Raw genomic sequence first — 64,083 nt, 5'->3', positions numbered from 1 at the left:
ATGTGATGAATATACAACGTTTTACCTCACTAGAGCTTTTGCCTAGGCCACCCTAATGCTACATTACCTTTAAACATCCATTCCCCATGTTAGCTTCCCACTGGAGACAGCTCAATGGTACAGGACACAGTTTCATCAAATACGCAGAAGACATATGCTGAAGTTCTTACTTATCTGAGGAGTGTAACACAGTGCCTTTGAGACTCTGCTAAATATAAGGGAATGGTATAACTAGAGCACTGTCAGTAAGACTGCTGAAGGTACTGTAGGGCAGTTCCGCCTCAGGTTGAATCTCATGGGTTCCATAAAGCATTTGTTTAACAAGAAACAAGGCTATACAGATTTGCTTTCTGCTACTGGACACTATGGTAGCAACAGAAATGTACTTTTCCTTTTTATAGTGCCCCCTTACCATTTTTCATAAGGATGAATCTCACTAGTTTTCATACCCTTGCAACCTGAGCATCTCATTGCTACAGCATTGTCTTACACAGACCTCACTGGAAGACACCACACAAAAGCTTTAGGTGGTGTGACAAGCAGCTACCTGTCTGCTTGAGGAATGAGCTTCAGAAAAGACATGTTGTTGCCAGTTCTTGGCTGACAACATGACTTCTGTACTACCTTCTGAGAGAAATCAAGGTGTTAACTTTGATCTATAAAGCTCTGAGTCTCATCCATTTGAGAAAGCATTTTCCTCTTGATGTAACGCTGCTGAAACAGAGAGCAACTGCAGAGCTTCAGCAATCCATGTTCAGACACAGATTATCACAGGACATTCTAGGCAATGAGTCCTCCATCCTGAATCAAAATTTTACCTGTGAGCTCGCAAAATCTGAATTATTTGTCAATAGGTAGAGCACAAGGAAATACCCAGCTTGCCTTGTATATTTGCCTTAACCACAGGCTAAGTCCATGTTACACAAGAATGGGAAAGGAAATCTCTTTGTAAATAAATGTTCAAAATATATCTTTGGGTTCAATGGTATTTCATGCACTCTGGAGACTTATAACTGTGCATTTAATAAACTAAAAATGAGCAAACTAAATACAAAGTAATAATTTACAACCACAACTAAATTTTTAAATGCCTTGTCAGTAGATACAGTTAAGATAGTACTCTCTGTCTCCCAATTATGACTAAAACTAGCAAATTGCTATATCTAATCTTCAATAATTTCTTACAAGTTACAAGGACAGGCTTGGTCTAGAAGCTGAAAACTACTAACTCTCAACAAATAAAGGTGCTAGCTGTACCGAAGAAACCACAGGCACACATATCGCTTGTGTCGGCTTATTCTGCTAGTATTCTCCCAGGAACCAACAGGAAACCCTTTGACCAGCCCAAACAGAAACTCACAAGATTCCCTCATTGTTGGCAAATGACTGCAGTTAATGTATCGAAGAATGACAAAGCATCTGCCTTCTGAGGAGTGTGCCTATCTTTCATTGAACAAAAAATTGAATATCCCAATCAATTATGAGAGGAAAATAAGCAGCCTCACCAGCTTCCAGAAGCAGCTCTTCTCAAGCAGTCCCGATATTTCTGTCTTCAGACAAATATAAAACCATTAAAAAAAAATAAAGCTGCAAACTAGCCCATATTGCAACAAAGTACATTTTAACAGTCTCAGGAATTTTAGTCAATATGTGGACAGCTGTTCACTTGGACTGTAGTATGTAACAAGTGTAAGCCATTTACTGTAAGAGGAAAAGGGTCCAATAGTTAACTTCCCCAAATTGGAGGCTGTTTTACCATGCTACTGAAAACTCTGTATTTCATCAAAATATCATAAACATATCACAAAATTTGATTTAAGTTTACCTGTAAACTGTGCCCTTCATAATCCAAACAAAGGGCTTGTAAGATTGTCTACTTCTGTTTGCTTGGTTCAGTCAGAAAAATAATTTCTCACTGATGCCAGAATGTTCTTCATGAGGATTCACCTTAACTGTTCACTTTACTATCGTTTCCTTCATCACACTTGCTGACCCTTCTTCTGTGATTCACCACACCTTATCAGGAAATTATTCCATTTAACTCAACTGGGCAGTACGTTTGGAGCTTTTGGTTTTGACTTCAGCCATGACCAGTGGTGTTGTGCTTGGAGATTTGTTCAGGCTTATTGGAAGTCTGAATTTGATAGTGTATATTGATTCATACACTCTCAATTATTACTGCATTTGAAGTGTGTGCAGATTTCTGTATGTGTGTGTACATGCACACATACACACAGAGGAGGTAATATTTTCCCAGATTAAAAGATTCACCCATCTGGAATCATTCAAAAAGGAAATACATGTTCAAAACCTGTGGTAGCTTTGAAAACCTCAATACACTGTAGATGGATTAACACTGTAGGTGGATTAAACACATCAATCAATTAGTTTTTGCTGAAACTTACACTGAGTAACCAGTATCATTTTAACTCTGAAAAGACCAGCACTCCATCATAATACAGATACATACTCACACACACAATCTCATCCAGTAACATGTGCACCTAGCTAAGAAGAAAAGTGTTGAAATAACTATAACTACATAATTAGTGGAAAGTACAGCAGTTGTCAAAATCTTGGGAACTTTTCAGACTACTAGTTGGAGGCAAGTCCAGCTCTATGTCTAACAAGGACCATTTCTGTTGAGTACATTTGTTTGTTTATTCTCCAGATTGAACAGTGGATAAAAAGCAGATATGCATGAAACCAACAGCCACGGGTCTCTTTTGTTTAGGATCATCCACTGTTGAATTATTTTTCACTGCAGCCAAAGGGTCTGTTTGAACTTCCTGACTGTTCATCACACATAATTTGGAGTATTTAACATTATGTCAAGAAAATTGCCCATTGCTTCCTACCGTGGAAACCTATGGGAGCTCTATATCTTTAAACTAATTTTACTTAAAGTATTCCATTGAATAGCATGACTGTCTCACTATAATCAGTGCAGCAGTAATGTAATTAATCTCAAAATTGCTGTGGGGAGTACAAGGCATCTCAGTTGCTTGTCGTAACAATCTAAATTAGTGTATTACTGAAAGATGTTGGGGAGGAACAGTTCATTTTAGGTAAATGCTGTCAGGGTATCCATCCTTTCTATTTCTAAAGCTGAAATTAAAACTACCATCATAGTTCTCCTTTTGAAATCCAAATTAGTATGTTTTGAGGTGGGAAAGTATAATTAATTTTGATGTGGTATTCCTACAGATGCAGCTTTGCATTTTATAATAATTAAATTTGTTTGAATAAAAATTCATGTTTTATTTAGAAAAGAAAAATTGGTTTGGCTCAAAGCATGCCATTGTATCAGAACAATTCTCTTTTTTCACTGAAACTTCACAGACGGCTGCTGCTTCTTTTCCTAAGCAAAAAAATTATTCTTGCTGTTTTACTTTTTCTAAAGCCATCCTTTAACTGTTCTATTTAGAGGTATTTTTGACTGGGCATGCAACTTCTCTAATGTCCGGCATATCTCAGAGGTGAACTTTAAAGAATTAAATTTAAAAGAGATTCAAATAATAATAGTGATTAATGATAATATATTGTGGAGAATAGCTGATGCAGATGCCTGGAATCCAGTACTTGGTATTGCTCAACACTGTCCCGTCCCCTCTTCTCAGGAAGTAAATCAAACATGAAATGAAATGAAAAACATTACTCTGATATAAAGGTTATGAAAGGTAATGCAAGTAGTAAACTGAGGTCAGTTTGGCCTGTTATTCCCTATGGTGCCACAACACAAGAATAGGAAGTGTTTTCAGATTGCTACCACTCTGAAAAAAATCAGCAGAGTAAAATTTTATCTTTTAAAGTCTAAAGATTAATCTTCCAACTGCAGATAAGGGAAGAGAGTAAGACTCTTGCTGGGTAAAGAGTTGAAAGCCTTTCTCTTGCTCAGTGAATATACTCCCCAATGTTAAAATCACAAAACAGCACATGTCAGTTGTCTGGAAGAAAGTCAGATATTTCATTTAGTTCTTGTATTTTTTCAGCAATGATCCAAAGCAGAACACTGAACAATCCAGACGATTATCACATAATCTGTTCTTTTAATATATATAAGAAATCAAAATGTAAGTAAAACAAGCACTGAATAATTAAAGAAATGCATAACAGTAAGGACCTGATTTTAATTTGCATAATTTTTCCCTTAATAGTACCTAATTAAGACATCAGTTAAAAAAAAAAAAAAACACAACAGAACTCTAAGACTTTCCACACTGAATTAACATTAAGGAGTTTTAATGGATGTCTTAATTAGACTTTGTTGTTCATGGAAATTTTACACAAATTAAAATCAGGTCCTGTATGCAACACTCTCAGCTGAGTCTCAGCAAAAACGTTACATGGAACTGAAAGACTTTTAATCCATGCAGACAGCAATTTGTATTCTAAAGCCAACATACTCCATTTTCACTTTTTGGTTTAATTTGCATTAATATTGTAAGCAACAAAAATCACATAGTTAGGACTTCTCCCTTCAAAGTAAATTTTGATTTTATAGACTCACTTTTTGTTTTTTTAAATATGTATAAAGTCATGCAGCTGGACCAGAGCATTAGTCCATGGGGACAATAGCCACAATGACCTTCTCCACAGCCCACAGGGGCCGTTATCTGTTATTCAACACAGTAAGTTTGATTCAGCCTCAAGTTCTATTGCTGTTGTGTCTGAAACACTCACTGAAAAGCCTGTCATTATTGGTGAAAAACAAAACAAAACAAAGCCCAAAACAAAATGTTGTCACAGCACCCCCTTCATCCCTGGTAAGACAGCCCTTCCAAAGGAACCCAACTCTTAGGAGCAGGAAAACCTGACCACTGTCTCTTCAGTTTACATTCCGAAGACTCGTCCAAAAAACATGCTAAAGCACAAACTACAGGGCTCCACAGGAGTCTTTCAAACAAGGCATCAAAAATCAGTAACAGCCCGAGCAGCAAAGATTATGTTACACTGACACTGGAAATATTCCAAGTATTGATAGACCAAGTCTCAAATGTAGTTTACCCTATAGCGCAGATCCCATGCTAACGCTACGTGCTGATTCTGTCATGGAAAGTAGTTTTGCACACAGTCCTTCACAAATTACTTCCCTAAAAAAAACCACATTAATTTCCCATATCAGACACAAGTCTGAATCAGTGTAGCAGCCCAGAACTCATCTGTTATCGCCTGTTTTCTACAAAAGGAAGAAAAAACAATTTTGTGGGTCTGTGCTGTGCTCACTAGAGTAACGTCTTTGCACTTCTGCAAAGAAATATGAGGTGCCTACAAAACAGGGCACACATTACCTTGCCAGAGTTTATTTTCATTGTCAGTCTATAAATACACCTGTACATGGGTTCATGTGCATGCGCGACCGTGTACGTGTCAGCGCACCCCTTGCTCTGCCCCACAGCAGGACCTTCCTCTCCAGCAGCCCTACAGGGGCGCAGAGGCCCCAGACTGCAGGAGGGGTGCAGGACTGGGACCCCCTGTTAGTGCTGACGGCTCATTCAGTACAAGTATTTTTCTTATGCTTGACAGAGGAATAGCGATTGGATAAGACTAACCTGCGCCCTTTATTCAGCCATGCTGAACAGGAAAAGTTGCTGGATTGTTTATATGCCAGCTCTCAGCTTGTTCTGAGACCAGAACTAGTGAGATACTGGTCTACTTGCCCTGGAAGACACACATTCCTCATAGGATTTCTTTTGGAGGGTTTGCATTGTTTTACAGTACCTGGCTAGTCTGCGGGCTGGACGGGTCATAAGAAGGTACATAATTCTTCAGAGTATCCTGAGGATTCAGGTGGGGAGGATATCTGATCGTTGGATGAGAGAAGTAGCTAGATGGGGCAGGAGGGAGAATAGCTTGTGCTGGAAATGGCAATGGTGAAGGTGGAGGTGGAGTTCTAGTTGAGATGACTGGAGAAGATAAAATAAAATTAAAATTACTTCGTATCTTGTTTCTTCTAAAATTCTTCACCTCTGTGTTACAGCAAGAAAAATAAAAAGTCAGTTATAAATCAGTACACTGCATTTCTGCTTCATGGCATCTTTACAGAAAAGCTTACATGTCCTCCCCTCACATCATCCCAGGCAGTGGAAATTGCTACTGTTTCAAATTCATAAATACTGTATCTTGCTTTGGTTTTGTGGGTTATGCCATCATTTTTTTCTTGTTTTTTCTTTACACAATAATCATTCTCCAGCACAAAATACATTTCAGTTATACAGTTTTCCCATCTGGAGCCCAAATAAACAAAATAAATATTTTACTCAATAAATGAAACATACGATTTTATCTACAGCCCTCCAACAGAGGAGAACAAGGTCACCAAGTCCTAAGAAACAGTCAGTGATTTGTCACTGCATTGCACTCTACCTGCCTCAGGTAGGGATGGGGTAATAAGTGTTCATCACTAACGCCACGAATATTAGCCAACCTTTGTGAAAATGCTGTATAACATTCAACTTCAGGGCCTGGGAAAATATCTCTAACAAACAAAAAAGTATCTACTTTCTATATATTTTTCTTTGCATTCTCTTCCTTCCCAGCCCCTACAAACAAACACTTCTCTATCTATAGACTATATGTAATGTGTAAACAACCAGCAATGTTTTCACAGTGACAGGAATGCACAGCATGTCCTGCTGCTGCCCAGTTGTCCGACTGGAAGTGGAGAGTGTTCTTCTATCACACTGCACAATAACCCGCCTTCCACCCTTACTACACATCTAGAGGGCACCTACGTGGCAACCTATTAAAAAGGAGGTACTGAGTTCAATGGAAGTGGAGAAAAGACAGTGGTGTTTTCATTTTCATTAGTGGGAGGGTAGAAAATCAAGGTATAAGCAAGGTTTTATAAACTGTTCACGCTTCTATATTGTATCAATACAAGAACACCAACACTGCTTTTCTGGATCACCTCTTATGCCTTTGATGTTTTTTCAGCTTAATTTTTAAATGACTTGCTATTTTTGAGTTGGGACCAAGTTACAGTTTGCCCAAGAAAAAACAACAGTAGGAATGTTCCAAAATTGCTGTACTTGGTCATCAAAATCCTGGAAATTTCAAGAACATTGCTCACTGACGTAATAGAACAGGCTACACAGATGGAAATCAGGTTTCCTAGCAAGTAAATAGCTCATCTACAAATTGGGTTATGACTATCACTCAAATACATATATCCAAAAATTATACACTAAAGCAAATATAAAGATCTACACATAAGTGTAGGGCCAAAAATAATTATAGAAGCTTCTTTTGCAACAGGCTCATTTTAACCACAGCCCCACTAGTTCTGTTTAATCATAAAACATTAGTTACTGCTCTGACATGTGGGAGCTGTGCAAAACAAACACAAGTGAGCAGAAATCTCTCTCTTCCATTTCACTCATTGTCTCTGATGTGCTTGAGTATTTGCTGATAGTGGATTACATCTTACAGAGACCAGAATTAATCCAGGCTCACTTTCATAATACAAAATACGTGGATATTAAGGGGAAAATCGTCCTTATACACGAATTGAAAAAGAGGAACTTGAAATCATGAGGGAACTACAAAACAGAAACTCCTCAAAGCAGAATGCTTTGCATGTGAAAGAAAAGAAGAAAGAGTCCTCAATCTGTTTTACTCCTCTAGTCACCCAGCTCTGCTCAAGAAATACATCCCTTTACATGCAGTTTACAAGGAGACATGATGAGCTGCTGAGGGAAGACTTGCGAGGACCATGTTCTCACCTGAAGAACGAAGGCCATCTCACCTCTAAAATTAAACAGAACATGATGCTGGAATTTCCCTGTCATTCCTGATGAACTCTCAAGTAAACATGCATTCTGTCAAATTTCAAGTGTCTTCTTCACACTTTAAGTGAAGTTTTACTATGGATTTACTCTGGATTTCAGAAAACAGATGTTGAAAAATATTTATCAGGACTCTACCTCTTTGGACAGGGCATTCAAAAGAAGCACTGGTACTTATTTCATTGTGTCACATAGTGAACACTGTTGTGACTTCTCTTGTGTATTAGATCCTACCTATTCTGGTATTTAAATGCAACATAGTCATAGCAATAATAACAGAAAAGGATGTAGGTGGAAGGACAAAAGATAGGGAGGATTTCTCCTCTGTCGGTTTCTTCATGCAGTTTACATCTTATTTTATTCACTGGTTAATCCCAAATCCTTTCCAGTGACTTGCAGCAGTCAGACTACCTGAACTGAGTTTAATGAGCATTCCTACAAGGACAGGCCAACCTCTTCCATTTCTACTCTCATCAGTATTATAAATGGGATCAGGTCTGTAAGAAAGTCTGCAAAATGCATCACAATCTGATTGTAGGAAAGGAGAACAGACCAAATGAATAGGGAGGTATTTCTTCCTCCTCCAAAACCCTCACCACTGTGTGCAACTCCTGGGATTCCTGGGTGGTGATGCTGGGGAAAAGTGCTCAGTCTTGGTGAAGAATCCTGGGGAGAAGTAGGACTAAACAAAGGCTTTTCAGGTTTCTTCATTGTAGGAGAAGACATATCTGCAATAGAAAAACAATAGAACAGTGATATTAGCTTAGAAGCCTGTCTCAGGACCCATCATTCTGTAGACTGAAAATATTTATTTTTACTGTTCTTGCGTAAATATTATTTGCTGACCCAACTCCTCTGTGACCAACAAACTAATTTTAAACTATTACTTTCAAACTTGAGAATGGATAATAATACCCTAACTCATTTTTGTCCTGCAAAACAGAAACTACATTCCTTGCATACCCAACAAGCCAAACAGTGAAGAAATGCATGTCTTCAGAACCTCCCTAGACACTTCTCAGCTCCCCAGAACATCACCAGATCATCTGCTCCTTCAACAGCCACATAACCTTTATTGCATTTTTTAATGGAACACTTACACTCAGGTGTGTAGGGTAACTGTCATACACATGCCGGTTTACGGTATTTATTATTTTGTAATTTCAAAACCCATCCCTTACCCTTCCCAAAACCATAGTGAAACAATGTAACCTCCCTAAGAATAAAGGATACTTTAACTTCTCTATCTCATATTTTCCATGTCTCGAGTAGGGCCTTCCCACCTCTTCCTTCCAGTTTCTCTATCAACAAAAACATTTCTTTAGAGCTTGCTGCACTAAGATAACACACTAGTAGGGACAAATGTGTGATTTCTACCACGTATGGTTACTGATATTGCCTAAAGCAAAAATACTGGATTCTTTCTGAAAGTTTAAATTAATTAAACAACATTTGTTGGACTTTGCACCAAATTATTTCAAAGTTCATTATAGTATTTTATAGGACACACACCAATATCATAAGTGGCTTCCATTTCAAATTAATGGGACTAACTCATGTTTAAAGCAAAGGTCATTTCTCAAGTAGTGTACTGGACTGGGGCCACATTGCAGCTGACTTTGCTACATGGACTGTGTTAGCCCTTAGAGTGATTTTGGCACTTTTAATATTGGCACACTGTATCGAGCTGTTCTGGAGGACATACAATCATCTTGGAAGTCAAAGACAGGCCTGCAAAATGTGAGCACCTTACTGAGATCAAATTGAACCAGTGCTTTCTGAACTGGTTGGAGTTTAAGAGTGGGTTTTCACCCTGAAAGCTGTACTTAGAGCAGGACCCATCAAACTAAGACACCCCTTGTCCGCTCTGCCCCGTCCCGCTGCCAAGCCCTGCAGAGGCACTGGCACCAGACCCAGAGCAGACTCTGCCAGTGCCCCTCCACCACCCCCCTGCAGCTCCTCTGCTCCCCTTTGGTCCTGACTGCTAAGTCTGCTGATTTCCCAAATACCCTGCAAAGTTCACCTCTTCGGGAAGGCTGCTGAGAAAGGATTTTGTACAGCGAAACATTCAGCAAGACCAAGGAACTGCTTTACAACAGAGCAATTCAGCACTCATTCATTTTTAGCAGATATGACAAAGGTTATTGTATGCATTTGTTATACTGATCTGTTGCAATTTTATGTTGTTATCAAAAACACTGAGCGCTGACAGAGGCACCTCTAGCTGTCTTATAAAAATTTGGTAAATACATTGTTGTCAAGGAAGAAAACCAAGGAATATTTTGTTTCTTTGAATCTACCAGCAAAGACAAAGTTGCCAGATGGTTACAGTTCTGTTGAATACATTCTGCTAAGCTAAGAAATAACTTTTAAAGTTGCAAGACTGAATTTTTTTAAACTGAGTTTTGCACAGGCAAACCATGATAAGAAGGCATATTAATTCTGAAATGATTTCCAAACATTTCATTCTGTTTTATTTTCCTCTCAAATGGCAACCCCAGCTTCTTCATATAAGGACCTAGTTCCATCAGAGCAAGAAAATTCTCACACCTACACAACAGATGTAGGGTGTTATAAAAGCCCAGGACAAAATTAACCAGCTATTGTCTTTGTACTGTGGTTCTGTGCATGCACAATCTCTGTCTCTGCAGAAACACTGCAATGTCACATTCTGAGAAAAAAGATGTGTGCTTAATAGCTTGTAGACACAGCCTCCCACTACAATGCTGCGGTCATCAGTACTCCACAGAACCATAGAATCATAGAATGGTTTGGTTGGAAGGGACCTTAAAGACCATCTAGCTCCAAAACCCCTGCCATGGGCAGGGACACCTTCCACTAGACCAGGTTGCCCAAAGCCTCATCTTTTGCCACAGAACTTATCGGCGACCAAGTGTCTTGTAAACTCTACCACACATAGGATATCACAAAAGAGAGAATGTATAGTTTAATTTTATTTCAAATTAAAAGTACTGCACTTAAGCCTCCCTGAGGAAAAAACAAATCATGGGCTGGAACTGGAAAATCTTTTCCTTATGTAAAGCTCATATTCAAAAAAAAGAGGCCATGAAAGAAAGAGCTGCCTAGCTCCTGAAGGTCTGCATGCGTCAGCAGCTCTGATTTCTGGAATGCAACAGAGATTTAATTTGGTTGGTGACTGTTACTTCATTAAACAAGCAAAAGTTGTTGTGTTTTTCAAAACCAAAATATTTTACTTGCTCGAAAGAAGTATGCTATATGAAGTGCAATGTAATCAGAATACCCATTAACCCCCCAGTGGCATCACTAATTTGAAAGGAATCTACTGAAAAGGAAATTGGTGACTATGATAACCCTAGCATTTGCTTTCAAAATGTGTAATTTATTCCTGCTCTTACTTTATGGAAGTAAGAATTATAGTTAGCACATAGAAATCAGACAGCATAAATTACAAAGCAAACACAATGTTTGAAAGACTGTTTCCTCAAGGTGAGCACGACCGGTAGTCAGGAATAGAAAATTCAGCACTGCTATAAAAATACTCATTACCCACCAAAACAGCAACTGTAATGTACACTGCACAGCACATCACCATGAAGTACTTTAAGAAGTCTCATTATATGCAGCACAGGCAACTGCAAAGAATAACAGCTGAAGTGCAGGGAGCAGCTTCTTTGTTAAAACAATGCACTTTTTGCTTTGAGAAGCAATTCGGATAGCCCCTTCCCCCCACAGCCCCCGCTGCTCTCCCCACGTGTGCCTGGCCCTCAGAACCGAGCATTCGTGCTCCTGCCACTGCCGAATAACAGAGGCAGATGACAGGGGAGATAGAACAATAACTGTTTGTGTAGGTTAGGAAGAAGGCTGCAGCCATCTCCTCCTTGACCAAGACAGGAGGCTTAGACCTTTAATAGGAAAACACACAAGGTACATTTCTTTGGAGAGTTACCAGTTACAAAAACAAAAAGTGTGGGGGGGGGGGGGTAGTGCAAAGCGGTTTTTCACTGCCTGATTTTGCTCATCAGAAACAGTGCCTTTTAATAAGGCAGAATGAGTTAAAGTCACAATGAGACTTCATATGATTTTACTAGTAGCTTCTACATAACATAAAACACACATTTTTCTCATTTTAAAACACGTCTTATTTTTTCCACATCATGAGATATAGTCTAGTAGCTACATAAAGCTTAGTTATATACTGATAATTCAAAATGAATGGCAAACAGAGGTCACAAAAACAGGCCACTTGCTCCTATGTCTGTGTCAAAGTTTCAGGAATGAGATTCCAATCCTTATTACTTTCAGAATGAAAATAAAAGAGTTTCAAGTGTGATTTATTTTTAGATTTTTGCAACAAATGCTAAGTACAGATGAAAAGCAGAAAGATGCCAAAAGCACTTGGACAAACTTATCAAAAGGTCAACATTAATGAGACACTGTGTCCCATCCTGCTGAGAATTTTCTTCAAATGTGAAAAATTGTTTTGGTTTTGGTTTTGGTTTTTAATTCTCAGTGCTGTTCCAAATCACTCTTGCCTGTATTCTCCTATTACTGTGGAGACACAGTACATAGGCACCTAAACAGGTGGCAAGTTATACATTATAAAGCACCTCATCAAAGAAAAAAGGCCTTATGCAAATGAAAAGAGATCATCTCATCTCCCAACAAGGTAAATCTGTCCACATAGGAAGGCAGAAGAGCTGCTGTGAAGCATACCGTATGTAGCCTGTTCATCAGCAGCTTGCGTAAATGCTGCTCCAGATGTATAGCTGTTCAAGACAGCCCAAGGCAACAATTGTGATCAATTCTTCTGTGAAAAAATGCTGCAGGGAAAGTGTGTAGAAACGTGTTTACATCAGCCTTTAATTAAACTGTTGTTCACTTCCAAAGAACCTTAGCAAACACTAATCAGACATGAGTTTTGGCAATGTCCTCATCAAAGCAAAGACCATCTTTCTCAGTCTGAAGCAGCTAGTCATCCAGGCAGTTCCCTGGACGAATGTCACCTTGGCACACCACTCAGCAAGCCACTTGTTAGGTGAACTCAGCTGGAATCGAGCAGTGATCCAGGGCAAGTTCAAACATCCCCCTGCTTGTTTCTGGACACCTGATCTGCTTTCTTGCTCACCACTACAAGAAGGTAGCTTCTCTTTCTTGCTTATGAGCAGAGTAAGAAGAAATCATAAACAAATATTAAATAACTTTTAATCCAGTTTATTCTTTAACTCTTCTTATTAATATCTTTCCTACTGCTTAGTTTCACAAGTCTGTCTTTACAAGGTACGCTCCTGCAGACAACAATCTGTAAAGATTCACTCACAACTCATTAGTGTAGCATCACCTGCAGAGAAAGCAAGATAATTCAACTTACTGTATATATAAAGCCATAGTGAAAACAGGAAAGCTATGCAGTCCATAGCACCACCGGCAAACTATACGAGGCATCCTTTCATGTTACAGTTTTAAACAAACTGCTCTTTTCCCAGAGGCAGTGCCTGGGATAATTTCTGGTGGTAGGATACACTACATAGATCACGTTCAGCCGGGCCTCACTCTCCACTGCCTCCACCACATCTGGTAGGTACGCTTGTGTGAAGCATGTGTGAAAACTTAAGTAAAATTTTAAATTCACATCAGATAGCTGGGGGATGATGATGAATCATGACAAATCCCACTGTGCTCAGGAGAATCAGTTTTCTTTTACACCTGGGCCTGTGAAGAATCACCAGAGCCAGCATCACCAATTTTCAGGTGTGCTCAGTCTGATTTCATTTCACGCTGGAAGCATTCTGTATTTCTCAACTGCAGGTCTTAATAAGGCACCTAACACTGAATATTGACGGCTGAGTGACTCTAAAGCACAACCGTCTCTCATTTGTAAGAAAAAGACTTTGTTATATCTGTCCTAAAGTCTTGGCACTGGGGCTGGATGGAAACCAAGAATCCTGAAAATCAAAACATTTTAATTCATTTATCTTCTTCACAGAAAATGAATGGTGACATATTTTTGTGAATACATAGGACAGACAGACAGATGTGGCTGAACAGCTTGGTGTCTGAGATATCTGACGCCTAGAACAGAAAAAGACTTGCTAGAATTCCTGTTCAGTATCAGGCAGAGATCAGGCTTTGCATCTAGCTCTCCCATTACTCAAATCCATGCCCTAATCATTGTCTTGTTGGTGTCTCATTCCCCCTCACTGTAAGTTTTATCTTGGACCAGAGAAAGGCCCTCCTAAAACTTTATTTATTTCCATGAAAAAAACAGTTCTGATAATCAATGTTTTCCTGAGTGGAAAATCAACAAAACAAACCAAACAAACAAAAAAAATCATGATCAGTTCTGTTTCATGACTTTCTGAGACACGTATAGCAATTCTCAATGTGAAGGTCTTTCTACTCACTTTTGAGAGAAACAGTGAGGTTATATGCTCATGTTGCTTAGCAGCTGAGAGTGTTCTGAACTTGAGGAGCAGCCAGTGTTAAAGTTTGAGGAGAGCTGCGCTCTTCACTTTTAAAAACCTGATCCCAGCTTTATTTTTGCTATACATGAACATGACAACATACACATCATATCTATACATCAAGTGCAGAAAAGCATTTTACATATGAAAATTTTATACTAGAGTAGATTACTTTACTGTACAAAGCTTTTACAACCCCTCGTCTTCAAATCAGCCTACTTAGCACAAATGTTATTTTCACAGGCACACCTCTGATATCGCACAATCCAGTCTGTCAGACCGTGACACTGGTTTTCCTATCAGAAACCATGCTCAGAGTTAATCAAACACTCTGTTACGCTGTTTTGCCATTTCACGACAGAGAAACAATACATTTAAACATATTATCTTTTGTGATTTGTAGTGAAAAGACCTAAGAAAGGGAACTAGACTAGCATTTCTTCCAATGCCATTTTCAGTACTGCAAGCTGGCAAGTGAAACACTACAACATTGCAATTCAGAAAAGCTACAGCAAAACAAGAGTAAATTTCTCACAATAGCAACTGAATCATTTCCTTGTTCATTCTCTGTTAATTTTTTCTAATAAATTACACTATTTTATTTTGCATTGCTCAATAAACATTAATATACATAGGAGAAGAAAGTGGTGCAAGAACCTTCAGACAACCGAAACGTGAGAATCATAAATCCTTTACATGGAGCAAACATGTCACTCTTCTCAACCTTACCCACATGCAAACTTGCAGAATACTGTATTCCATTGCTAACAGTTACATTCTGTAGGGTGTGTTAACCTTTTCTTTTCCTCAACAGGAAGGGGTTTGGACAAAAGATAAAAGGGTTGTATCTACCTGCCCTTATATGTCCCAGCACACTGGGGGTGGGAGAGTTGGGGAGGGGATGGGGGTGTGGAAAAGCCAGACAAGTCTCTGCACAAACACACTGTAGGATGCTTTTTCTTGGTGTGAGAGACTGACTGTATAAAGTTGGACAACTGAATTTCTTCATTGCATTACTAATACCCTACTTTTTGTGGACTGAAAGCAAAACAACTCAGCACAGTTCCTGTTAAAATTACATACACTAGCTTTTGAAAAGTGTAATTCTAATGCATGGCTATTTAAGTTACGGTAATTGGGAAAGTTGCATGCGCATCTTCTAAAATTACCTTTTTTTTTTTTAACAAAAGGCAGTTTATAAAACAGGACAAGAGGAAAGATATGATGGTCAGATTACAGCATTAATATTGATTATGTACACATCAAAAACATCCACATCCCAGAGTAATTTCAAAAAAATGTTTACCACTAGGATGGGACATACAGACTTTTTGACAGTGTCATATGACATGTAAGTCATTAACTGCCATACTGAAGAGGTTATTGCTATTTAAATTTACATCTATTCCCACTAAGATTAAGTTGAAACTAAGGCACGCTATCCTGCAAGAACAGCGGGTAGCAATTCTTCATTCTCATCCTTCAAACCCACCTTGCCACTCCTCGTCAGAAAGTAACAGTAAACCTCCCAGGAAAGGTTCATAATCAGCATGACCACGTTATCATACCTGCACTGTTTCTTATGAGGAGAAAAATACCCTTTTTTTCCATGCAGTGATTTGCTGGCATAAAGCTGACCAGCCTTCCTCACCCTACATGCCTCATACCAGATGCATTGTCCAGCTGCAAGACCCCCAAGACACAGGTACCACCAGCGAGACCATGGAGAGCAGGGGCGTTGCTGTTGGAGGAAGGTGAGAATGTCTCCACCACCTCCGCAGTGACTACAGGGGCCAGCGGCACAGTGCTGGGTTTCACCACTGCAGCCTCTCTGGCCTCACTTCTTCCCACAACTTCAGACTCCATTTTCCAACCCCCTCTGTACCAGCACAGCCCATCAGAAGTCATATGGGAAGTACTCAGCAGTAACTCAGAGCTCAGTGGGATGGCTACCTGCTAGACATGGAGCAGGCACTGCAAGTAATGAGGCTGACTTCGGAAAGAGGGATAAAAAGCATGAGACCAAAAATACAGCGTTGCTGCCACAAAGAATGTACTATAACAAATATATGCACTGCCATTAACAAACCCACGTGAAGCTCCAAGTACTCTGCACTGCCATAAATAACCCTTAAGTAGTTATAGTGCACTTTAGGTACTCGACTACTTTTTTATTTAATTTTACACTTCTGAAACGGATTGGGTCATTTCATCATCTATGTGTCATTGTTAAGAGACGTGATTCCAGTAGACAGCTGTCATAGCAGACCATTATGGGAGACTGTGAGAAAATCCAATTAAAAAGTCAAACAAATTATAAAGACTTTAGATTACATTTTAGTCATTTATTAAATTATCCTACAAAAAGTCATCCAAACTCCAAGGAAAAATGCACAGCTATAACATCTCATTAGTGCTGAGAATCCAAGGAACTTGGTTAGAAAATGAAATCAATATTGTAACCTTAACTGCAAAAGTCAGAAAAGTATTCCCAATTTCTAATGCAATAAGAACAAAGAGGCATTTGAGATAAAACAATGTAAGGGAAGTTGTTGATGGAGAAGCATTTAGGTTATGGCATCTCCTTTTCATTACTATTACAGTCTATACTGGTAACAGTTTAGGATGGTTTAATAGGTGTGCTATATTAATTTAATTGTAGGTCCATCTGGGGATTGGTTTTGAACTGAGATAAAATCATTAACTCACACTAAAATATACCACTTTGTTCAAGTTTGATACAGTTTCTATGAAAGCAGTAAAAAAGAGAAATTAAGAACCTTTTCAAATGTATCTATGTATACAGCACAGAAACAAAGAATCTTTCAATGAACACAAAAAAGAGAGGTGCCTAAAAAAAAAGTTACAATATGTGGGCTAAATTAATTTTTTCCACCTCATGGATGTACCATAACGGGGAAAAAAAGTCAGTGCAGACACCTATGATTCATGAGGTACTAAATACCTATTCTTTCAGTAACTGAAGCTATTCTGCACCACAAAGGTTAGGTCATACAGAATAATACTTACCCTACAATTTCTAATAGCAGCTGATCAGTTTCAAAAACACTAATGAAATCTCTTATTCAGCAACATTGGAATAGGACAATTACATGTAATAGTTCCTGGGCCAAATCTTGCATTAAGATGTGCATTTTGTCACTAATTTCAATCAAAGGATACCTAGAGTCACCACCAAGGTAACCAGATGTTGCCATAGTATAAAGTTCACCACAGAATAAGTGCTATACATACAAGAAAAATACCCTTTTGCACTTACATCTTTCACTGATGTATATGGGAGACACATATGCTAGCCTTGAGTGTATTCAATTCACTAACCATGCATGGAAAACATTAAGTAATAGGCCTTGCCACAATATATTAGTCAAAATAAAAGACAAAGCACCTATAATGAGATTTTTTACAGAGACTTTATTGAGCCAATAACAGTCGTTTCCAGGAACGCAAAAAAGCAAACCTTTTTGTATGCTTCCTACTGTATTTATCTTTCTGTCTGTATTTCTAAACATTTTATTACTCTTCATTCATTCAGAAACTGAAGTGTACATGGGCTGAAGTCAGGTCCCTGCTCTGACTAGAGCAGAAACTTCCTCATCTGCTATTCCTCAACTGAATATTTGAAGATACTTATGAACAAGTTGTAAATTGATCTAAAACTATTCTAAACACAGAAAAACAGATATAATCTCTGTTGTTTTATTTTTGGAGAGACTGTGAACTTAACATCATTCTTACCCAATAATGGAGCATATAAATTTTCTTGATGTACAAACAACCTCACTCATTTTAAGATAACGTTTTTGCTGTCCTAGTCATTGATTTTTTTCTCTTTCTCTGTCTTTTTAATTAAATAAGCATTTGAAAGCTCCTTCACTTATTTTTCTCTATCTAGTGTCTTTCAAGCTCCAAGGATAAGAGAGCACTTTTTATCTTTATGAAAGCAGTGTTTAACTTATTTTATGTACCAGCTGTTTTTCTTTAAAATTGCCACTATGGAAATGAAAAGTAAACCAATTCCCTATTGATTTAAAATTTGATATAGCTATGATGGCAGAACTACCGATTTTTAACAAGTAGACATAATGCTTGTTCATTGAACACTACCAAAATCTTATTCTGCAATCAGGAAGAAAGAGGAGAACCCAACTTGCGGCCTCCCAGCCGAATCTTCCTTGCTAATGCTATTGTTTGTTACCACGAAGCTACTTTCAGCATCGCAGTAGCCAACAGGCTAAGAGAAGCCATCACTAAGAACTTTCTCTGGAAATACACTTTGAAAAGTTAGTCTTGGTGAAAAGTACCTCTCGCTTTATGAATGTGAAGTTATGAAAACTTTTCAAGTGGCAGCATTTGACTACTGTGCATACATTATACTAGTTAAAAATACAGAAAATTCAGATAGATCCATAAGGTGTGCATGGGTGTACACATATATATATATATATATGAAAGCTATGTGTATGTGTGTGTATACATTGATTAAAGAGTATTTTGAAATATTAAAAAATACAAAGGCAGATGTAACAGAAGTTACTAACAAGACATAAATTGCTTTAAAACATGCTTTGACATACAAGGATTTTGAGAACTCAGACTGAGTCAAAAACATAGCAATGCATTTAACAGATATTCATCAAGGTAAACCTTTGCAAGATGAAATCATCTGTTAGATGGAGACTATGAGTTTCTAAAGCATCACCCTTCAGAAGGAGCACCAGGAGCTGGAAAAAATCCTGAACTCTGTCCAACACAGGCCACCAAAAAGCCAAGGTGATCTGTTACTGTTCTCAACTCCTGGACCACATTAACTACTTCCTCTTTTAGTTCCCTCACTTCCGAAATCAGAATGTCCATCTTTGACGGTCCATGAGAAGAAGGCCCAAGAAGGAAAGAGCCATCAGGAAGGACCCCAATGGGGAAGGAGTGTCCGGTGGGTGGGGAGAAAGCAAAAGGGGACAAGTGTCCAGAAGAGGGGTATCCAGCAAAGGGGGTCGGGACCTGAGAAGTGGAGGGTCCAACAGCTGCTGGCCAATCAATGGGTGAAGGCGGTCCAGCTGTTTCAGTTTTAATGGTATGCTGGCATCTTGACTCTTGACTGTTGGTAGAGGTGGGTGAGGTGTAAGAGAGTGAACATGATGAAGAAACTGTAAAATTAAAATTTACTTCATTGTATATTGACATTGAGTATTTTCAGACACTTGACTACTACAGAAATCCACATGAATCTCTCCACTTTTATCATGACTGGTGTGTATTGGTGATAACCCGTCTTATTTATTTACAACATACACAGTGTTGCAACACTATAACAGTAAAATAGATCCCAAGGTCAAATAGCGAAATTGTCTGCAATTATATTAATGCACTTTGTCAAGCTAGCTTTTAGAAGGGAAGTCACACTGTGCTCTGTTCTTCTGATACTCCTGTTTCCTTATGAGTTAAGGAAAAAGTATCTCATTTACTTACCAGTTAATAAATCAAGATGTTGACCATCGTTGCCTATTAGATCTGAAGTAGTTTTTACCCACTGCGCTAGTTGCTGGTTTTGTTATATTTTTAATAAGTTACTTTTCCTAATGGGGAGGGTGATTTATGTTTTTTTTTACTGTACAAAATTTTAACTTCCTCAGAATTTCTAAAACATTCAGCAAATTTACTCATGCAGCAACTTCCATCTTTTTCATGAAGTGTTACTACACTACTGCAAAAACTCAAAATCTTTTTTAATGTAGAATTATGTAGAATTCAGCAATAGCAACCTGGAAAAAGGAAGACTGCAAGAGATTTACAGCAAACTACTTTTTAGATCTAGATATCTTTCCAATTGGTAGAAATGTAAGTAAGACATGATCCAGACATTACTGGAGTTAGTAAGACATTCAACTGGAAAAACTGAGGTACAAGCGAGAACAAATAACTTGCGCAAGATTTGACAGCAGACACAGAAACTGAGCTCCTAATTGCCATGTTAGGGCTCTAGTTCTAAGTAATGCACCATTCTCAGAGATGATTTTTCACTTTCTTAGGCTCTGAGATTTTTACAGGATGGTTAGTTACTTGGGAGGTTAATGATAGAGAGAAGGTTCCTGAGAAATCTTTGCAATTATAAACCTCTCTATTTGCTCTGCAGGAAGATCTCACACCTGTTTCAAAAACTCATGCACATAAAGTCATATTTTACATATCTAACACAGCAAAAATAATGGCACAAACTACAGAATCTTCCCACAATGACTGAATGTATGTAAATGCAAAAACAACATTGTAAATCCATAGTATTTTTTTTTTTAAATCTTTTTTTGAAACTGTTACACATACTTTTCTGGCTACATGTATTTTTAAAATAGACACAAACTTTTGCAAGCCAATGAAGTGAACCTCCGGGACAGTATCATGGCTTCATAAGCTTTTCTTTTCTTCCACAAGGATTTACAATCTGACTTCAATAAATACAAATAAAAATTTATTTTTAATACTAATTTTGGTTAATTTGAGTTTTCATATTTTTACATCAGAACAATAACGTGCATAACAATACTAGAGCATAACGCTTTGTGGATTGGCTTTGACCAACCTTATGCCACCTAAAGTTCCCATTTTTCAGATATGCTTACTTATTTCTACCCAGAATTACATCTCCAAACACCCAACTCCCCTAAAATAGACTATAAAACACAACATCTGGAAATCTTATCAAAACATTTTTGGAAGTAGTACCACAGGAAGAAAATAACAGCAAAAGGACAAAGTCTGGATTTTTACAATTGAAAATAGAGAGTCGTATGAGGGAGATTTTATTGTAACTGGGCTGGATTTCTTTTTCTTAGTTTCACAAATGCCACATCCCGGTTAAACCACAAGTACTCCTGTAGTCATGCTCCTACCTGTCATGATGCATGCTTGCACAGTAGAGAGGCTGTAGAAACTATGAGGATTGCAACAGAATCACTCACACAGAATCACTCCTCTCATCTACTTACCTACTAAACTACATGATATTTGTTTTTCACAGCAATAAAAGGTTGACCTAACCTGTTCCACCCCACTGCAAATTGTTGTCTGTCAAATTTTTAACCTATTTCTGTGTAACCCATTAATCTTTGTCCCATTCTCTATCAAAATGGTTAGACACCCCCTAGACACCTACAAAACTCCAAACTGCTTTATTCCAACCTGTTTCATCTATCATTGTTTTATTGTTACTATCTCCATTTCCAAACCACCACTGTCATTTCATTTCTGCTACTTTAAAATGCAACTAAATAAAGATATGATATAAAAGAATCTTTCAAATCTATGTCATTTCTATTTCTATGAAAATACATTACACTTAGGTATGCAGGTGAAGAAATTAGGTCTATTTCAGGTCAGAAGTTAAAGATTTTGTTCTGTCAGGTTCAAAACAGAGACAATGAAACTGAAATCAATAATGCTGTGCCTTAATATCAACTCTATTTCTGATTTTGTTTCTCTTGGAAAAGTTAAAATTGCATCAGAGTGAAAGAGAAGCTACTTACCCAGAAACATGACACCTCTGCATATTCTCATTTGTGGGTACTGTGGAATGATTCATATTTCTGCTGCTGCTGACCCTTGGAGACTGCCTGGAAAAGCAGTGTCTGTTGGGACTACATAAGCATCCCCTGGTGACACTGGATGAACACAAATGTGATCCCAAATGGCTTCTCCTTTTTTTTTCATTTATGCCTAACCTCATATAACACGCAGATCTCCATGGGAGAGAGGGAAGTAGTACCAGTGAGCCCTGCAGCATAGAAACCACCTCCAAACTTTTCTTTCTATTATCTTTGTGCTTGCAGGAGTAAGGAAACAGAATATAGGTTTTCACAAATATCATATCCTGGTAAGACCTCTGTGTCCAAAAGGAGCTTTACACATCATATCAGCATGTATGAAGATGATATCAAGCATCTCACAAACTAGCAGCAGAACAAATATGCCAGGAGCTGCCACATACGTCTTCCCAGTGAGGCCAGGTACAAAGGACAGGCATTGCAGTCACTACCTTACAGTGTTTCCACAGCAGCAGGATAACCTCAGAAAGTGACTGGAGCCAAACATAAATGGTTAGGGGCAAAAGGTTTATGGTTCCCCCCGTATAATGATTTTCAGACTGGACAGTGGCATATCTGTCCCTCTGAAGGAATGGAGGACAGAAAAAACAAAGTCCCTCATAGTGTCTCAAAGACAACCTCTCTGCCAGGGATCTGGTAAAATTTCACTGGGCCCAGCAGTGTTGGAGAACAGGATATTCAGGGAGGAATGTAAATTCTGGGAACCAAAAATAACATACATTGATTCAAGTTTCTCTCTTTTATTCTCTCTTTCTCATCTTTTGAAGTTCTCTGGTTTATGAAACATATAGCGAGAGTTAAAGTGTGTTTCAGTCCAGAAGTCTAGCTACCTAATGGCACAGAAATTAAGTAAAGGTTCATTGTAAATCTGTTCAAGGAATCTGAACAGTAACATTGTTCACTACGGGCAAATATGACATGAAGAAGGCTGGTGAAACTGAACAAAACCAGAGCACAGTTCTTTACAAGCAGAATGATTCAAGAGCTAAAAAGCAGTTGAGATATAGTTGGGAACTATAGAGATCATCTGTGAAAGGCTCTGTCAGCAGGACTCAGGCTCAGCCGTCCATGCAGCATTGCATTTCTTGGAAGCCCCCACAGCTCTCTTGGAAGCACAAAAGGGCTTCATTTCACAAGTAGGGATATGTGGAGACCACTTCAGAGAGCAACAATGGGCTGTTTTCCCCACAACAGTAAAAGTAATTTATTTTGAAAGCACAAAAATCAGTTGAGGTACAACCCTGTCTTTTATGAAAAATCATAATAAAGTGTCATGGCAAAACAGGTAACAGTCACAGAGGAAAATATTTTGTACACAGGAGAAGATTCTGGCTGGCAAAACTATTTCACTGTTCTTAAGTTTGGTTATGCAAAGTCAAGGGCAAGATTATTTTTTTTTTTAATTCAGCAGTGAATACTGCAAACAGCTACAAATAAGAAAATATCAGAGCCTCTAAGAGAACAAAAAGTACAAAAGAAACGATGAAGAAAAAAACTAGTAAACACTGTGTGAGAGGAATAGCCTAATGATGAGAACACATATCAGAGGCTAGGCAGAAGCAGATTAAAAGGAGACCAACTATAACAAAACTATGAAAATAAAAGGCAGCTAAATTAAACACCAATCACATGCTACCTTGCACACAGAGATGAAAGAGAAAACTTCACAGGAAAAAAAAAAAAAAAAAAAAAAAAGAAGCCTAAAATAATATAAAAATAAGATAAGATCAAAGGATTGATTGGTTACTGAAGAACTGAGAGCAACAATGAGCAGCGGACAGGGAAAAGGAGGGCAAACCTTGGAAGATCAGCAAAGGAAGGAATGGCACTCTCTATTTCACTTTTACATACTGTGCTGTACATTTCACAGACTCTCCAAATAGCTGCAGCACCTCAGCCAGAGCATCCATCAGCTAACACTGTTCAAATACTTGCGAGTTTAAACACGTTTTCACATCACAAAAGTGAGGGAAAAGACTACACTGGCATCTAGGTTTCCAAAGTATCAAGATAACATGAGGGAAAGTTATAACAATTAATTTTACTGTTTGGACAGCCATAAATTTCTTTTCCACACAAACATGTTCGCCGCTTCTGACAACGCAAAACAAAACACCACCACTTACCAACACCCTTCAGCATATGGATATAGTCCCACAGAGCTATGTCTGGGCTCTTTAGAAAAGAGCCTATCTCACCTAGTATGGACTAAATGCACATATAGAAGTCTGTCATGGTAAAATAAAAAATGAGTAAACTAATATTGACTCAAGCATAGTATGAAGATGTTTTGGTTTTTACTTGAAACCATTGTACTCAAAATCCTGCTGGGATGATCACAGTATACACAATATCAAGTACCTCACTTGCCACACATCTTTGCAAACAACAGATAAGGCAGTCATCAGATGGAAAAACTATTATGTGGTTGTTTATAATATATCCTGTTGACTGTTGGTTTTAACTACATTTACACAACCAGCAAATACACATACCAGACAGAAAAATAATGATTCTCCTAAACAGCCATCATTTTATTGCAGTACTGGAAAGGCAGATGCAGATTTATTGTATATTTGAATATACTTTGAGGTAAAATGGCCCCATGTTACTCACCTTGATCTCTTTCATGCCATGTCCGACTCCCCGCAGCTGGTGAATTTGGAGAAGGATAAAAGTCTCCTGTCGGGCTTGGCTCCATATTTTCATCTATGGAGATAGTTTTGGGTCTTTTGCTGTTGAAGTAACATGAGATTTGGCAGTAAATATGATATGCAGCTAGTACTGGTATATAAACTGTTTGGAGTTCAACAAGTATTTCAATACAAAGTAATTCAGGCACACAAAGCACAAAAAAAGTGAATATTAGAGCTTACATTAACTTACATAGACAATGTTATTTAATAATATGTAATGCAGGTATGTGCTTGCATTTTTCACATGATTTAATATTTCAGAGATGGCATGAATGGGTAACATAAAAGTCTACCAGCATTTGGCTGAACAACCAAGAAACCACCTCCTGTAACTACCAAAGAAAAGTTGTGCCATGAGAGTGTTAAACATTATGCAGAAACCATAAAAGCAAAACAAAGCATTGGAAAAGTATTACTAATAAAGTCAAGGTAAAACAGAAACTTTTCTGAATGTGTTAATAAGGAAAAAAAGTAGTTTACTGTATTTCACCAGGTCAAAATCTTAAGCCTTTCAACGAGGTCTACCCTGAAACAAAGACTTTTCATTTTAGACTAGTTTAATTAAAAACAACAAAAGGTCCGTATTTCAAGTCACACTATATAAAATGAGGCAGCATTTCAATACGGTGGGGGAAGTCAAGTTTCTTCGTAACAGTATATACTGAAGCTGTTATGCTGACTGCCAAAGAAAACTAGGATGAATGTTTTAATGCTGGTGGTATTATGATGATTATGGTTATGATTATTATTTAGACAACACTGTGAGAATCAATCTATCCATTTCCAAAATGGTCTAGGAGAATTGCCAAGCTGAAAATACAATGGAATGAAATAGAGGAATATGAGCAAAATAACTCAGAAGCACCAGGTGCTGGTGGAAGAACACCGCAGGTCCCTGACAGTCCTGTTAAATCCTGTCCCACTGTGCAGACACTTCCTGACTCACTGGGGTGCAGAAACACGGGGCAATGAGAGGTCCTATAGTGCTTATAATGTCATGGTACATCGGACAGTTTCAGAAAACCAAGGGTCCCCAGGGGTGTGACAGTACATCATCTGGGAGCCAGAAGGAGGGCACAGCAGGTTCTCCACCTCTGCCCGCTTGACATCTGCTCCTGAAGGGGGGAATGGTGTCTTTCTCAGAGTTGAAAGAAGGGACCATGTGAAGCAAGGAAGAAGTGGGTCCCTCAGATCGAACTGCCTGTAGCAGGCACATGGAGACCCTTGAGAAAAATCAAAGAGCCTGTGACTACCTCACATGCTCCTCCTTGTTCCCACTGTGCTGGGAAATGCCCCTTGTAAGGGTGAGGCAGGAGACACACTTTCATGAGCTGGGTGATGCTACAGATAAAGACACCTTGTCTTTATATACCTGTCCTAATGCCTTTTCCACAGGAAACAGTATCTGTTCCAACATATCTTTCAAGATGGAGGTTCAAGAGGGAGCCTTCAAAGACAGCCGTTGTACCTGCAACCACCCTGTGGCATCAAGCCCTGCCAGCAGGTTCCTGGCTGCTAGACCTTCCTGCAACTCAGGAGCAGTTCCAGGATGTGTAGCTGTTCTCTTGGCAGATGATTTACTGAGCACTTCAAACCCTGACAAACGTTATTATCATCTTTGATATCAACAGCAATGACAGGCAATAATGACTCCACTCAAATTACAAGATTTGTAACATATGTATCTGTACATAGATTATGGTAACTTACATAAGTAGCCTACCTCACAAAATCAGAGCAAATTCATAAAATAGTGGGCTGTTGACAGTATTTGTGAATTGCTTGTCCCACATTATTAAACACATTAGAACTTATTTCAAGTTTTTACCTGCTTGGTGGAGAGGACAAGGATCTCTGTAGATTTACACCCGAATTCATATCATGGTAATATGGCTGGCTTGGAAGCTCTCCAATTGGGAAGTTCACTCCAGTTCCCTGGGTTATGGGTGCTGAAAAACATATCATCGTGAGTCAAAGTTAATCTTCTATCTTTTCAGCCATCTTTTCATATTTAACACTGGGAAAAACTTCAAGATCTTACTACATGTATCTGATTTTCTGCCTATTGCAGAAACCAAGTACAAACAAGTTCTATCACTGTTTCTATATCTAAAAAAGTGAATTATCTTCCCCAGTTCCCCTATTACCTTCCCCTATGGCTAAGAAATCCCTTAGCAGTTATACAGACATAATATATTTGTTGTATAATAGACAACCTGGAATCACCTATATGAAGAAGGTAACACAAACCTCAGCACGAAGTCAAGCCTTCTGTATAAAGACTTTTACAGTGAATGAGGCAGGGTTTATAAGGGCAGCTAACACTGTTTATTAAAGAACTGAAACAACTGGAAAGGACAAACTTGGGGGCAGACAAACACTTTTTCCCTTAATGTTAACTCTTTTGTATGAACTATAGCCTTCTGTACTGACAGCATGTTTTGCTGCCTCCTTTTTCTTTCACCCAGTGCCACAGGTACTGCTTTGCATATGTACACCTACACACAAAAACACACATTCAGTGTTATCTTCACCTCCTTACAGAGTCTGTGTACTGTACGTCTTGGCATTTCAGGAGCAAACTATATGCTACATATTGTGGTATATTTACCTTTGTTCACTGTCTGTGCATTGTGCATTTTAACTACCTTTGGCACTTAAAAGAATAATTGCATGTTGTGTAATGTAGCTGAAGGTTTGTATTTTTCCTGACAGTTAAAGTACAACTCTGTTGTGGCTTGAGGTTAAACAAATGCATGGTAAGAAATCCCACAGAAACCACATGCTCTAAAGCTTATTATTAGAAGTATACAGTGTACAACAGCTGCAGAAGGTACTATTTCATAACATAACTACAATACTGACTCTTTTTTAATCTGAATGGCCTGATACTTTAAAATGTATTTAACGACCTGACAACTAAAAGAAAGCTGGATTTCATACATCCTCAGCCTCCTAAAACAGCAAAACCCTATTTTCAGCAAACACAAAAAGAATATGTCTTAACACTGCAGGATGGCAATGCTCAGTATTTTGCTGAAAGACTTAACATAATTTTAATTGTTGAATATTAATTTCTGACCACAGCAAATGAAATGACACATGCACCTTAATCCTCACTAAGTTAATTAAATTCCTCAAGCATCCTGACCTGGCCTGAATTAACTTCTGTGTAAAATTTGGACAGACAGTTTTGGAAACTTGTGCCTCACTGGTTTTGTCCTCACCTCACCAGAAAAGAGATTTTCCTGAACCATTCAGTTTTTATAACTTTGGCGTCATCACTGCGGACACTTCTAACTATAACTTTCAAGTATTTTTGTTCAATTCCTAATGAAGCCTTAAGAGAAATACTTTAACAGTGTGGATACTAAAGGGAGAAAAAAAGCATTCAGAAAGCAATGTCAAATGAAAATAAGTACTGGTTTTATGCCATACTATTACAGCAAATTCTTAGATGTCAACAAAACAGATCTTATTTATGTTCATTTTGGTTTTTCTTTCTGCAATAAAAGCTTCACCTGTCCTTTTATATTTATATTTTATGCTACTTTTTTTTTGCCATGTTCATGTGCCTAATATTTCTGACGCCAAAACAAGCCAACATAATTAGTAATTCAATTACAGCCAGTGCTATGAGTAAAAGAAACAGAAGTGTGTAATAGATTAAGTTAGTCATCCTTTATATCTATGCTGTGATTTTTCTTTTAAGAGCTACAAATTAAAAAACAAACTAAAAGAATAATCAGATGGTTTAGCAAAATCCAAAGATGTGTAGGACAACCTTAAAAAGCTGCAAATCTAACAAATAGAAGGTTTTGTTACATATGGTAATTTTATTGACATATCAGTCCATTTAGCTGTGCAGAGGGACACATAACAAATTGATTCAATCTTTAAATATCAAAGAGACAAAAGAAGACTTCTGTTGGGTTTATTATAAACACATGCAAGATGAACTGTAATACTGTAGCCAAAGATCTTAAAATTGTGCGTGGTTACAGGCATTTCCTATGCATCTTACATCTTGGGGAGGAAAAAAACCTTCAAGAAAACCTTCACTTGATTATAGTAGGCTCTGGAAATTATTAAATGTAGATGATAACTTACTTCTGGACACCCTCACAAGTTCTGACACGTTGAACACTCCTGATTTCACAAAACTGTCTTCAAGATACACTGAAAAAGATCACAATAGTATAATGAGAAGATAAACAAATAACTATAGGTAAATTTATACAGTATCAACAGAGTCCCAGAACTACAATACATGGACCAAAGTACACTGAAAGCTGATCATAGGATCTAAATAGAGCTGAAATTCAGGTAGAGGTGTAAAAAATCATGACAAGTTGTGAGAAAGCAATTTTTTAATATGTGTATGATAACCACCAAGCAATACACTGATTCTCTAGCTAACCATCCAGAAAATGTCTAAAAACTAGTTCCTTTCATCAGTATCTTCAATTTTTAAGTCAGTATTGAACTAAGAACTATATCAGCTGGACTGAGCAATTTCACCATAGAGCACTTCTGGTTTTGCATACATTTCTGCTAAACAGATTCTTACCCTGCTGATAATGACTTTACTCTACCACCTCCCTTACCAAATCATCACCTTTGAGCCTATTGAGGGGTTTACTATTATTTCCAGTAAAAGCAGGAACTGGGCAAAACAGCTGAGCTATTCAGTGGGTTGTTTATACACATGTTGAATTATGTATCTAGAAACCTACATTTAAGAAACTATGTATTATTGTTGTGGCTTATGTTTACTTATTCTAAGATAAATGTATATAATATACTTTCCCTGCCAAGAAATTCAGGCACAGCTTGGTGTACTGCAGTGAAACAACAGCTGATAATCAAGACTTATCTCAGTAGAGTAACTAGATAACATTACAAAAAGGGAGCTGAGAAACCCAGGTTTCTGTGGAAGTCTCATATCAATAATCACTGCATAATCTTACTTGACTGAATTTGAGATTACATGGCATCACAGCCCTTACAGGTAGGAATGCCAACCATTTACCAACAGAAATATTTAGATCTATACTTGGTGCACATTGCTGCTCCAACAGTATTACTTTTTTATTTGCTTTCATGTGAGACGGTGTGCTATGAATTTCTTACCGTGGTTTCTCTAGTCACTTTTCTGAATTAACATAGCTTTTTTCTTTTGGAAATACACTGCCAATTTTCTGTTCCAAATGTCTGGGTAAGTAAAAGCACGCTAAATGTCTAAACTAACAAAACAAACAAACAAATAAAAAGTGCACCTACTGGGATATTTCCTGATTTGGAAAATAATGGTTCAGTATTACTCTCTTCAGGTCTCTTTTGGCAATTACTGCTTTCATCTTCAAGTAATTTAAGAAAATACTGCCACTATAATCAGAAAAGTGACTGTAAAAGTAGTACACTTCAGAGATCTGAGCTTGGTATATCTGCAGAAATCTCTACTAACATTTCAGGGTCAAACAAGGAGGGTAGAGGCAAAAAGAGTGGTTTTCGCTGCTTACTAGTAGTTCTACTAGGCCCACAGAGCCCCCCAACTGGCACCTCTGATATTATTTACCAGTGCAGGTACAAACAATGCACCTGACAACTCAAGCTGAAAGAATGTGAACGCATCCAACCGAGCACATTTCCTGACATCTCTGTTACACGGCTACACCTGTAAGCGAACGTCAGTTTTCCCCAGCTGAAAAGCCATGTCGGGAGCAAGCGCAGTGGGTGTGCAGAGCACTGTAGGCCTGTGGGATCATCCTGAACAATGTTACACCAATGCCATCACCTTCTCATCTTCCAGTCAACATAATTTCATACGATATCCCTGCATGTCTTTATTTCCACTAGCAGTGCTGCAGGTCTCCCTCTCTTTTTTCTTCACTTCTTTCACATTCCTCTCCCTCTCATTTTCAACAGCTTCTCTCCATATCCGTTACTTTTTCCTCTTGTATTATCCTTCACTTGGACATTGCTGGCCTCTCTGCAATCTTATTCATCTTCAGTTTCTAAGAAATAAGAGTCTTTCTCTTTCATCTTCTGCATTCTCTTGCATCCTTTCTCCATGTTTTTTGTGTGGATGAAAACTTGACGTGGCTTCTCAAATATTTACTTCTTTATTTGACAGAACTTGGCATACCTGGATGAATGCTAATAATTCCTCCAACAATGGTAATCTTTCCCTCCTCTGCCTATTTCCTCCAGCAGGAACAGTCTGAAGAAGTACATGGAAGGGAGATTTCCAAAGAAAAATTTGGTTTCTTGATTTTACTTGGCCTGTAAGTGAAGTGTGGCTTAAAGCCAGTGTACAAACATGCAGCCAACTCTGAAGCTGGTAATGAGACAAGACTGAACTTCTCTGCTGCTTATCCAAATACCACTACCTTGAAGCAAACTTCTCTCATTCAAGTTAGGTTAACTTGACAGGAGCTTTACCCAAGTGTAGATTAGGCAAGCTATTGTTATAGTGAGAACAAGCCCTAAAGCTCATATTAAAAAAAGAAAATGCCTGTGTAGGATTTTATATATAAGAATAGCGATGTACACACGTATGTGTGCAGACACACATAGACACATGTGTTTAATCTTTAGCTTTCCCTCATGACTTATTAGCTTTGCTCACTGACAACACTGAGATTACCCACAAAACATAAAGAGCAATACAGTGTTTCTCTCCTTGTGATAATGAAATGAGAGCAGGGAAAAAATTCTGCCACTGAGTGGTACTGCTATTTATCACCCCCTCATAAAAGTATGCATTGTTGACTGACAGATCACTGTCTTTCACCCAGGTTTCACCATGCCTTGGATGGTCCAAAAATAATGACGCCCACAGATATATGCAAATGCTTGCCTGGGATTAGGAAACAGAGGAAAACTGCAGCTATTGTCAATCTCAATCAACTTAAAAAATAGCATGACTTTTTTTCTCTACATAATGTGATAAAATATTATTAAAAAATTGACACAACAATAAAAAGTCTATGTCACAGGCACTGAGCAACTTCATCCTGAGCCTTATGTTCTAATAGGGAGGGTGGAATCCAGTGGTGTATCTGAGTGCAGAAAAATAAACACAGTATGATCAGTTCCAGCACCAGTGGACTTCAATAGTTTTAACTAGTTAGGAAGACAATCCATGGTGAGTATGTTACAGAACTGTTCTCAGCTCCCAGCTGTGCAACAGGAAAATGTTCTGTGCCACTAAACTGCTGTAATTTTTTGCAGAAACATGCACTCTACACACAATAAAGTAATAAACAGTAAGACCGTATACAGCAGGACAACAGTATAGATCATTTTGACTTTCTGGTGTGAGACACTGCTTTTTACCTTGTGAAGCTGCTCTCCCTGCCGAATTAGAGTTAACATTCATATTCACATTATTACACTGCATGCAAAAAAAAAAACGTGGTGAAACTCTGTACGGCATAGGTCTTACTGTTTTTTTAATTAAGTATTCCCTAATGCACTGCTTGCATTAACATGTTAAAGAGCCTTAAATTAGCATTCCTGGTGTGTGCTTCTGATCTGTTCAGTACCGAAACTAACACACTTGATAACAGTCTATTGTTGTACTCCTCATAGAGGATTTACTGTATCTTTTGATGGTCATGATAACACTTTGCTGTCTTTATTGTTCAAACCTAATATAAGCACTGAGTATTGTCAATTACCAAAACTCATCTTGCCTAAGAGATGACACTCTCTGAAACACATTTCACTAATTGTCACTATTCTTAAAAATCTGAGTTGCACAAAAAGAACATTTCTGCCAAACCACCACAGTGCAGTTCTGTACAAAGTCAGTAACTTCCAAAACTTATAAATAACAGTGGATTTTTTTGTGTATTTCCTTCACTGTGAGTACAAAATCTGTCTTCTCTCTTTATCTTTTTTACAGAAAACTCATTTCTGAAAAATACATTTTCCAAACAATACTACAATGACCAGACCAGTGACATTAAAGATGAAAGATAAACAGGTTAAGCCGAGCAGCAGTTCTGATCAGACTACCCTCATACAGTTAGTAACAGGAGAAAGCTTCAGTAATGCCTCCAACCACTGTAGAAGTTATTCTGCCTTAGTCCTTATACATCTTCCACTCTATTGCTGTGCTACGCCTTTAAGAGCCGAGTTACAAGTATAGCTTTTAACAATGTTAAGACTTCAAATGGAAAAAAAAAAGTTATTTAAACCTACTGAAAAATATTTTCAGTTTGCACTAACATGTACTGTAAGGGGCTTGCTCTCACATTACTTAGAAATTTACCAGTGACATTTGGCTTTACAAATCTTTAACCAGCCTTTTTTTTGTCTTCTGATTTAATTGTAGTTTTATGAACAGAATGCCTGTTTATGTCCTGCTGCATACTGACTAGTGCCAAAACATAAAATTGCTTCCTGGTATCATTAAACATCTAGTTTTTTCACTGATACAGCCTTGATTTTGAGCAACTTATAAAACAGGAGTGAGGATCCAATCAGTGCAGGAAACAATTCATATTAGTGTACTTTTATTTCTGGATCTTTAAAAGAGCAATTATACAGCAGTAGATAGACTTACTAGCAGTGAGATATGTTCAACATCAGGAGGTACTGTGAGAAGAAAGGCTGGTAGCTTCAGCCTGGTCTACAAAATACTAGCAGAGAGCTGTAGCTTGACTTTAAGTTATGCAATGTAATGTCCTGGCTGCTGCTACAGGTTTGTTTGACTTCTGAAACTGCTACAATTAAAGCTTAAATCATTTCATTGTACAGCTTCTTTTGTTTGAATCTCTGAAAACTGATTTTTTAAGCATCAGCTCTTGCTGCTCTCTGCAATATCTAACTTCCACAGGAAGCTCTTAGGAATCTTAGTGGCATACAGCTACTATTCACAGTCAGAAATGGTAATGGAAAATTAGTCTCACACTGTTCATAGTAAGTTAACATACAGCCAGCAGACTTGCAGTTTGTTTTCTCATTGCATGCATTTTGAAGCCAGTATCCTAAAAAGAGTACCAGAAACAGGTTCCCACTGAACTAGAATTTCACAAAGGCAGTTGAGGGTAGATAACAGGAGCCAAGGAGTGAGACAGAAGATTTCAGTGATGATGTCATTTAAAACAGCTGAACTACGGTCTGTCCAGAGAATGAGGCTATTTTGGTTATCACACGACTGCCTCGAGCCTTGTTGCATGCCCACAGTTTGTTTTGATTTTTTTCCTGAAAGTTGCAATAGAGTTGTAACTGGAACAGGAAACAAACATGTTGCAGAAAGATCTCCTGACTCCATTGAACTTTTTAGCACAATAAGGAACTAAGAAGCTGCCTGTGCCATTTTCAAAAACAAATGAGATTTTCAATACTCTCAAGTTAATAACCAGAACTATAATATCCTTCTATGCTGCAGTAATTTGAAGAAGTAAATACCTGGTTTAATGGACTCTGGAATCCATGTACTGGAATCCAAGAAGCGAGTTACCCCAAAACCTAGCAAGAAACAGAAAGGGTAACCAACACAAATGCATACTGCCTTCCACTCCAGAGGGTCTCAGGTTATACACAAACTACAGCCAAGATTTAAAAAGAGGTTGGGGCAGCTGCCTTTTAACAGCTACAGGACTACCAGGTACCAAAAAAGGAATTTTCTGGTGCCAAAGCAGGTTTCTGCAATTCTAATTGGTAACATAAGAGCTTTTAGTAAATGCTTGCTCTATACATGAAGAAGTAAAAAACTTGCGCTCATCATTGAACAGCAGCATCAGAAGTGAAAATGACATAATTTATTTACACAGTAGGTTCATAAACAGGAATAGCTGAGGCAAAGAAAAATTCAGAAGTAATCCTAAACCAGTACACAGTCGTAATCACCCACACCAAATCTCTGACAAGCATGCAAGGCTAAAAACTCTTCTTTTTGGAAAAAGGGGCTGCGGTATCTGTGCAGGTTTGATTGTCGAGACAGCACAACTGCACACTGCCCCCAGAATACCTCACCTGGCTCAGGGCTGAGAGGCTCAGGAGGAAGAGTATCACCTCTCAATCACTGGCATTACTAATTCATAGAGCATTTGGGAAAGGGAGAACTCCACAGAAAATCAAGCCCTGACCAAACCCAACCCTGTTTTATTTGAAGATCACTATCTGAGATGGCACAGCTGCAGGCATACAGGAAACAGCAAGCATTTCAGAATATCCACTCCCATGCTGAAAAAGCGAGGCAAATATATGTTTGTTTAAATGTGATTCTGTCTGAATCCGCAAACTGCTACTATGGCATCATTTCTTCCAGAAGAAAAGCTACTTACAATGGTGAGGCCAGAGAATATCTCTTCTCTTCCTGTTAATTAGGGGGCTAATTCCCCATCCACAAGAGGGTAACTCGCAATAAAGTAAAATAATGAAACCATCTGTGTTCTGAGTCATTCAAAACTGTAAGACATTTGCTTATTGCATTTCCAAAAGAGAGCAAAGGTTGAGACCACATTACTCTTCAAAGGTTATTTCTGAAACCATACATTCTAAAACTTAAAACAGAATACTTCTATCTAGAACAGTCATATATAAGCAAATTTATTACACATTTCTTAGGGCTTGATCCAAAAAGAATGTTCTCCCTATGGCTGCTAGCCCATATGAAAGCGCAAAAAAGCCTTTGGGGCTCTACAGCTGCAAGAGCAATTTGCATATTGAGAGATAGGTGAGGCTGGTTGCAAGCTTTTTTGGCAACACCTTCTTCAATTAGAAAAAAAAATTAATAGACGGTGATTTCACTCAGGTCTTCTTTGGAAATGGTTCCCAGAATAAAACTTCTGGTGAAAATAGAAGGGGAAAACCAATTCCAGAGCACCGAAGCTGGGGTTGGGGCTTCACATATCTATGCCTCATTCAGACTAGAGACCTTAGCACTAGATGGATTCCCTGACAACATATCATGGATTACTGTGGGGGAAAGAAGCAGCAAAACAGTGAGGAGGCATGAAAGGCAGAGAGACAGCTTCTCAATCTCTCTATCTAAAAGTGTGTCACCCTGTATAAATAATGTGATGTTCATCAACACACAGGCTCAAACCTGAGTCATTTGCATTCCTCATTCAGCCCTGATTGATGTTATAGAGTGCAAAATTTAGATTAAAATATTCCTTGGACCAGCTAAAGTGGAGTAAATTCCACTAGGAAAAAAAACAAGCAGGTCTCACATGCTAGGAAACATAGCTCTAATAATCTTTGATCTCAACTTCTTGGACAAAAGCAAAAATCTGAACACACTTGTCTTCCCTCACCAATGAGGCTGATCACTGCCTGTGTCAGGATGGTTAGGTTTCCTTTGTATCTTCTGAAAAGTCATCTCTTGTATTCCTCAATGCTGGATAAATATAGCTCTGAAATCTTGAAGGGACCCGTACAAGAAGAGACTATTCTCCTGCCAGCTCCATCCAGAAGACAAAAGATGAACATGAAGCACCAGTAGGAACTTGTATCCACTCCCTCAGGTTTCCAGTTCTCTTGATTCCTCAAATTGTATTCAGCTGTCTATCCTATCTTATTGTCGTATCAAGATAACATTTTATCAGTATTGCTATTTCTTACTCTTATTTTAGCAGCTTAAGAAGGCTGTGTTCAAAGATTTGAGCAACATGGCAACAACTGGACACAGCAGTGTTAACACTGGTGTATAAACAAATCAAGTCTGCCAAGCAGCAACCTCATGTCAATGGCAGGTAGCAAGTAACTTTATTAATGTCAAACAGTTGTGGCCAGCAGGTAGTAAGGGAAAGAAAAATAAAGTAGAATAAAACCAGGAAAATCCTCTACTGGAAGAAGTGGCTAGTAAGGACTATATCACTGGGGACCAAATTGTGATGGCTGGTGTAATTAGCACTAGCTTACTAGTAGTTCCAGATGTTTTTCTCTTTTTACTCACCCTCATAATTTTCTTATGCCTAACAGATGAACTTGCTGAAAGATCACTCCCTCCATCTTCAGTACATATCCTCCCACACCTTTGCAGGTATTTCGAGACACACATGTTAAGGAAGGCTCATTTTTTAGATTTTCTTAATCTACATAAAAGATCTATGGGACTTGTAGGGAGCAGATAATACAGCATTACACTGAAACTGCAACACTAGGTCTCCTTCAACAGTCTGCCTTTAGCAGTAGCCCTGAGCAGATGCCCAGTAGAATAGTGAGAAACAGGGCAGACCTGAAGTATTTGTTGGTTGGGTTTTTTTTACTGATAGTGTCCCAAGCTTCAAGTATTTTCAGTATTAAAATTTAAATCTTAAAACTTCAATCTTTAAAACTTAAATGCAAGGTGTGCCTCTATCTGTTTAGTCACTCTCAATGGATCCACAGACATGTCCATTCTCTTTTTGAAACCATGTTAACTTTTAGTAGTTAGCACTATGCTAGCATAGCATAAAGTTTTAGATTCCAGGAACCTCACGACTGATGCGGACAACAGCAGTGTTCAAACTCTTCTTCTCTCTCAGCTCAGCCCAGTTCAGTTCAGCTCATCTATCTTTCTGGAACCTACTTAACAATCCCTCTGGAGAAGCGACCTTTACAACCCAGCTCTCAGAAAAGAAGTTTTATTCTTTAGAAATATACCAGAGTAAAGTTGTTAAAAAATAAAACTTACCGAAGGATATCTCTGGATTTTGCTACAAAACCTACCACAAAACATACCACTTTCACCACAAGCCACAGCGTCTTAATACTGTATTATGCTATCAAAGTATTCAGTGTATTTTTAGGAACATATTGTAAAGAATTCCAGCAAGGGCTCTTAATGTTCTTTTGTTTGGCAAATGACATTACCCTCTCTCCATGGTTAAGACAGCAAATTACCAGACACCCTAAAGAATGCAACAGTCTAGCCAAACCTAGAAAAACCCACTTTTAACACCAGTAGCCTCGCCAGCTACCACTGAGTTTCCAACGTCCTCTTCCTTGGCAAAGTCTTCGTGAAGGCAGTGGTATCCAAAAGCTAAGAGCACCTATCCCTTGCCAACGCCCTGCCTCCTTGACATGCAGGCATCAGACCAAAATGTGATAGAAGAACAAACCCTCCTGGCACTTTCAGTCCGCGTGCTCCTGGCCTGGGACTGAAAACAAACCTCAGAGTGGATATCTTCTGCGGTTCTGACAGAAGTGACTGCCTGGTTCTAATAATAAGACTCATGTGAAGTTTAATACGAAAGAACAGGACAGCAGTCCTTTTCCTAGACAAGCTGAATGGAGTGCAACTCCCTCTCATTCTCCTGCACAGCCACAGAAGTCCTGTATTCTGCAGTCTCACAAACCTCAATGCTTTCTCCCTGCCAGTTTAACCCCAAGACAGTATCACACAGGGAAGCTGAATGATGCTAGAAGTTCATGTATCCTCAAATAGACAGATGACATTCAATTATGCCTCTGTCTCTGTTTAAATGAAGGGTTTCAAGGGAAGCAAGGCCCAACTTCCATTTTCTGTCCCCACTTGGCAGCAGATAAAGGAATAATGCTGCCAGCAGTGACCCCAATGCATAAGAAAGTGTTATGCTCAAATTTCAAGCAGAAAATTTCATGAAACCAGCAACAGATTTTTCTGCCTTCTATGTCCTTCTACCTTCCGAGACACTGGAGTTTGTCAAACATTGGGGCATCTGGTCTTGCCCCACAAGGCTGCCAAAAGAAAGCTTATACAGCTCATCTGCTGCCTTCCCCAGGGTTCTGTTGCTGGCAGCAAGATTACTCTTTGCTGGAGTAGCCCGGGGTTGAGAATGAGGGTTGGTGAGACTGGAGTCATAGTGGTTGTGATCCTTAGTAATGAAATATGTACTTCTACCTTCCCGCTCCAAATGGTAAATGGTACTTTAAAAACAGAATTTTAAAACATGTTGAAGGTGAGTTTCCAGACCCTGTCTTCAGCTTCCCAAACCCAGAGGCTACAAAGGATCCTTCAAAAATGACAAGAGGTAATGCATTTGGCTTTTCTGGCACTCAAACAGATATTCTAAAACAAAAATAAATGCTTTACAGCTAAATGCTCCAAGTTTTACAAAACTGTGATTATCTGTGAGGAAATTTTCCAGGCTTGTTTTTAGTGCAAATTTGCTGTTTTGGGTTTTTAAACCACTATCCTACATAATTTATGTCATGTATTTAATAGAGAAATAAAAGCCTACTCATAACATCCCACACAGTTTGGAGAGAAACAGCACCGAAATCTCCAGCCAAAAGTGATTTCAAGCCCGCGTTGTCCCTTGCAAAAAAAAAAATAATAATATTAAAAACTCACATGGAAAAGAGCTTACCATGTTATTTGACTCATTCTGCCCTCATTATCTCTAAAACATATCTGCAGTCTTCCAGTGTATATTTCTGGTTTTTATGTTACCAGAATATGGCTTTCTGTATAACAATCTATGATGGTTCTCCCACTTTTGGGTATTCACATGCAACACACATGACATATTCCACCGCATGTAAAGAATACTTTGATCATATGCATAGTACAAAACAGTACAGCCACAACATAGGTTGTTTTCCCTAATGTTTGGACAGACCCAGAAAATACTCATGTATATGTAGCAGCCCAGCATCACACAACTACTTCTTGGTTACAGTGTGGTTCATTTTGCATTTAGAAAAAAAGCAAACTGAGTTAGTTGCAGCTTATTTCAGATAGACACTTCTTCAGATAGCCGAAATGAGAAGATACAGCATGACAGTGGTGGTAGGAGTCACTCCTTGCTCATTAAGAAGTGACAGTATTTCTGTCACACTTGTCTTATCCAATAAAATTCATAAAACAACGATTACAAGATTTACTAGTACAGCCCAACTGATTAGAAGAATAATTGCATGAAAATACAAAGAATCTTCGGTCTAAACAGTGTAGAATGGCAAAGTCTGGGTTTGATTTTCTCTTGAACTTTTATTTTTAGAGAATCCTTGAAAGGACTGTTTACATTGACATCTCTCTCAAAAAAATTCCAAATGTCACTAGCAGGACCCATTAACAACATGTTCAAAAACTGCTCTGAGCTGATATGAAAAATATAAAAAATTAACATATTTGCATTTTATAATGCACATATAAACTAAAAGTAAATAAGCCGGTAGCTCACATCACAGACTTCAGAGGTAGGTCAACTGTGTTCTGTTTACGATAAAAGAATAATCATAGCATTTTAAGACTTTTATAAAAGTAAAGTTATTTGGGATCTTGTTTCTTTACTCCTCTGCCCATTGCCACTTACGAAATTCTAAAAACCATGAACTAAAAGAAAATTTCCTTAGCTTAAATGAATGTTGATGAAATGACAATTGAAGCATTGTCAGTTTAAAAGAACTAAAATAATCACAGCTTGTCCCGATTATATGTACTTACCAGTTGCTGACCAATTATGCTCTCTTTAACTACTAACAGTAGTATCTTTGTTTTCAAACAATGTTAGATGCACATGCTCTGGAACTTATATTTACCTGGTGGATTCTTGGCAGGATCATTGTGGCTTGGACTTCCTGGTTGTCCAGAATCTATAAAGAAACGAAAGAAACGTTTTACTAATTTGTTTTGAAAGTATCTCACAACCTTTTAATAGCCTCCTTCAGTATTAAACTAATACTTAACTTTGTCCTTTAAAGGTCATTTCCCTGACTTTCTACATGAAGGCATTATTGAATAAACACACTATATGTAACCCATTTTATGCAGAAGCAGAAACATTGTGAAAGATGCAATGATCCTAGTTAGAGGAACTCATAGATCACTGAATAAGGACAAGAGAGTCATTCAGGTAAATACTCAAGTTGTAAACACATCTACAAGGGTACCTTTTCATTCCCTTTCCCTCCTTCCCTCAAATATGACATTGCATAATCAGCAAAGCAGAGGCAGTTTCTTCTCAGCCAGTGACCAGAAAGACTCACTGCATCAGGCAACTAATGGCGCTGGCAGTGATGAGTCCTGTTTCTCTGCCCTTTCCTTAAAGTACAAAGGCCTACTCTGCTTCCACAGACTTAGGACTGCACTGAAGATATGACTGTCCATTTTAATACAATATAGGCTTTGTGTTCCTAGCCCGTGAGAACTGCTGTTGTGAAATGAAGATTATGTAACACAAAGATTAACAAAACCCAAACCCTGTACACTTCAAAGATTGTTCTTTTCATGATACTTGCACCAAATGAATCAAGAGGAGAATGCAATTTAAAGTTAACAGACTAAATAATAAATTATATCCTTCTTCACAAAAGCATTGCTTTTAAAACTATTTAATTTTTGCTGTATTCCCACACCAATAATATAACAAAATGCTGCTTCACTGCAAGAAATTGTTATTAATAAAGTAAGACATGACAGACACTCTTGTATGCAAAGAGAATAAGAAATTATATGAAGCACAACCATTTGTTCTGTATATAGGTATCTAAAATGGAGCAGTTTTACATTCTGAATACAAAATATCCATTACTTTAAATGTAGCAGTGCTTGTTAGTAGCATAGGACCACCAAAAGATTGCATCGTAGCACCACAGAAATTGCTACTGCCAAATGGAACCCAGAGGGAAGTCAGCATTCTTGAATGCGTTGCTGCTTACAGTGTCCAAATTAAAGAAAAAAGATCGAAAAGGAGGAAAGTACATATCAACAAATTCTTGTCCTTCAATCCCCATCACTTCTTACAGCCAAGAGGGCTACCTCAACGTAGAATGAAAGATTCCCTCCACCTGCTACAAGAAGTTCACTGAAATCTGTTACAATCTGTTATGTAGCTTAGCAAACATAGCTTAACACACATCTCTTAAGTAGTTTATTGTTTCCATTTCACAGTTTAAGTTCTACTGAATTCATCTGAATGACAGTTGTCACAGAAGACAGGCACCTGGGGATCTACCAGAGTACTGGAAGACCAAGGCACATGTGAAACCCAGTTCCGAGGGTATTAAAAACACAACAGAATTTTCTAATACTGAATGAAACCACTCTTGCACACAATAAAATACACATTGGATAGCAAATTTCACATGAAATTTCCTTTATCTTCTTCAATGCTGACTAGGAAGAATGAAGGGCAGGCCTCCCGGTCAGATTCTGCACATCCCATGGTTTGGACACTTGGGTACTCAAAGAGTCTCAGTGTACAGCACAATATGTAGCCATTCAGTATGCCTGTGTCTTTTCGTGAGAAGATCATAGAATCGTAGAATCATTTGGGCTGGAAGGAACCTTTAGAGGTCATCTAGTCCAACCCCCCTGCGGTGAGCAGAGACATCTCCAACTAGATAAGGTTGCTCTTATCTTAAGATACAGCACATGCCCTTAAAAAATCAAATCAAGCTAACTTGAAAACTCAATCAGCTACAAGAAATGCTAAAAATATGATGCTTCTTTGCATGTGAACCTTTATATGAACAAACGTCGCTTTTCCTGTGTTGCAATGGGAAGGTTCACCCTGCAGGTGGTGAACTTTAATATTCTTCTAATAGGCATTCTCTGCTTCTGCAAACCATACATATTATTATTTAAATGGAGATTATCAGAGAGGATTAATTTTACACAGCAATGGTCCAAGTGTAAAACTACTGCAGATGTGTGCCTAAATGAAGTGTCAATTTGGTAGCAGATGCACCAAATAAAGCTTGGACAGTGTAGCTTGGGGAACACATAGATTCAAAACTGGATTAATGAGGCCTACCAGAATATAGCCTTTGAAGTTTCCTTCTGTTAAAATTCACTGAAAAGATGCATAAAGTGAAGAATATTTTTTAGCTTATGCACAGCAATTTGCCTTTACTCCTGCTTTCTCATAGTCAACATGGTCACTTTCTGGATCCACGGTTTAAAGACTGATAGTAGTTTAAACAATTCTTTTTCATATTATAATAAGATAAACTTAGCAAAGAATTTTCCAGTTATAGGATAAGCAGTCGGCTAGTTATGGTAATTTGCCAGTCAGACTTAGCTTTGGTTTATGTGAACTACTTCTTAATCATGATTTTTACACACTGATTCTCACTACTGATTTGAGCAGCAGATGATACTAATATATTCACCAGTGGGGTCTCAATGATCTTGAGAGAGCAAAGAATTATTGTAAGCTGAATATGAGAAGCAACTTACCTAACTCTTCACTTAAAGCAGTTGAGAAAGCAAAGAATTGTATTCTGTATTAGAGTATCAACCTACATAACTCTGCACTTAAAGCACATAGAAGCATCTCATTCTTAGGATGAAAGACACAGACCTGAGATGGCCTGTGATGATCCAATTCTCTCACCAGTGTCAGTAATTATAAAGCATTCTCCTGATTTGATTGGATGCATATAGCCTTGCAAAGTAAAAGAGAACCATTATCATTATAACAATAAATTATATTAATAACTTAATTTATAAGCAGAATATTGAATAAAAAAGAGACCTTGGAGCAATGCTCCTCTAAAAGAGGGAGTGAGAGGCATTTTTGGAAAGCCACAGAAACTAAGGACATGTTAAGACACTTTAAATCTTTCTTTGTCCTCATCTGCACAAGATCATTAATTAACAACTTGAGCCCTGGGTTTAAAAGTTGCAGGCTTTTCTTCCAGTGTGATGGAGAAAGACATAAACCAGACTTACTGTCTGCCTAGCTGGCTTTATATTCAATTTTCCCACCAAATAATTCTGTGCACATTTAAAAAAAAATTACTTCCTAAGCTAGAAGTTGTAAGCAAAGTTATACAACTAGTAGCAAATAAAACTCCTTCATGTCAGTGTGATCAAACTGAAATTTTCAACTTTGTCATTTAGGTAGCTCCCAACCATAAGTTCCCTTAGTTTATTTTTTGTCTTTGTGGGTTTTTTGTTTGTCTGTTTGTTTTAAAAACCTCCTTCTCAAATTTTACTGTCAATGTGCTTTTCTTGAAAAAAATTCTTCCACATAGATCTCAGAAATACCTATCCTTATTTGCTACAGAGCAAAAGCTCACCTACACATACCATTTCCACACAACAGCTTTCATAAGCACCTCACAACTACAGTGAGTGTTATCTTCTGCTCTGCTTTTCTTGGTGCTCCAAAAGTCAGCAGCTGATGCCTTGACAAGTTATTGCCCCACAGATTAACAGTTTATATGAGAATGGTTCGAGCCAGTCTTTACTGTTACCTGGTAGATATTCATGTAACCTTGATACACTTTATGTATAATTTATCATGATTCAGCACAGCTACCACCAGGGTATTCAAACTCTTTATCTCAAATTACTCTTTCTTTTAGAAGATGGTATGAAAGGATGAGTCAAGAGGCTGGCATATTTTAGACTGAATTGTTTCCCACATTTTTATTTCTAGTAGTCAATCCCAATGAGTATTTGTGAGTGCAGACAACTCTCACTGCAGCCAGGGTTAGGTAAAACTGACTGTTGAGGTCTGCTGCTCGTGAGTAAAAAACATCAATTTCCCCTGCCATACATGAGGAAAAAGGTGGTCCCATGATACATCATTCTTGGCTTCATAAGGCAGAGGGGAAAAAAAAAAAAAGCTGATGGTTTGCCATCTAGTGAGGGACAAGATGGCCTCTCCCTGTCCACCACCTTGTCTTGAACAAGCAGCAGCACGAAGTATGCACAACCCAGCAAAACCAAGAAAGTAACACTGCTGTTCATCACCTCCCTGAGGGATTTTTAGTATTGTTCACCTGAGTAGCCTAATCTTTCATTTTTCAGCTGATAAGAGAAGATACTGTCTTTAAAAAGTAAGTTATGCTATACCTCCCTTATGCCCCATACTGTACAAGAAATTTTGCTTTTAAGGCTCTCTGCATTAGCATAACGTTGAAGGCCTTGAAAACAAATAGAGGTAGAATCTGTAAAAAGAAAAAATACTTTTTAAAGCCATGTCTGAGAAATAAGCAGATTCTCCACAGGTGTCATATTAATCAAATAAACTTCCTCAGTGGCTTCAATGGACACATTTAACTTTTCATTTTCCACAGGTTAGGAGACAGCCTTTGCACTCAGTTAATCGCAGCTGACAGATACTAATTTAATCATTCACCAGCACATAAATAGACCCTTGTTCTTTGATAGTCTATGATTTGGGTATGGGGTAGGATAAAGGACCAGAGAGATGTGGCACCATGTAAGTATCAGTTTGATGCCGTTCAAGCCTTCACATACCTATACGGCATCTGACTTCACACCTGACAGAGTCACTACCATGAACAAGAATCACAACTACCTCCCAGACTGTCATCCTTCAGGATTGCATTGCCACCTGACATCACAAACTTGAGGTAAATGGTTGTACCCTAAAAATCACAGGACACCTCAGTCTGCTGGGGACCTGGGGAGGTCTCCAGTCCCAGCCCCTGCCCAGGGAAAGCTCAGCCGTGGGATCAAACTCAGCTGCTCAGGGCTTTAAAAAGTCAGCGCATGAAACCGCTCAAGGATGGAGACAGCCCAACCTCCTTGGGCTCCAGCTCCACTGCTGGGCTGTCACGGGGACCAAATCAGCTCTTCATCTTTCAAAGACTTTCAGAACATCATCATGGTAGGAAAGCATTCATGGCAACAGAAAAGCATGATATCTCCCTCTCCTCCAAAGCAAATAATGTGATCAGCAAAAATCCATAAAGCAAATAAACAAATAATTTCACCTGTGTACTTTAAATCATTACCATTAATAATTATTTTCCTAATTTTACTACACACATACCTTGTTACCTACATTATTTTACCTTGTCAAAGCAACTGATTCAATTGATAAGTTTCCCAACTACTTTTAATGATTTCTTTTTGCCAAAGAAACATCTTTCATTGTAAACCATTTCTACATCTGATGACTCTGAATTATTGTACAATTTTATGAGCATTATTCACACCAACTTTAGTGATACGAGTTTGTTTATAGTATAAACAAGCTGAAAGTGTTTTATTATATTAAGTATCTGCTGAAATGAGGCTATAAACATGGAACTGGAATTGGTGAAAGTGTCACTCTTGTCTGCATAACTATGTTCACTTGACGGGGGAGTTATTTTCCACATTTTCACAGATCACTACTTTTAATGGAAACACTTCCCCTAACTGACTTTGTATGATAAAATACTTACCCCCACCACTTTCTTTGCTAGAGCACAAGTCCCGTGCAGAGTGGTTGAGCAAGCTGGGGTTGTTTAGCCTGGAGAAGAGGAGGCTGAGGGGAGACCTGATCGCTCTCTACAACTACCTGAAAGGAGGTTGTAGTGAGGTGGGGGTCGGTCTCTTCTCCCAAGTAACAAGCAATAGGATGAGAGGAAATGGCTTCAAGTTGCACCAGGGGAGTTTAGACTGGATATTGGGAAAAACTTCTGCACCAAAAAGGGTGTTAAGCATGGGAACAGGCTGTCCAGGGAAGTGCTTAAGTCACCATCCCTGGAGGTATTTAAAAGATGTGTAGATGTGGCATTTAGGGACATGGTTTAGAGGTGGACTTGGCTGTGTTAGGTTTACAGTTGGACTCGATGATCTTAAGGGTGTTTTCCAACCTAAATGATTCTATGGTTCTATATCCCTGAAGATATCTGGTATGAACCACAGTTCACACAACGTGTAAGCAGCGCCTCAAAAAACAAGTAGGGCTTCACTGTGAGAAAGACATGTTTGCAGGACGAAGCCTCACATCTTTTCCCAATAGCATGTACTCTGTTAGCAATATGTATTCATGACACCCAGACTGAAACACTCCGCAACACAAAAGCAGTGACTTCTTTTTAAAACGTCATTCTGCTACCCTTGTTCTGTCAGGAGTTCCTCTATGTTCACCAAGACTGCTATCTAGTACAATGCTATTGCACTGGAGAAGCATACGAGGCGCTAGCCCTAGAATTTTTTTATGTGCTTCGTATTCATACAGCTGGTGGAAAATGAGCAGTGTAAAGAAGTGAAGTTAGACATTTAGGTGTAAGTCATGGGACAGCGGCATCGGCTCCCAGACAACACTGCACTGGCAAACCCCATTGGCCATGCAACGAAGGATTGCTTGTTGCCCACCTTGCAGAGGTTCTGTGGCATCCACCACTTTTCTGAAGACTTATCGTTAGCTTTGATCCATTTCCAGACCACAAATTTAAGTAAGCATACCAAAGAAATCTATATGCAAAGGCTCTTAAGCTGACACAGAAATAGCAGTCCTGGTTGATATTGATATGAGGTGTATTCAAATCTCAAGAAAGCCTCAGTTCCTCAGTGCAAACTCTGTTTTGGCAAGTAATCCCCACTGCTTTTTTCTCCCTTCATTAGTTTGCACCCAGGAGGCACCGGAGACACCTCTTGGGAGGCCAGAGTAGTGACAGGAGCTACTCTGAAGGCTGGATGGACTGATCCTACGAGGGCAGGCTTCATCAGCACCTATATGCCGCACCAGGAGCCATGAGGCATTGTAACAGTGACTTACGCTCTTTACCTTGAAAGGGTGTTGCCCACTATCCCTCACCTACCTGAAAAGGGCAGCGAGGAACAGAGCGGACTGCCAGCCCCAGAAAGCTAAGGTATCTATCTGTGTCACCCATTGGCTCAGGCAGGTACCCAGGTTTTAGCCCAAGCAGGCCTGTCATTCCACAAAAGCCTTCAGGGTTCAGGCATGGAGGTGCTTCTGCTGGGAAATGGCCAGTCTGGTAGGCAGAAGCTGGGCCCTGTTCTCATTTCGGTTTGAACCTGCTTGCTTTGCAGTGGGGACATGGCAAGAGCTACTCAGCCATCGGTTGTCCCCTTTCACCGCACTCCCCCGCGCCCTCCAACAGACAAGTTCGCCTGCGGCTGCACGACCAGGAGAAATCCCACGCCTTTCAGCCACGAGCCCACCCGTGCTGGTGGGACACGCTTCCCGGTCCCTGCAGCGGGGCTCTGCAGCTGGGGCAGCATCACCGCTCTCAGGCTAGATGGGGTGATCCCACCACACAGGCTGACAGCGAGGCGGTGCGTGATGGTTGGGGGTGTCAGAGCCACATGGGTAGCAGCGGGCTCCCCGCTTCACCTCCCCTTTTATCAGCAGCTCAGATCTGCCACTGCCAAGTCACCCAAATGGCTGTTGTCGAGACTGTTAACTTTTCTTCAGAGTGTTTTAATTAGGTAAATAAAAAATGGTAATTAAATCAACATTACGTAATGTGTTTCTGATTTGTAATCTCATTTAAATTAATTAACTGACTCAGCCCTTGTTTAGTTTTTAAACTGCCCTAGTTAAGGAATTGGAGCCCTGGGAGTAAATCCAGTTTTTATATAGTTGAAAGGAATTCAAGGACCTAGAAGCACTTACCAGAACCAAAATAGCAACAAGCATAGTCAGCTTTTCAGCTTTATGTCCCATGCATAGATTTATCTTTTTAATTTAAATTCCCTTATTTGTTTATGTAAAATAAATCACAACACTTATTTATTCAAAATATTTCTTTTACAATTTATAAAGACCATATGTTGCTCATTTTGCAAATTGAACAACTTTCCCCAGCTGTGCTATAAGTTGTGCACGGAACATATACACATTATACATATATGTATGCACACACAGGCAGACCCATATATTTTTAAGTTAAGAGAAGAGTTATATTTTTTCACAGCCTGAAACAAATGTTTCCCATACTTCATAATATTAGCTGAGCTCTTTTTTGACATGTACATTAAGAAGAGATTTACATAGCTATCTTGCCATATGTGGATGAATGTGAAAGAATGAAGTTTCTTTCCAAAACCTTCTGGGTTCAGTAGGAAAGGATGAGCTCTGAACACTTAATTTTATCCATCTGGAAGATACCGTGGATACTAGCTATAGTAAGAAACATTCAGAAGTTGTTCCTGGAAACAAAGAAACCTTTTACATTAAGGTATGCATCATAAAGGGCTTTTACTATGGATTCTTCAGAAAATGAAAAGCAAAAGACAGAACACAGTGAAAGACTTATTTGAGTGTTTAAAGAAGAAAGAATTATATATTACATATATTAATGAAAAAGTTTGTATTTGCTTGTAAAGAATAGGAATTTACTTGTGTACACCTTCTGCCAATTACTAAACTGACCACTTCATGATGTTGTGAAAGACAAAGGTTCACTCTCACCTTCATGGATTGTATATTACTAAGAACTTCTGCATGGGTCCTGGTTTCATGGAAGTCAAGGTTGATTTTACCACTGACTCCCATGCAGTCAGGATTTCATTTTCTGTTGCATTTTAGGGCAGTAAAGCAAAAAGATTTCAGGGAGATAAAATACACATTTCCACTATATAAGGGACAGGATAACGATGACATGACTATGAAAGAAAATCAGTTTTGTTCAATATGGATCTCAGTCAAAGGTTGTTAAAATCAATGGAAAGTTGCTCCAGCGAGCTTTGGATGAGGCACTTCATGGTAAATATCAGTTTAAAAGTACAAAAGACAGCATAGTTCAACAAATACTGTAGGGTAGGGCTGCATTTTTTCGTCGAAGTGCAATACAGCCTCCACCAAAATATGCAGTAATAAAAGCCGGATTCTTCATCCTTTCAGAAAGCTACAATCATATGCTACTTTGCCAGTCTAAAACATTACCTGACAAAGAACCCACCAAGTAGTTTACAAATATCAGCAGAGGCTCACAAGGCCTCTCTATTATTCTGTAGACAGACATCTCCTAAAATGCTAAGTATGCCACCACGCTGTACGTTAATTGGGGGAAATAAACAGCAATTTAACTAAAATGCTGGGGGTTTACATACCATGGAAACTCCAAAAATAGACTAGAGCACTGCAGTGTTTAGTATTTCTTCAAACCAGCTAAGAACAGCATGAGGTCATACCTGTGCCAGTAAGTTTAACTGTGTTTGGGAGCCCAAAACCAAATTCATGTTTTCTCTCAAATAGGAGGGAAAAGGTTTAATGATTTGACAACCTGAGCATAATTGTAGTGTTTCTAAATGCTGTAACATTTACCAAAGGATCTCCTAATTTTGATCTATGATCCACCATGCTACCACAACTCTGTTTTCATTTCAATTAATTTCAACTTTATGACTCGTAGTAAAACACAACCTTTAGCATAAAGAATATGGAATACAACAAGAAGAGACCCCAAAAGAGTCATAGTTTGGTTTTGGTTGGCTTGGTTGTTTGTGGTTTGTTTGGTTTTTTTTTTTCAAAAATGCTGAGTATTTAAAAAATTGCTGAGTATTTCTTATCTTGAGATTGCCAGTTGATGCTATGTGTAATTTTTAAACACTGGGATATTAATTTACATCTAACAGAGATGGGGCATAAGGAATGCCACAGTTCTGTGTACCCTTAAGTAACATATTTTTTATCATGGACCATGTTTATGAGAGCAATGACTTAAATGGCAGTATATACACATAATTTGTAGGTTATGTTACCATATTCTTTATAAAGTGGATTTAATTCCATCTGCTATAATCTAAAAATTCATAGACAGAATATGCACCACTTTGCCTGTTTATATTCCCACACACATACTATTAAACCAAACCAACAGTGACCAAAAAAAAATTAAATCTATCAGTGGGGACTACGTAGGTAATGTACAAGAACTGGCTGAGAAAATTCACCCCACCTTTTCATACCAGCGGTTCATAAACTTGACTGGAATTGCATGTGTGCTCACAGCCATCATGTTTATTTTCCAGCATATGCAAGTTGGTAATAAATAAACAACAGATAACGTATAGAGTACTGAAGCAACAGCGACCAAAAACAAAATTCTGATCAATGCATTGATTTTCTGTCTACTTTGGCCTTTTACAGCAGATAAAAATTAGAAGTACCTAATCACATGATGTGCCACAAGAGAACTTAAAATGTAGAGCTGACTAACCCATGCCAGTGTATGACTTACGCAGTTTTGGGTTTGGGCAGGGCTGTTCTGCAAAAAATGCAAGGAATTTTTTTTTAAAGCATGTAACCAAAAAAGAATAAAAAAGTAACCTAGTTTAAACCTTGTCTTTCAACTATTAAACAAAGCATTTTAAATAACACTTTTCCCACAGACTCCCTATCTCCCTATTAGCAAGAGTACTGCTGTTGCAGTCATACTGGTCAAAAGCTATAAAAAAATATTAAATAAAATATCAGATCATGTTCATTTATGCCTTCCCAACATAATTCTGTCATATTGGGGCTAATATCACATGAGAGCATCTGGTTTGCAATTCTGTAACTTTTACTGTATATTACATGTCAGCATATCCCTCGCCTCTGCTAATTTCTAATGTATTAGCATCATCTACATAGGTGAAATTCCCTGACTTAGGTACAATACCAGCTGCAGTTCTGCAACTAAGATTTTAAAACATGCTTGCTGGTTCAGTATACAGTAGAGGTTGCTTTTGCTCTTTGTATTTCATTTTATTTGCTAAAGCTGGCACACATTCTTGTAGTACCTAAGGGCATTGTATACTTGGAAAATGGATACTACTTTTTACCTAAAAAAACCAGATGTATGGACTCAAATTCCAAGGTTTTTATTTTTATTGCTTACTACTTTTTTTGGTTTGCATGACTAAAAATTAAGTGTTAATTAAGTAAAAAAAAAAAAAAAAAAAAAAAAAAAAAAAAAAAAAAACAGAACCACAAACTAAGTCAAAATTCTTACTGCACCTGGTAACTTGCCAGTGCCTTGAACATTATTTAACCTTCCAGAGTTTCTAAGGCTTATTTTCTTACCACTGTTCCACCACAGCAGGACCTTGAGAAATCTATCAAGTCTGATTTGGTCTATAGCTACAACAAAAGTCTTTGGAGTTAAAAAATTTTGTACAAGTTTACTGAAAATACAACAGAAACTCAAGTTTCAGTTTGTGGCAGAGAGCAAAAGGGGTTGCGCCACCCAAAAACTCCCAAGACATGAAGCCAGAATGAGTAACCTTAGACATTCAATATTCTACTATAACTGCAGGAATTACATTCTTATTAAAGGCCCTTTTTTACTTAAAAAGTAACTTTCTGCTGGCTAAAGATATAAGATAACATTTAATCCAAACAATCCTTTGCACTTTAATAAGTTTGTATACCCATGTATCTGTATGTGTGTGTGCCGAAATTATAAATACATATAGCTTCAGGGTTATCTTTCTTACAGACTGTTTGGGTCTTTGTAGCAGGGAAAGTCTAATGAGTTAAACATGTTAACTCTCTTGTGCGTTACTGAAAGAACAAGAACAAATGTGAACAAAAGCAGCTTCACAACAGCACTCCTTACAGAAATGTTTCAGATTTTTCTAAAAACTTTATAGCAAAAAATAGCAACTTAATACTTGCACTGTCCTTGTTCTGGGAACAACACTAAAAATTTTCCCCCTTGTGCACCCACATAGCAGGTACAAGATTCAGTTCAACATCTTCTTATTTGTATTCGAGCACTTTCATAGCTCTGCACTGTATTTTTCCTGGACAAATGGATTAAACTCATTTGACCTGAAGGAGTTAGATGAGACACAGTGCACTGCATAAGAATTCGGATGTATGCACTATAATTAGAGCAGACCCTTGTATGACCGATTTCAAGCAGATGACAACACTTTAACGGAAACCTGCAAACTTCTCAGATTTTGCCTTACCTTCCTCCCTTCTGCCTGTCCCTCCCTGCCCTCCATAAATACACGCACACACCTTGTGCGCTTCTGAAAAAAACATTCTTACCGCTCCCTTCCTCCTCCCGCCTCCTTTCATTGTGGTTGTTGCCAACACTTCAGAGCACGGTAAAATCAATCTGTCTGTGCTGCCTGAGTAACTTAATGTGAATTTGGAAAAGTGTGCAATGCCAAGACTAGACTTCATTCAGATTAGCCCATCTTTCAGTAGTTCACATTTTCATCCAGTTGCTAAAATTTGCATTGACATGCAAATGAGACCAATTGCCTAGTTAGACAATAATCTTTACCCTTACAAACAGTTATATCAAGCAAATCTCTGAAGCCCCAAAATGCTTTTCTGTTTTCAAGCAGTTTTCCAGGAGATGCTGTACATCTGAATAACAAACAGTATCCCTTTAAAGCCTACTTAAAAGTGAAACACAAGAAACAATAGCGCCTTTTCAGGACAGCAGTATGATATCAGTAACGGCAAGAACATGAGAAAATCCAGATCTCTCATGAAATTCACCCTGGCCTAGGGCTGTGTTTCTCCACCCAGTGGGTGTGACTGACAGGCAAGCATTGCCGAGGGCCCACTAGTCACACCTCACACTTGCAGAAAACAAACCAAAAAAACCAACACCAAAAATAGGGGAAAAAAAAAAAAAAAAAAAAAGGCACTGATCCCAGGATGCAGCCAAGTTAAGAAGCCTGTTTGTCAGCCTGCCCCAAGCTTTTCCCAAACCCCCTCCAACCTGAAGCTGTCCCGTAGCAATGGACACTTTTCACATGATGCTCCTCTGCTCCCTGGCACCAGTGCACTTCCACCCATGGGAGCAGAACAGGGCTGTGTGACCGGCCCGCAGCAGTGCAAGGCAACGTCAGGGCTGGCAACAGAGAGCTCTGCCAGCAGCAAAGCAACTGCAGGAAACCAAGAATATGCCAGCACATTTTTTGGCCAGATTTTCCAAAGTGATTCTGGCATTAGCCTTCCTACATACACAATTGTTGAAAATTAAGTTCGTGTAACAAAGTTAAAACATGTTCCATATCAAGCTAGTTTGTCTGCTCTAAGTTTAAAGCCCTGAGTCCCCCCAGGAAACACTAGCATTACTGTGTGGCCCCTTTCTTCTATTTTAATCAAATGAACAATCAAATCACTTCCATGCATAGCTGTTGATAACAGCATGATGTGAGTTTTCAGGAGATGGAAACAGCACATGAAGACAGATTGCCGTGACAATAAGAATAAAACTAAAGCTTTATACAAAGTTTAGTTTACAGGTTACCATGGTTTGTTAGACAGTATACGTACATATATAGGAGACAGCCCAGAAAATATGAACCTAGGAAGACTGTCAAGCTTACAAGCCTACACTGTTTCCCATACATAAGTTCGCTAAGTCATAGCCAGTTTGGGTATCTTTGCACCGCTCTCACCTATACTACTTCGAACTATACACCACAGCCTAACATTAAATTCATGTAGACTATAGGCAATCACATGAGGACCTCTGAGTAAAGGCATATATCAACATCAAAATGATAGATGCCTTCCTAAATTTATTAGCATAAATCCATTTTAATAATCAGCAGGTGCAAAATTATAATCTGTATGTTGCAGCATTAAAAAAAAAAGACTAGGCTAAACATACATAATAAAAATCATATATTATGAAATAACATTTATTAAGTAATGAGGCATTAAAAACAAATGCAGTGATTATGGGGCAGAACAAGGCAAATTCTCTGGCCCATATCTTTCCATGAGATTAGTAAGGGAGGACCACAGTAAATTGACATATCTGGACTACGTGTTAAAAAATACTTTTTCTGATGTTTCCATATTTCATTCAAGTGTTCTCATAGACTGCTGAAATACATTCTCTCAACATTGTTTGCAGACTCATGACAAGGAAAGGTTTAAATCTTTAGAAAGCCAAGATAAACTCTTTGCCCAAATGACAAACATCTTACTGTAACTCCTTACTTGAAAGTTGTAAAAATAAAGTCTGTGCTTTTTAGAAAAGACCATCTCCTATTTATAGGGATTGCAGGCTGATTCTAATAACCTGTACAGCCTGAAGACCCTTGGACTACCTATGTTCAGTCCTTGATAACAAATTCAAGGCTGATGGCCTGCAAGGGACAATATTTAAAACTGAATTTTGTTCTTGTTCATACATAAGGATACCCACAGTTCCCCCTTCTGCAGGGCAGATTTGTCAATATTAAGGTCACAAAATAAACAGTAGCAATCAAGATCATATTGCTGATACCTGGCATTCCCAGGAAAAAGCTTCCTGAAACACTCCACAAAACCAAGCTCTCAGAAAACTCTGCAGTGATGTTTCACTTTCAGGTACCTGAGAAAATCTCAATCCCCCTGGCACTGAAGAACATCCAAAACATTCACCAACAAAGAAACAAAGCTGCATGATTACTCAACTCCTTCACCATTACTAATGCCCTCTGCTTAGGGGGTAAATATACTTAGCGGTGTGCAAATCCCAACCCAGCAAAGCACAGCTGGAAGGACAGACAACCCACCTTCAGAACAGACAAGTAATAGTAGCAATTGCCATCCACACTTACAGATGATTCTTCCGTTGCATTACTAAGAGTAGAGGGCATACATGTGAGTAAATTACTGCCTGGTATGCAGTGAATGCAGAATATGTGGCTTTGTGTGTGTGGACTTAGAAGTCGCTGTCTACAAGCAATGTTTGACTCTAGGAAGCACACTGTTATTCCATTAATGACATTGGCAGCCCTTTACCCAAGGTCTAGGTCTATAATTAACTTTAGGAATAATACTGTATATGAAATTGTTAAAGATTTCCTATAAGATAACTTGCAACCATCTGTATGAATAGACAAAACAACCGACAACAAATTCTTTTGCCTGCCTTCTTTTTACAATCTCTCTCTACCTTCCTCCTACCACCACCACATGCCTGGAAATATTCCTCAACCCTGCAACTTTCTCAATGTCCAGGGAAATACTTGTAGTTAAACAAACTAAAACCACTAAGAACTGCACAGGTGTCTTGCTCAACTGAGTAAAAGACAGACAATCAAATTATGCCTATTATGAAGGGGCCTGTTGCTGAAAGAATCTTTCTCTTTTTTTTTCTCTTGTTTGTTACTGTTACTTTAAAGGAACACGCTCTCTTTAAAGGTGTGCAAGGTGGGAGAGAGGCTAAGCAGATGATGAATAAAGTGAATAGTCCCTTTTGAAGACTGAAATATGAAGCTGTGCTTTGCAACCTAGGCTTTGATGAATCATCTGAACAGAAGGCTTCCCCTACAATCATGCAATTTTACAACTCATGGCCAACAGTCATGCTGCATTTACGGCTACTGTTATCAGCCCTAGTGTTTAGGCAAAAAACAGGAGGTTAAAAGGTTAGGTAAGTATCATAGTCATAATAAGAAACATTATAGAAATAGAAGTGGTAGACACATTTTCCTGCTTCAACTTCACAAGGTGGAGAGAAGCTGAACTAAAATCATGCAAACAAATTTCATCTGGGGGAAAAAATGTACAAAACTGTTCAAGAGTTTTCAGATTTATGTTGGTGAAGTTTAGGTTCTGAACAGCTACACACTTACTAGAACTTCCCAGTTATATTACCTTAAGCTTCATTTTCTTAGTAGTTATAACAGAGTCACAGATATGAATGTAGCTGCAGATCCAACTGCAAAGAAGCGTAGTACTAAACTCCAAAGGAACTTGAGTCCTAAATACAGTAAAACTGCAGGTGTAAGCAAAAACAAACTGGGTGGGGAGGGGAAAGGGACGAATCCACAAAACCAAGAAGGTTACTATATATCTTTAGTACCTCACATTTCACTGAGCTTTACCCTGGATTCCTCTTGAAATGTTCAGTGTTCACTGCCTCCACAAGCAGTTTGCAAAACTGTAATCCATCCACTCCTACTGTCAAAAATTTCTCTGTATTCCTGTCCTAGCTATGTGCTGTGTACTTTCCATTTAGCTGAATACAGAATAGAAAGAAAATACAAATGTTGGCATAGGTGATTTCAAGCCTTAGTTGTTTGACCTTTCTGTATAAGCTTTTGGCATCTGTGACTTGGCAGACAGAGTGCAGGCCAAGCCAGGACAAAGAGGAAGACAGGAAGCAGAAAGCTGGCCATGTCTCCTTGGCAGTTAGCATTGCAACAGGGTGAAAAATCATATCGCTGCCAAACCAGAAACAGTGGGGGAAGCCCAGATAGTTGGCAAGTCACATACGGCTGTATTGTACATCCTAAACACTAAATGCCTGATAAACTTGAGTGCTATGCCAGGGCCTAATCTATTTAAACTGTCTTATGCTGTACAAGGGAATGCTTCATTTGTCCCTGTTTACGTGTTTCCTAAAGAACTGACACAGCATTGTTGCTACCATCTAAGGGCTGGCAGGTGAAAAGCTTGCTGCTACTATATGCGTACAAGCTTTCAGCATCTTTCTAAAAAATCCTCTAGGATAATGCCAGAGCAGGGGATCCCCACCACACACACTCATTTTCTGCCCCTAACTCCCACTCCTGGGCATCCAAGATTTCAAGCACCCCCAGCATACACAGTGCATGGCAAATTGTGCCAGATTGCATTTACCTCTTATAAAACATTTTTTTAATTCTTGTCACATTTGTTGAGCAGGACTACTTGACTTCCAATGTTTGCCTAACGTTCCAACGTTAGCTAAACATCCAGCTTCAAACTTGTGATCTGGGGTGAGAGAAAGGCTTTGGGTAAAGGTGGCTGTTAGTCACCTCTGCATCTTCCCAAACCCCTGAATGGAGGGATGCTGCTTTGGGCTTAGCTGTGGGTACGGTTCCTGCCGTGGGTGCCGGATCAGCTAGTTCACTTCCACCATTGTGCTCTGTAGATTGCTGCAGGTTGCTACCTGGGGCAGTGCAGCAGTGGTGCTCGTGGCCACAGAGGCAGAGGTGGGAACCCACAGGACATCAGCACAGCCAGCTTGGGCAGACAGAGGAACGCTATAGATGTTTCCTCCATCAGGTAGTCAAGACTCCTTGCACTTACAGCAGACCATGAATTTCGAAGAGGACACGGCAGAACATGGTACATGTTGCTCCGCTCCCCAGGAAGGCCTGGCTCCCTGGTGGACCTGGAGATTGGCTTACAGACAGTAGAACAGCAGCAACTCCATCGGGACTCTGCCCTCCTAGTCTGGTATAAAACGGCTTTGTCCCTAACTCAGCTGTTTAGGGGGCTTATTGATAGACAAAACATAAAAGCTATTTCCTTTCCAAATATCACCAGCGCTCCTGTAAAACCTTGGGAAAGTAGGGGGGGATTGCAACTTATACAGATCTTTATTTACCAATTATCCATCAAATTAGTGTTGTCAAAGGTGAATGATAATCTCTTTATAGATGTAGAATGCATTTCTCGCTTCTGCCTTTCAGAACTTTCATTCCTATGGCCAGGTTTTTATTATCTTGACAACCCATTTTATTTTAAGGAACGCCAATGAATTACAAAGCACCATTTTTTAAAATGCTGATTCTGCCTATGGGCCATGATCAGCACTCTCACAAACTTCTGTGGTCAAATAAAGGAGAGAAAAGGGTTCTTGTTCAGGAGGTCCTTCAGCACCAAACTGAATTTTTTTGTGCATGAAATGGTCAAAGTCTATTAAAAAGTTTCATCTTACTCCTAAAAGCATTCTGTCCTCTGCTGTCCTTACACTCTAATCAAAGCAATAATGCTGAATAACTGTGCTTCTAATTAAGGGAACAGTATGTGAGAAAAACAGCTAGATTATTCCAATTTATCAGCAGGATTGATTTATTGATTCATTGGTAGAAGTAAGGAGACAATCAATTAAAAGTAATTATCACTTCCTACAATAGACATCTAAGAAAATGTCTTGTGGTCACGAGAGACAAGAATTTATTCTGAATTCCTGCAATAATCAATTGTGTGGGATCCCTTCCATAAACTATATTCCCTCCCTCACAGCCAATCTTTACAACCCAACAGGTGACAGAGACAGAACTATCCTTACAACTAGACCCTAGCTTATGTTGTTGGTGCTTTAACATCTGCTTTTGCTGACTTTCTTCAATTAGCTTTTTAATATATCTCTGTTATTATGCTTTAGTACTTACTAACCTAATCACACTGATGTCTACTATAAAAAAGTAAATATACTATTTAAAAAACAGCATTTAAGATTAATTCACTTCAGTGAAAATTAGGACTGGGCAAATCAATTGGAAGAAGCTCTTGTTTTTCTGATGGTCTTTCACTCACATTTAGAATGAAACTTTCTGGAATTCATTAAAAACTGAAGTAGTTAATTTCACTCACTTGCTTTTGGGCCCCATTTAAAAGCCTCCTGGTAAACTATGCCTTCAGCAATGCTCATAAACATTGTCACTTCTACCTGCTTCCATATCTTTCCTTCCCTCATTTGAAGTTTAAAGTAAAAATCCTTCACCCGATCCCCAACAAGTTTCTGCATGTCAGCTGAAAAAACAGGTGAGGACCCTTTGGTGCCCTTCACTAGTCACCAGCCTGCCTCACACCACCCCTCCTGGCCCCACACATGGGCAAACCAAAGCTGAATGCCCTGTGGGGCAGAGATCTGCATCTAGACTGCTGTGGGACAACCAAAAGCCTTTCTTCTGCTGCTGCTACTGCATAATTATCTACAACAACGAGTGGCTTGGCCTGGAAATACAAATGTCAAAACGAAAGCAGACAAGATAGCAGTTTCTTGGATGCCAGTCCAAATTTCATGACTAAAGAAGTCTCAACATTCTTTAAAAAAAAATACAACCTTCCCTGCTCCTCAGCTTGTCCAAACTGAACTGATCCTTTGAATCCTGAAGTCTGTCACCCCCAGAGAACATACTAATCTAATTCTGTGACTGTGCTAAGTCTGTTTTGCCTAGACCCTGCATACAGAGCCTTTCATACCAGGGACAGTGCCTCTGATGTGGTGCAGATCCCTCACAAGACTGGGGAGATCCTGTCTGCAAGGAAGGACACAGCATTTCAGCCTTGCAAAGTCACACTGAAGCTTTTCATTCCCACAAAATGTACTTGGAATTAGAGAGAACTACTTTAATGTATTTGACAGTGAGCAGAAAGATATTATCTAATACATATTGTTATATTATAAAACATTAACCAGTTCCACAAAGTCAATCAACTCTTCTCATTATAGAGTACTGTAACCTCCAGCATTTTAAAGTTTGCAGGAAAGGATCTTTGGCTGCTTTTGCCATCTAAGGCTGAATAATGCATGTGATTGGAAATTATTTTTCTTTTACTCTGTAAGAACAATTACCGCAGCTATCACACAATTATTGCAATTATATTCGTAAGAACTGCTGTTCAGAGCTGTTCTCTGTAGCACCATTCTGCAACGCCGGGAACATTTGTCTTTTCTAACGATCACCAGCACAAATGTCCTTTTGTAGCTCTTTAAGTGATTTCATTTCTTTCTATTAATATCTTGTTACTTGCTTTGGGAGAAACCAAAGGAGACAGGCCCCAATTAATATATACTTTTAAAGCAAAGGTTTTTAGTGAGGCCAGAGCTAAGGCATTTTAAAACAGGAATTGACACTTCCCTTTATGACAGCCTAACATTTTCAATGTGCCTTGCTAAATGGATAGAAAGCCCCCAAAATACTTCAAATCTGTGTTTCATAAACTGTACTCTAAGAGAAGCAGTAATAAAGTTTATTGCAGACCTAAAGTATCTGCATAAACCCGGTAAATTGAAAAGTGGGTGGAGAAGGCTGCCAAATTAAATGTTTACATTAGCACAGCTGTATTGTAAAAACATTCTGCCCCCTGTGCTTTGTAATTATAAGATATTTCTGGACTGTGTATCTCTGCAAAGTTTATCTCTACTGCCAAGAGTGTTTTGGCACAGAGTGTCTGCAATTTTTGGCAGCCAGAGAGCTCTCAGCGCAGGCAGTATCTAAAATGGCTGCCAAACAGTTATCCTGAAATGTCGTCGACCTAGTGTTGTCCTGTGTGAAGGGCAAAAGCCAAAGCTGGCTTTAAAACCGTCTGATTGTTTTAAATGAAGCAAGGAGCTGGGTTTCCAGACCAGTGTGGGACCTGGCACCACAGGTTGGTCACACCAGGCTCACCACACCACCATGCACAGCGGCACATAGGAAGGCATATGGACTGCTCTGAGTATCCCATAACTGGTGAAAAAAAAGGGGGGGGGAGGGGGGGGGTCCTGAAAGGAAGGTTAATTTTATTGTTTTAAATTATGCATAAATCATCATACGCTTCCCCTGTGCCAGAAGCACACGTGTTGGGACTTTTGCAAGGCACAGCTATTCTGCGCTTGATCACAAGGCACCAGCAAAGACCCAGACGCCCAATACCTCCTTCACACTGATTGCATTTGCCTACTTTTAAAGAAAATGTCTCTCTTCTCCAAGCAACCAGCAAAATGTACAAAACCTTTCCACACATCTCAAGCTTCTGCTGCGTCAGCCTCTCTGTATTTGACTTGAGAGGGACATCCTCACCAAGCTATCTCACCCTTGGCCAGAACTAGGAAATCTTAGCTATTCTGTCCTGGGCCTGAATAATGAAGACAGGGAGTATTCTTTCACTGTGTCCATTGTCAAACCAAACATAAATGGAGAGATTCCTTGGCCCTCCTCACTGTGCTGTAATCATAACTGACCATGACTGAAGCAGAGGCATTTCGAGCCTTCGCTGAGACCACTGCTTTCCTACTGCTCACTGCGCAGTTTCTCAAGAGTCTCAGGTAGACCTGGTGGTTTAGGTAATGACAGGTGACACTTGAGTGTATCATGATGTTTCCACTGAATTTTCTTTAAAAAATTGTATCATCTTTCAGAATCAAAAAAGAAAATAGGAAGTGTCCACACCAGAGAAAATAGTCCATTAGTAGAAGAATTGGAACCTTACAGACACTAAGTGAATACAAAGCTTGTGTTGTGGGTGCTGTCTCTGTCTATTTACTGTCCTAAGCCTCCCTATCAACTATCATTATATAATAACATCTTAACAGGATCTTTTTATGAAAACGCTAGTCAACTGATCCACAAACTGCTTATTGTCTATGGCCACATTGCTGCATTAGAAGAATTCAGATAGAGTCCAGTCAATTATTTATATAACTTTTATTTCATTTCTCATCCTTTCTACTCTGTTGACCAAATCTTTGTCCCTGTAAATACAAAGGACATTCACTGTGATACTTCTGTCCACTCAACGGGCTTCTAAATTAAGTGACTTTCACCCTCTGATTAATTAGTAATCAGGGTCAAAGTAACACAGCTAATGTAATATTGATGTCCTTGTAAAGTACCACTGAGCTAGGGTTAAGGTTCCAAAGAGCATGGGGACTGCATCACCATGCAATTTCAATTGGTCTCTTTTCTATTAATATTTAATAAGTGCACCTTTAAACTGCTCTCTACCAAAAAGAAAAAAAAAAAAAAGACAAAACAAAGCTAGCAGGGATTATGTTCAAAATATTTTATCAGTAAGATATACACAGGGATCTCTTTGTCATCTCTGTTTTCCAAAGAATCTGCCATGGTTAATCTCCTGTACGTAAAACATAGCTCTCACAAAATTATGTCATTTTGTCTATTTTACCTGGTGCTTACAGCTTCTACAGATGAAGCTTCATTCTGTGAATATCATGCCACTCTTCTTCCTTTTGAATGCACACGGGTATTTAAAAAATAAATATCTACCTGTTCCTCATTTCTCCTCCTTGCTTAGTTAACATGGCGCTTTCAGTTACAACACTAAACAAATACAGGCCATTTTCCCATATGAAAGTACTAAGTACTTAGTTTACTGGGAATTGCAAAACTTTCCCTTTTTACTTGTCTGGATTGAAAAAAAAATATTAAAAGTGCTCAAGAATACATTTCTGTTCATTTATTAAAGACAAAAAATAGATATACAGGAACAGTCTTCTCAAGCTCCAATTCCAATGTCTCACTTTATCGGACCAGTCTGATATCAGGCCAGCAACCTGGGATAAAGACTAATATATATTTGCATGTAACTCAGCATTTCCATGCTGTAAGCAGTAAGAAAATGCGATCCCATCCCCAGTCCCGGGGTTCTGCATGCTACTGCCAACAGGTTTCCTAAAAACAAAGTGAATAAATTTTAACTCTTCCAGGTTTCAAATTACTGTGACATTCTATTTACCATATTAAACAACGCCATGATATGCATGCTGTAATTTTAATGCTGCAGGAAACATCCTTGTACCTTAGCAGTTCCACATGTGTATTTAGAAAAGCCCCTACCAATTGGTCCAACATTTTCATTGGCACTGGCACTTGGGTTTCTGAAGTATTCAAAGGAAAGAAGGAAGAAGGTATAATTTTTTTTTATTTACAGTTAGTCCTGTGTTCTTTTCCTTTTGCTGCAAATTTTCAAAACAGGAAAAATCAAAGGATTTCTTCTATCAGGAGCATCACTACAGATGTTTCAGATTTACAGAAGTGTTGTAAGACCTCCTCTTCCTTCACATTTGTTAGCTAATGGCTAAATTCCATGAAAACTTGTTGGAAGAGAGCGCTGAAATGTGTACTTGATTCTGAAAAATGAGGACGTAAAAGCTATCGCAAGTTAACTGTGCTTCTTGCATCAACTTATTATTTGTTTATTCTGCACATCTAGAGATCTCTAATGTATCTTGCCTAAAGTATACAAAAGCTGTATGCAAAAAAAGAAGTTGCATAGATAGACACTCAAAAGTGAAGATGTAACAATCCGTGTTGGTAGTACGATGTTTTCTCAGCTCTCTGGGCCATACCCAATGTAACTTCTTGTAATTTTTTGTTCATATTCTGCATCAAATTAGGCTCATGTCTTAAACATTCATGTATTGAAGATTTTATGTAAACTTAGAAAGAAGCTAAATTCAGGCTGTATTGATACCTATGCAGCACCTGTGCACATACATATGTGTAAAAAAACCCCACAATTCTTTATTTTGCAAATAAAATCTCCATTATCATAAGGATGTCTCCATTTTATTTGGAAAATGTATTCCTGAGTCCAAATTTTCAATTGGAAATGATCTACTCAATGAAGCATCTCCTTGGAAGCTTTGTTCACTAACTACAGATGCCCATGGCTACCTTTAGTTGTGTCAGGCCTATCAACAGTAGGCAGTTCTTCAGATCTTGTGTAGACCATCAGAGGTTAAAGGGAGGGGGGGATCTAGGCCGAACTACATCCAGGACTCTGAAGCAGTATTCCTAGGAAAATGCTGTGCACACCACCACCAAATCTAAAATAATCACTGCAGCACTCTTCAGTAAGGGTCATTTCCTCAGCATATACTAGTTTTTCTATCTCTAGGTATTTTTTCCAGGAAAACAGTGTAAATGAAAGTCACAAGATCTTTTTATGTTTATACCAAGAAAGAATGTACTTTATGAGTCTCCTTATACATGCAAATATCATAATCTTTTTTGCTCAAATTACGTGCACAGCTTTCTAAGGGAGCAAACTTTGAAAATTTCAAGTCCAAATGAAAAGTCTGAACGTAGAATGGAAATTTGTATGCAAACTTAGTGGTTGTCAACATGTGCTAATATAGTGAACTCTTTAAGCAGACTGAGGCATTTTTATTTAAACTTTCTGCTTTGCTATTAACTCTTCATTCCATCACCTTCTGAATTTCACTTCTGCATTTCATTATTTATTTCCTACTGTTATTTTCATTAAAGCTATGATTGTTTTTTTTCTCTGACAGTATTTACCAGTTTTAGAGAAAAACATCCATGGACTGAAAACTGGGATGCTTCTCAGTGAACAATGACTCTAAGAGATTATTTTTAGTTTTTAATAATGGAAGGAAAAGTAAGGAAATTACCTTCTTTTAAAACAGAGTTCATATGTATTTATGCAATGAACCATCTCTGTTCTTGTTCCCAGGCACTGGAAAC

The 64,083-nt window shown here is 38.6% G+C and overlaps 1 protein-coding gene across 1 annotated transcript; it reads right to left on the bottom strand.

Annotated features, from left to right (window-relative positions):
- Positions 1-5,721: 5,721 nt before the first annotated feature.
- Positions 5,722-44,764, bottom strand: NFIB (nuclear factor I/B; the record flags this gene model as incomplete). Its single annotated transcript, XM_009700246.1, has 7 exons — positions 44,689-44,764; positions 40,014-40,067; positions 28,656-28,724; positions 26,374-26,494; positions 24,466-24,584; positions 8,384-8,515; positions 5,722-5,906 (listed from the first exon to the last, which is right to left on the bottom strand). Coding segments are annotated over exons 1-7 (756 nt in total), but the record flags the coding sequence as incomplete, so codon positions are not given.
- Between the last annotated feature and the right edge of the window lie 19,319 nt (positions 44,765-64,083).

This window comes from Cariama cristata, unplaced genomic scaffold, assembly GCF_000690535.1.
Source record: "Cariama cristata isolate BGI_N322 unplaced genomic scaffold, ASM69053v1 scaffold25145, whole genome shotgun sequence".
NCBI lineage: Eukaryota > Metazoa > Chordata > Aves > Cariamiformes > Cariamidae > Cariama > Cariama cristata.
Note: the sequence above shows the minus strand (reverse complement) of the source record. Positions and strands in the feature narration are given on the sequence as shown.